Source organism: Podarcis pityusensis (genome assembly GCF_964106645.2).
Source record: "Podarcis pityusensis genome assembly, chromosome: 6".
Classification (NCBI taxonomy): domain Eukaryota; kingdom Metazoa; phylum Chordata; class Lepidosauria; order Squamata; family Lacertidae; genus Podarcis; species Podarcis pityusensis.
Window position 1 is genome coordinate 82,846,992 of NC_138030.1, and position 70,915 is coordinate 82,917,906.

A 70,915-nucleotide genomic window follows, 5' to 3' on the forward strand; every position below is an offset into this window, starting at 1 on the left:
CAAAAAAAGGTTTTCCGCAAGTTCAGTCGTTGATGACTAATTCTGTTTCTGATGATAAAAAACCTTCTGAAAAACCTTTCAGGGGAGCATTTGCAACAGCTGGGCACCATTATTGAGTGAATTGCAGAACCTCACATTTTTGCTGAAATTGTGACCGCGCGGCTTAGGGATTTTTTCAAAAAAAGGTTTTCCGCAAGTTCAGTCCTTGATTACTAATTCTGTTTCTGATGATAAAACACCTTCTGAAAAACCTTTCAGGGGAGCATTTGCAACAGCTGGGCACCATTTCTGAGTGAATTGCAGAACGTCAGATTTTTGCTGAAATTGTGACCGAGCGGCTTAGGGATTTTTTTTGAAAAAAAAGTTTTTCCGCAGGTTAAATTGTGGAGGGCAGATTTCTGGTCCTGTGATAAAAAGCCTTCAGTTTCCACAGAAAAACCTTTTAGGGGAGCATTTGCAACAGCTGGGCACCATTTTTGAGTGAATTGCAGAACGTCAGATTTTTGCTGAAATTGTGACCGCGCGGCTTAGGGATTTTTTCAAAAAAAAGTTTTTCCGCAAGTTCAGTCGTCGAGGGCTAATTGTATTTCTGATGATAAAAAGCCTTCTGTTTCCACCAAAAAACCTTTCAGGGGAGCATTTGCAAGAGCTTGGCACCATTTCTGAGTGAATTGCAGTACGTCAGATTTTTGCTGAAATTGTGACCGCGCGGATTAGGGATTATTTCAAAAAAAAGTTTTCTGCAGGTTAAATTGTGGAGGGCAGATTTCTGGTCCTGTTATAAATAGCCTTCTGTTTCCACCGAAAAACCTTTCAGGGGAGCATTTGCAACAGCTGGGCACCATTTTTGAGTGAACTGCAGAACGTCATATTTTTGCTGAAATTGTGACCGCGCGGCTTAGGGATTTTTTAAAAAAAAAGTTTTTCCGCAGGTTGAATTGTGGAGAGCAGATTCCTTGTCCTGTGATAAAAAGCCTTCTGTTTCCAAGCAAAAACCTTTCAGAGGAGCATTTGCAACAGCTGGGAACCATTTTTGAGTGAATTGCAGAATGTCAAATTTTTGCTGAAATTGTGACCCCGTGGCTTGGGATTTTTTCAAAAAAAAGTTTTTCCGCAGGTTAAATTGTGGAGAGCAGATTCCTGGTCCTGTGATAAAAAGCCTTCTGTTTCCACCGAAAAACCTTTCAGGGGAGCATTTGCAACAGCTGGGCACCATTTCTGAGTGAATTGCAGAACGACAGATTTTTGCTGAAATTGTGACCGCGCGGCTTAGGGATTTTTTCAAAAAAAGGATTTCCGCAAGTTCAGTCGTTGACGACTAATTCTGTTTCTGATGACAAAAAACCTTCTGAAAAACCTTTCAGGGGAGCATTTGCAACAGCTGGGCACCATTATTGAGTGAATTGCAGAACGTCACATTTTTGCTGAAATTGTGACCCCGTGGCTTGGGATTTTTTCAAAAAAAAGTTTTTCCGCAGGTTAAATTGTGGAGAGCAGATTCCTGGTCCTGTGATAAAAAGCCTTCTGTTTCCACCGAAAAACCTTTCAGGGGAGCATTTGCAACAGCTGGGCACCATTTCTGAGTGAATTGCAGAACGTCAGATTTTTGCTGAAATTGTGACCGCGCGGCTTAGGGATTTTTTCAAAAAAAGGTTTTCCGCAAGTTCAGTCGTTGACGACTAATTCTGTTTCTGATGATAAAAAACCTTCTGAAAAACCTTTCAGGGGAGCATTTGCAACAGCTGGGCACCATTATTGAGTGAATTGCAGAACGTCACATTTTTGCTGAAATTGTGACCGCGCGGCTTAGGGATTTTTTCAAAAAAAGGTTTTCCGCAAGTTCAGTCGTTGATTACTAATTCTGTTTCTGATGATAAAACACCTTCTGAAAAACCTTTCAGGGGAGCATTTGCAACAGCTGGGCACCATTTTTGAGTGAATTGCAGAACGTCAGTTTTTTCCTGAAATTGAGACCGCGCGGCTTAGGGATTTTTTGGAAAAAAAGTTTTTCCGCAGGTTAAATTGTGGAAGGCAGATTCCTGGTCCTGTGATAAAAAGCCTTCTGTTTCCAAGCAAAAACCTTTCAGAGGAGCATTTGCAACAACTGGGCACCATTTTTGAGTGAATTGCAGAATGTCAAATTTTTGCTGAAATTGTGACCCCGTGGCTTGGGATTTTTTCAAAAAAAAGTTTTTCCGCAGGTTAAATTGTGGAAGGCAGATTCCTGGTCCTGTGATAAAAAGCCTTCTGTTTACACCGAAAATCCTTTCAGGGGAGCATTTGCAACAGCTGGGCACCATTTTTGAGTGAATTGCAGAACGCCAGATTTTTGCTGAAATTGTAACCGCGCGGCTGAGGGATTTTTTCAAAAAAAAGTTTTTCCTCAAGTTCAGTCGTTGAGGACCAATTCTGTTTCCGAGGATAAAAAACCTTCTGAAAAACCTTTCAGGGGAGAATTTGCAACAGCTGGGCACCATTTTTCAGTGAACTGCAGAACGTCATATTTTTGCTGAAATTGTGACCGCGCGGCTTAGGGATTTTTTCAAAAAAAAGTTTTTCTGCAAGTTCAGTCGTCGAGGGCTAATTTTGTTTCTGATGATAAAAAACCTTTTGAAAAACCTTTCAGGGGAGCATTTGCAACAGCTGGGCACCATTTTTGAGTGAATTGCAGAACGTCAGATTTTTGCTGAAATTGTGACCGCGCGGCTTAGGGATTTTTTCAAAAAAAAGTTTTTCCGCAAGTTCAGTCGTCGAGGGCTAATTGTGTTTCTGATGATAAAAAGCCTTCTGTTTCCACCAAAAAACCTTTCAGGGGAGCATTTGCAACAGCTGGGCACCATTTCTGAGTGAATTGCAGAACGTCAGATTTTTGCTGAAATTGTGACCGCGCGGCTTAGGGATTTTTTCAAAAAAAAGTTTTTCCGCAGGTTAAATTGTGGAGAGCAGATTCCTGGTCCTGTGATAAAAAGCCTTCTGTTTCCACCGAAAAACATTTCAGGGGAGCATTTGCAACAGCTGGGCACCATTTTTGAGTGAATTGCAGAACGCCAGATTTTTGCTGAAATTGTGACCACGCGGCTAAGGGATTTTTTCAAAAAACAGTTTTTCTGCAAGTTCAGTCGTCGAGGGCTAATTTTGTTTCTGATGATAAAAAACCTTCTGAAAAACCTTTCAGGGGAGCATTTGCAACAGCTGGGCACCATTTTTGAGTGAATTGCAGAACGTCAGATTTTTGCTGAAATTGTGACCGCGCGGCTTAGGGATTTTTTCAAAAAAAAGTTTTTTCGCATGTTAAATTGTGGAGGGCAGATTCCTGGTCCTGTGATAAAAAGCCTTCTGTTTCCACCGAAAAACCTTTCACGGGAGCATTTGCAACAGCTGGGCACCATTTCTGAGTGAATTGCAGAACGTCAGATTTTTGCTGAAACTGTGACCGCGCGGCTTACGGATTTTTTCAAAAAAAAGTTTTTCCGCAAGTTCAGTCGTCGAGGGCTGATTCTGTTTCTGATGTTAAAAAGCCTTCTGTTTCCACCAAAAAACATTTCAGGCGAGCATTTGAAACAGCTGGGCACCATTTCTGAGTGTATTGCAGAACGTCAGATTTTTGCTGAAATTGTGACCGCGCGGCTTAGGGATTTTTTCAAAAAAAAGGTTTTCCGCAAATTCAGTCGTCGAGGGCTAGTTCTGCTTCTGATGATAAAAAGCCTTCCGTTTCCACCAAAAAACCTTTCAGGGGAGCATTTACAAGAGCTGGGCACCATTTCTGAATGAATTGCAGAACGTCAGATTTTTGCTGAAATTGTGACCGCGCGGCTTAGGGATTTTTTCAAAAAAAAGTTTTTCCGCAGGTTAAATTGTGGAGGGCAGATTCCTGGTCCTGTGATAAAAAGCCTTCTGTTTCCACCGAAAAACCTTTCACGGGAGCATTTCCAACAGCTGGGCACCATTTCTGAGCGAATTGCAGAACGTCAGATTTTTGCTGAAATTGTGACCGCGCGGCTTAGGGATTTTTTCAAAAAAAGGTTTTCCGCAAGTTCAGTCGTTGATTACTAATTCTGTTTCTGATGATAAAACACCTTCTGAAAAACCTTTCAGGGGATCATTTGCAACAGCTGGGCACCATTTTTGAGTGAATTGCAGAACGTCAGTTTTTTGCTGAAATTGTGACCGCGCGGCTTAGGGATTTTTTCAAAAAAAAGTTTTTCCGCAGGTTAAATTGTGGAGAGCAGATTCCTGGTCCTGTAATAAAAAGGCTTCTGTTTCCACCGAAAAACCTTTCAGGGGAGCATTTGAAACAGCTGGGCACCATTTTTGAGTGAATTGCAGCACGTCAGATTTTTGCTGAAATTGTGACCGCGCGGCTTACGGATTTTTTCAAAAAAAGTTTTTCCGCAAGTTCAGTCGTCGAGGGCTAATTCTGTTTCTGATGATAAAAAGCCTTCTGTTTCCACCAAAAAACCTTTCAGGGGAGCATTTGCAACAGCTGGGCACTATTTCGGAGTGAATTGCAGAACGTCAGATTTTTGCTGAAATTGTGACCGCGCGGCTTAGGGATTTTTTCAAAAAAAAGTTTTTCCGCAGTTTAAATTGTGGAGAGCAGATTCCTGGTCCTGTGATAAAAAGCCTTCTGTTTCCACCCAAAAACTTTTCAGGGGAGCATTTGCAACAGCTGGGCACCATTTTTGCGTGAATTGCAGAACGTCAGATTTTTGCTGAAATTGTGACCCCGTGGCTTGGGATTTTTTCAAAAAAAAGTTTTTCCGCAGGTTAAATTGTGGAGGGCAGATTCCTGGTCCTGTGATAAAAAGCCTTCTGTTTCCACCGAAAAACCTTTCAGGGGAGCATTTGCAACAGCTGGGCACCATTTTTGAGTGAATTGCAGAACGTCAGATTTTTGCTGAAATTGTGACCGCGCGGCTTAGGGATTTTTTCAAAAAAAAGTTTTTCCGCAGGTTAAATTGTGGAGGGCAGATTTCTGGTCCTGTGATAAAAAGCCTTCAGTTTCCCCAGAAAAACCTTTTAGGGGAGCATTTGCAACAGCTGGGCACCATTTTTGAGTGAATTGCAGAACGTCAGATTTTTGCTGAAATTGTGACCTCGCGGCTTAGGGATTTTTTCAAAAAAAAATTTTCCGCAAGTTCAGTCGTCGAGGGCTAATTGTGTTTTGATGATAAAAAGCCTTCTGTTTCCACCAAAAAACCTTTCAGGGGAGCATTTGCAACAGCTGGGCACCATTTCTGAGTGAATTGCAGAACGTCAGATTTTTGCTGAAATTGTGACCGCGCGGCTTAGGGATTTTTTCAAAAAAAAGTTTTTCCGCAAGTTCAGTCGTCGAGGGCTAATTGTGTTTCTGATGACAAAAAGCCTTCTGTTTCCACCAAAAAACCTTTCAGGGGAGCATTTGCAACAGCTGGGCACCATTTCTGAGTGAATTGCAGAACGTCAGATTTTTGCTGAAATTGTGACCGCGCGGCTTAGGGATTTTTTCAAAAAAAAGTTTTTCCGCAGGTTAAATTGTGGAGGGCAGATTCCTGGTCCTGTGATAAAAAGGCTTCTGTTTCCACCAAAAAACCTTTCAGGGGAGCATTTGCAACAGCTGGGCACTATTTCGGAGTGAATTGCAGAACGTCAGATTTTTGCTGAAATTGTGACCGCGCGGCTTAGGGATTTTTTCAAAAAAAAGTTTTTTCGCAGGTTAAATTGTGGAGGGCAGATTCCTGGTCCTGTGATAAAAAGCCTTCTGTTTCCACCGAAAAACCTTTCAGGGGAGCATTTGCAACAGCTGGGCACCATTTTTGAGTGAATTGCAGAACGTCAGTTTTTTGCTGAAATTGTGACCGCGCGGCTTAGGGATTTTTTCAAAAAAAAGTTTTTCCGCAGGTTAAATTGTGGAGAGCAGATTCCTGGTCCTGTAATAAAAAGGCTTCTGTTTCCACCGAAAAACCTTTCAGGGGAGCATTTGAAACAGCTGGGCACCATTTTTGAGTGAATTGCAGCACGTCAGATTTTTGCTGAAATTGTGACCGCGCGGCTTACGGATTTTTTCAAAAAAAGTTTTTCCGCAAGTTCAGTCGTCGAGGGCTAATTGTGTTTCTGATGATAAAAAGCCTTCTGTTTCCACCAAAAAACCTTTCAGGGGAGCATTTGCAACAGCTGGGCACCATTTCTGAGTGAATTGCAGAACGTCAGATTTTTGCTGAAATTGTGACCGCGCGGCTTAGGGATTTTTTCAAAAAAAAGTTTTTCCGCAAGTTCAGCCGTCGAGGGCTAATTGTGTTTCTGATGACAAAAAGCCTTCTGTTTCCACCAAAAAACCTTTCAGGGGAGCATTTGCAACAGCTGGGCACCATTTCTGAGTGAATTGCAGAACGTCAGATTTTTGCTGAAATTGTGACCGCGCGGCTTAGGGATTTTTTCAAAAAAAAGTTTTTCCGCAAGTTCAGTCGTCGAGGGCTAATTCTGCTTCTGATGATAAAAAGCCTTCCGTTTCCACAAAAAAACCTTTCAGGGGAGCATTTACAACAGCTGGGCACCATTTCTGAATGAATTGCAGAACGTCAGATTTTTGCTGAAATTGTGACCGCGCGGCTTAGGGATTTTTTCAAAAAAAAGTTTTTTCGCATGTTAAATTGTGGAGAGCCGATTCCTGGTCCTGTGATAAGAAGCCTTCTGTTTCCACCAAAAAACCTTTCAGGGGAGCATTTGCAACAGCTGGGCACCATTTTTGAGTGAATTGCAGAACGTCAGATTTTTGGTGAAATTGTAACCGCGCGGCTGAGGGATTTTTTCAAAAAAAAGTTTTTCCTCAAGTTCAGTCGTTGAGGACCAATTCTGTTTCCGAGGATAAAAAACCTTCTGAAAAACATTTCAGGGGAGAATTTGCAACAGCTGGGCACCATTTTTGAGTGAACTGCAGAACGTCATATTTTTGCTGAAATTGTGACCGCGCGGCTTAGGGATTTTTTAAAAAAAAAGTTTTTCCGCAAGTTCAGTCGTCGAGGGCTAATTCTGCTTCTGATGATAAAAAGCCTTCCGTTTCCACAAAAAAACCTTTCAGGGGAGCATTTACAACAGCTGGGCACCATTTCTGAATGAATTGCAGAACGTCAGATTTTTGCTGAAATTGTGACCGCGCGGCTTAGGGATTTTTTCAAAAAAAAGTTTTTCCGCAGGTTAAATTGTGGAGAGCAGATTCCTGGTCCTGTGATAAAAAGCCTTCTGTTTCCACTGAAAAACCTTTCAGGGGAGCATTTGAAACAGCTGGGCACCATTTTTGAGTGAATTGCAGAACGTCAGATTTTTGCTGAAATTGTGACTGCGCGGCTTAGGGATTTTTTCAAAAAAAGGTTTTCCGCAAGTTCAGTCGTTGATTACTAATTCTGTTTGTGATGATAAAACACCTTCTGAAAAACCTTTCAGGGGAGCATTTGCAACAGCTGGGCACCATTTTTGAGTGAATTGCAGAACGTCAGTTTTTTGCTGAAATTGTGACCGCGCGGCTTAGGGATTTTTTCAAAAAAAAGTTTTTCCGCAGGTTAAATTGTGGAGAGCAGATTCCTGGTCCTGTAATAAAAAGGCTTCTGTTTCCACCGAAAAACCTTTCAGGGGAGCATTTGCAACAGCTGGGCACCATTTTTGAGTGAATTGCAGCACGTCAGATTTTTGCTGAAATTGTGACCGCGCGGCTTACGGATTTTTTCAAAAAAAGTTTTTCCGCAAGTTCAGTCGTCGAGGGCTAATTGTGTTTCTGATGATAAAAAGCCTTCTGTTTCCACCAAAAAACCTTTCAGGGGAGCATTTGCAACAGCTGGGCACTATTTCTGAGTGAATTGCAGAACGTCAGATTTTTGCTGAAATTGTGACCGCGCGGCTTAGGGATTTTTTCAAAAAAAAGTTTTTCCGCAGGTTAAATTGTGGAGGGCAGATTCCTGGTCCTGTGATAAAAAGCCTTATGTTTCCACCGAAAAACCTTTCAGGGGAGCATTTGCAACAGCTGGGCACCATTTTTGAGTGAATTGCAGAATGTCAGATTTTTGGTGAAATTGTAACCGCGCGGCTGAGGGATTTTTTCAAAAAAAAGTTTTTCTGGAAGTTCAGTCGTTGAGGACCAATTCTGTTTCCGAGGATAAAAAACCTTCTGAAAAACATTTCAGGGGAGAATTTGCAACAGCTGGGCACCATTTTTGAGTGAACTGCAGAACGTCATATTTTTGCTGAAATTGTGACCGCGCGGCTTAGGGATTTTTTCAAAAAAAAGTTTTTCTGCAAGTTCAGTCGTCGAGGGCTAATTTTGTTTCTGATTATAAAAAACCTTCTGAAAAACCTTTCAGGGGAGCATTTGCAACAGCTGGGCACCATTTTTGAGTGAATTGCAGAACGTCAGATTTTTGCTGAAATTGTGACCGAGCGGCTTAGGGATTTTTTCAAAAAAAAGTTTTTCCGCAGGTTAAATTGTGGAGAGCAGATTCCTGGTCCTGTGAGAAAAAGCCTTCTGTTTCCACCGAAAAACCTTTCAAGGGAGCATTTGCAACAGCTGGGCATCATTTTTGAGTGAATTGCAGAACGTCAGATTTTTGCTGAAATTGTGACCGCGCGGCTTAGGGATTTTTTCAAAAAAAAAATTTTCCGCAGGTTAAATTGTGGAGGGCAGATTTCTGGTCCTGTTATAAATCACCTTCTGTTTCCACCGAAAAACCTTTCAGGGGAGCATTTGCAACAGCTGGGCACCATTTCTGAGTGAATTGCAGAACGTCAGATTTTTACTGAAATTGTGACCGAGCGGCTTAGGGATTTTTTCAAAAAAAAGTTTTTCCGAAGGTTAAATTGTGGAGAGCAGATTCCTGGTCCTGTGAGAAAAAGCCTTCTGTTTCCACCGAAAAACCTTTCAGGGGAGCATTTGCAACAGCTGGGCATCATTTTTGAGAGAATTGCAGAACGTCAGATTTTTGCTGAAATTGTGACCGCGAGGCTTAGGGATTTTTTCAAAAAAAAAATTTTCCGCAGGTTAAATTGTGGAGGGCAGATTTCTGGTCCTGTTATAAATCACCTTCTGTTTCCACCGAAAAACCTTTCAGGGGAGCATTTGCAACAGCTGGGGAGCATTTCTGAGTGAATTGCAGAACGTCAGATTTTTACTGAAATTGTGACCGAGCGGCTTAGGGATTTTTTCAAAAAAAAGTTTTTCCGCAGGTTAAATTGTGGAGAGCAGATTCCTGGTCCTGTGAGAAAAAGCCTTCTGTTTCCACCGAAAAACCTTTCAGGGGAGCATTTGCAACAGCTGGGCATCATTTCTGAGTGAATTGCAGAACGTCAGATTTTTGCTGAAATTGTGACCGCGCGGCTTAGGGATTTTTTCAAAAAAAAGTTTTTCCGCAGGTTAAATTGTGGAGAGCAGATTCCTGGTCCTGTGATAAAAAGCCTTCTGTTTCCACCGAAAAACCTTTCAGGGGAGCATTTGCAACAGCTGGGCACCATTTTTGAGTGAATTGCAGAACGTCAGATTTTTGCTGAAATTGTGACCGCGCGGCTTAGGATTTTTTTCAAAAAAAGGTTTTCCGCAGGTTCAGTCGTTGAGGACTAATTCTGTTTCTGATGATAAAAAACCTTCTGAAAAAGCTTTCAGGGGAGCATTTGCAACAGCTGGGCACCATTTTTGAGTGAATTGCAGAACGTCAGATTTTTGCTGAAATTGTGACCGCGCGGCTTAGGGATTTTTTCAAAAAAAAGTTTTTCCGCAAGTTCAGTCGTCGAGGGCTAATTGTGTTTCTGATGATAAAAAGCCTTCTGTTTCCACCAAAAAACCTTTCAGGGGAGCATTTGCAACAGCTGGGCACCATTTCTGAGTGAATTGCAGAACGTCAGATTTTTGCTGAAATTGTGACCGCGCGGCTTAGGGATTTTTTCAAAAAAAAGTTTTTCCGCAGGTTAAATTGTGGAGAGCAGATTCCTGGTCCTGTGATAAAAAGCCTTCTGTTTCCACCGAAAAACCTTTCAGGGGAGCATTTGCAAAAGCTGGGCACCATTTTTGAGTGAATTGCAGAACGTCAGATTTTTGCTGAAATTGTGACCGCGCGGCTTAGGATTTTTTTCAAAAAAAGGTTTTCCGCAAGTTCAGTCGTTGAGGACTAATTCTGTTTCTGATGATAAAAAACCTTCTGAAAAAACTTTCAGGGGAGCATTTGCAACAGCTGGGCACCATTTTTGAGTAAATTGCAGAACGTCAGATTTTTGCTGAAATTTTGACCGCGTGGCTTCGGGATTTTTCAAAAAAAAGTTTTTCCGCACGTTAAATTGTGGAGTGCAGAATTCTGGTCCTGTGATAAATAGCCTTCTGTTTCCACCGAAAAACCTTTCAGGGGAGCATTTGAAACAGCTGGGCACCATTTCTGAGTGAATTGCAGAACGTCAGATTTTTACTGAAATTGTGACCGAGCGGCTTAGGGATTTTTTCAAAAAAAAGTTTTTCCGCAAGTTCAGTCGTCGAGGGCTAATTGAGTTTCTGATGATAAAAAGCCTTCTGTTTCCACCAAAAAACCTTTCAGGGGAGCATTTGCAACAGCTGGGCACTATTTCTGAGTGAATTGCAGAACGTCAGATTTTTGCTGAAATTGTGACCGCGCGGCTTAGGGATTTTTTCAAAAAAAAGTTATTCCGCAGGATAAATTGTGGAAATTGCTGAGGGATTTTTTCAAAAAAAAGTTTTTCTGCAAGTTCAGTCGTTGAGGACCAATTCTGTTTCCGAGGATAAAAAACCTTCTGAAAAACCTTTCAGGGGAGCATTTGCAACAGCTGGGCACCATTTTTGAGTGAATTGCAGAACGTCAGATTTTTGCTGAAATTGTGACCGAGCGGCTTAGGGATTTTTTCAAAAAAAAGTTTTTCCGCAGGTTAAATTGTGGAGAGCAGATTCCTGGTCCTGTGAGAAAAAGCCTTCTGTTTCCACCGAAAAACCTTTCAAGGGAGCATTTGCAACAGCTGGGCATCATTTTTGAGTGAATTGCAGAACGTCAGATTTTTGCTGAAATTGTGACCGCGCGGCTTAGGGATTTTTTCAAAAAAAAAATTTTCCGCAGGTTAAATTGTGGAGGGCAGATTTCTGGTCCTGTTATAAATCACTAATTCTGTTTCTGATGATAAAAAGCATTCTGTTGCCACCAAAAAACCTTTCAGGGGAGCATTTGCAACAGCTGGGCACCATTTTTGAGTGAATTCCAGAACGTCAGATTTTTGCTGAAATTGTGACCGCGCGGCTTAGGGATTTTTTCAACAAAAACTGTTTTCTGCCAGTTCAGTCGTCGAGGGCTAATTTTGTTTCCGATGATAAAAAACCTTCTGAAAAACCTTTCAGGAGAGCAATTGCAACAGCTGGGCACCATGTCTGAGTGAATTGCAGAACGTCAGATTTTTGCTGAAATTGTGACCGCGCGGCTTAGAGATTTTTTCAAAAAAAAAAAATTTCTGCAAGTTCAGTCGTCGAGGGCTAATTTTGTTTCTGATGATAAAAAACCTTCTGAAAAACCTTTCAGGGGAGCATTTTCAACAGCTGGGCACCATTTTTGAGTGAATTGCAGAACGTCAGATTTTTGCTGAAATTGTGACCGCGCGGCTTAGGGAATTTTTCAAAAAAAAAGGTTTTCCGCAGGTTAAACTGTGGAGGGCATATTTCTGGTCCTGTGATAAAAAGGCTTCTGTTTCCACCGAAAAAGAGTTCAGGGGAGCATTTGCAACAGCTGGGAACCATTTTTGAGTGAATTGCAGAACGTCATATTTTTGCTGAAATTGTGACCGCGCGGCTTAGGGATTTTTTCAAAAAAAAGTTTTTCTGCAAGTTCAGTCGTCGAGGGCTAATTTTGTTTCTGATGATAAAAAACCTTCTGAAAAACCTTTCAGAGGAGCATTTGCAACAGCTGGACACCATTTTTGAGTGAATTGCAGAACGTCAGATTTTTGCTGAAATTGTGTCCGCGCGGCTTAGGTATTTTTTCAAAAAAAGTTTTTCCTCAAGTTCAGTCGTTGAGGACTAATTCTGTTTCCGATGATAAAAAACCTTCTGAAAAACCTTTCAGGGGAGCATTTGCAACAGCTGGGCACCATTTTTGAGTGAATTGCAGAACGTCAGATTTTTGCTTAAATTGTGATCGCGCGGCTTAGGGATTTTTTCAAAAAAAAGTTTTTTCGCAGGTTAAATTGTGGAGGGCAGATTCTTGGTCCTGTGATAAAAAGGCTTCTGTTTCCACCGAAAAACCTTTCAGGGGAGCATTTGAAACAGTTGGGCACCATTTTTGAGTGAATTGCAGAATGTCAGATTTTTGCTGAAATTGTGACCGCGCGGCTTAGGGATTTTTTTTTAAAAAAGTTTCTCCTCAAGTTCAGTCGTTGAGGACTAATTCTCTTTCTGTTGATAAAAAACCTTCTGAAAAACCTTTCAGGGGAGCATTTGCAACAGCTGGGCACCATTTCTGAGTGATTTGCAGAACGTCAGATTTTTGCTGAAATTGTGACCGCACGGCTTAGGGATTTTTTCAAAAAAAAGTTTTTCGTCAAGTTCAGTCGTTGAGGACTAATTCTCTTTCTGATGATAAAAAACCTTCTGAAAAACCTTTCAGGGGAGCATTTGCAACAACTGGGCACCATTTTTGAGTGAATTGCAGAACGTCAGATTTTTGCTGAAATTGTGACCGCGCGGCTTAGGGATTTTTTCAAAAAAAAGTTTTTCGTCAAGTTCAGTCGTTGAGGACTAATTCTCTTTCTGATGATAAAAAACCTTCTGAAAAACCTTTCAGGGGAGCATTTGCAACAGCTGGGCACCATTTTTGAGTGAATTGCAGAACGTCAGATTTTTGCTGAAATTGTCACCGCGCGGCTTAGGGATTTTTTCAAAAAAAAAAAATTTCCGCAAGTTAAATTGTGGAGGGCAGATTCCTGGTCCTGTGATAAAAAGCCTTCTGTTTCCACCGAAAAAACTTTCAGGGGAGCATTTGCAACAGCTGGGCACCATTTTTGAGTGAATTGCAGAATGTCCGATTTTTGCTGAAATTGTGACCGTGCGGCTTAGGGATTTTTTTCAAAAAAAAGTTTTTCTGCAAGTTCAGACGTTGAGGGCTAATTCTTTTTCCCATGATAAAAAGCCTTCTGTTTCCACCAAAAAACATTTCAGGGGAGCATTTGCAACAGCTGCGCACCATTTTTGAGTGAATTGCAGAACGTCAGATTTTTGCTGAAATTGTGCCCGCGCGGCTTAGGGATTTTTTCAAAAAAAAGTTTTTCTGCAAGTTCTGTCGTCGAGGGCTAATTTTGTTTCTGATGATAAAAAACCTTCTGAAAAACCTTTCAGTGGAGCATTTGCAACAGCTGGGCACCATTTTTGAGTGATTTGCAGAACGTCAGATTTTTGCTGAAATTGTGACCGCGCGGCTTAGGGATTTTTTCAAAAAAAAGTTTTTCCTCAAGTTCAGTCGTTGAGAACTAATTCTGTTTCTGATGACAAAAAACCTTCTGAAAAACCTTTCAGGGGAGCATTTGCAACAGCTGCGCACCATTTTTGAGTGAATTGCAGAACGTCAGATTTTTGCTGAAATTGTGACCGCGCGGCTTAGGGATTTTTTCAAAAAAAGTTTTTCCTCAAGTTCAGTTGTTGAGGACTAATTCTGTTTCTGATGATAAAAAGCATTCTGTTGCCACCAAAAAACCTTTCAGGGGAGCATTTGCAACAGCTGGGCACCATTTTTGAGTGAATTGCAGAACGTCAGATTTTTGCCGAAATTGTGACCGCGCGGCTTAGGGATTTTTTCAAAAGAAGTTTTTCCGCAAGTTCAGTCGTTGAGTACTAATTCTGTTTCCGATGATAAAAAGCCTTCTGTTTCCACCAAAAAACCGTTCAGGGGAGCATTTGCAACAGCTGGGCACCATTTTTGAGTGAATTGCAGAACGTCAGATTTTTGCTGAAATTGTAACCGCGCGGCTTAGGGATTTTTTCAAAAATGTTTTTCCTCAAGTTCAGTCGTTGAGGACTAATTCTGTTTTTGATGACAAAAAACCTTCTGAAAAACCTTTCAGGGGAGCATTTGCAACAGCTGGGCACCATTTTTGAGTGATTTGCAGAACGTCAGATTTTTGCTGAAATTGTGACCCCGTGGCTTAGGGATTTTTTCAAAAAAAGTTTTTCCTCAAGTTCAGTCGTTGAGGACTAATTCTGTTTCTGATGATAAAAAGCCTTCTGTTGCCACAAAAAAACCTTTCAGGGGAGCATTTGCAACAGATGGGCACCATTTTTGAGTGAATTGCAGAACGTCAGATTTTTGCTGAAATTGTGACCGCGCGGCTTAGGGATTTTTTCAAAAAAAGTTTTTCCTCAAGTTCAGTCGTTGAGGACTAATTCTGTTTCCGATGATAAAAAACCTTATGAAAAACCTTTCAGGGGAGCATTTGCAACAGCTGGGCACCATTTTTGAGTGAATTGCAGAACGTCAGATTTTTGCTGAAATTGTGACCGCGCGGCTTAGGGATTTTTTCAAAAAAAAGTTTTTCTGCAAGTTCTGTCGTCGAGGGCTAATTTTGTTTCTGATGATAAAAAACCTTCTGAAAAACCTTTCAGGGGAGCATTTGCAACAGCTGGGCACCATTTTTGAGTGAATTGCAGAACGTCAGATTTTTGCTGAAATTGTGACCGCGCGGCTTAGGGATTTTTTCAAAAAAAAGGTTTTCCTCAAGTTCAGTCGTTGAGGACTAATTCTCTCTCTGATGATAAAAAACCTTCTGAAAAACCTTTCAGTGGAGCATTTGCAACAGCTGGGCACCATTTTTGAGTGATTTGCAGAACGTCAGATTTTTGCTGAAATTGTGACCGCGCGACTTAGGGATTTTTTCAAAAAAAAGTTTTTCCTCAAGTTCAGTCGTTGAGAACTAATTCTCTTTCTGATGATAAATACCTTCTGAAAAACCTTTCAGGGGAGCATTTGCAACAGCTGGGCACCATTTTTGAGTGATTTGCAGAACGTCAGATTTTTGCTGAAATTGTGACCGCGCGGCTTAGGGATTTTTTCGAAAAAAAGTTTTTCCTCAAGTTCAGTCGTTGAGAACTAATTCTCTTTCTGATGATAAAAAACCTTCTGAAAAACCTTTCAGGGGAGCATTTGCAACAGCTGGGCACCATTTTTGAGTGAATTGCAGAACGTCAGATTTTTGCTGAAATTGTCACCACGCGGCTTAGGGATTTTTTCAAAAAAAAAAAATTTCCGCAAGTTAAATTGTGGAGGGCAGATTCCTGGTCCTGTGATAAAAAGCCTTCTGTTTCCACCAAAAAACCTTTCAGGGGAGCATTTGCAACAGCTGGGCACCATTTTTGAGTGAATTGCAGAACGTCAGATTTTTGCTGAAATTGTGACCGCGCGGCTTAGGGATTTTTTCAAAAGAAGTTTTTCGGCAAGTTCAGTCGTTGAGGACTAATTCTATTCCCGATGATAAAAAACCTTCTGAAAAACCTTTCAGGGGAGCATTTGCCACAGCTGGGCACCATTTTTGAGTGAATTGCAGAACGTCAGATTTTTGCTGAAATTGTGACCGCGCGACTTAGGGATTTTTTCAAAAAAAAGTTTTTCCGCAAGTTCAGTCGTCGAGGGCTAATTCTGTTTCTGATGACAAAAAACCTTCTAAAAAACCTTTCAGGGGAGCATTTGCAACAGCTGGGCACCATTTTTGAGTGAATTGCAGAACGTCAGATTTTTGCTGAAATTGTGACCGCGCGGCTTAGGGATTTTTTGAAAAAAAAATTTTTCCTCAAGTTCAGTCGTTGAGGACTAATTCTGTTTCCGATGATAAAAACCCTTCTGAAAAACCTTTCAGGGGAGCATTTGCAACAGCTGGGCACCATTTTTGAGTGATTTGCAGAACGTCAGATTTTTGCTGAAATTTTGACCGCGCGGCTTAGGGATTTTTTCAAAAAAAGTTTTTCCTCAAGTTCAGTCGTTGAGGACTAATTCTGTTTCTGATGATAAAAAACCTTCTGAAAAACCTTTCAGGGGAGCATTTGCAACAGCTGGGCACCATTTTTGAGTGAATTGCAGAACGTCAGATTTTTGCTGAAATTGTGACCGCGCGGCTTAGGGATTTTTTCAAAAAAAGTTTTTCCTCAAGTTCAGTCGTTGAGGACTAATTCTGTTTCCGATGATAAAAAACCTTCTGAAAAACCTTTCAGGGGTGCATTTGCAACAGCTGGACACCATTTTTGAGTGAATTGCAGAACGTCAGATTTTTGCTGAAATTGTGAACGCGCAGCTTAGGGATTTTTTCAAAAAAAAGTTTTTCTGCAAGTTCAGTCGTCGAGGGCTAATTTTGTTTCTGATGATAAAAAAACTTCTGAAAAAACTTTCAGGGGAGCATTTGCAACAGCTGGACACCATTTTTGATTGAATTGCAGAACGTCAGATTTTTGCTGAAATTGTGACCGCGCGGCTTAGGGTTTTTTTCAAAAAAAAGTTTTTCTGCAAGTTCAGTCGTCGAGGGCTAATTGTGTTTCTAATGATAAAAAACCTTCTGAAAAACCTTTCAGGGGAGCATTTGCAACAGCAGGACACCATTTTTGAGTGAATTGCAGAACGTCATATTTTTCCTGAAATTGTGACCGCGCGGCTTAGGGATTTTTTCAAAAAAAATTTTTTTCCTCAAGTTCAGTCGTTGAGGACTAATTCTGTTTCCGATGATAAAAACCCTTCTGAAAAACCTTTCAGGGGAGCATTTGCAACAGCTGGGCACCATTTTTGAGTGATTTGCAGAACGTCAGATTTTTGCTGAAATTTTGACCGCGCGGCTTAGGGATTTTTTCAAAAAAAGTTTTTCCTCAAGTTCAGTCGTTGAGGACTAATTCTGTTTCTGATGATAAAAAACCTTCTGAAAAACCTTTCAGGGGAGCATTTTCAACAGCTGGGCACCATTTTTGAGTGAATTACAGAACGTCAGATTTTTGCTGAAATTGTGACCGCGCGGCTTAGGGATTTTTTCAAAAAAAGTTTTTCCTCAAGTTCAGTCGTTGAGGACTAATTCTGTTTCCGATGATAAAAAACCTTCTGAAAAACCTTTCAGGGGAGCATTTGCAACAGCTGGACACCATTTTTGAGTGAATTGCAGAACGTCAGATTTTTGCTGAAATTGTGAACGCGCAGCTTAGGGATTTTTTCAAAAAAAAAAATTTTCCTCAAGTTCAGTCGTTGAGGACTAATTCTGTTTCCGATGATAAAAAACCTTCTGAAAAACCTCTCAGGGGAGCATTTGCAACAGCTGGGCACCATTTTTGAGTGAATTGCACAACGTCAGATTTTTGCTGAAATTGTGACCGCGCGGCTTAGGGATTTTTTCAACAAAATTTTTTTCCTGCAAGTTCAGTCGTCGAGGGCTAATTTTGTTTCTGATGATAAAAAACCTTCTGAAAAACCTTTCAGGGGAGCATTTGCAACAGCTGGGCACCATTTTTGAGTGAATTGCAGAACGTCAGATTTTTGCTGAAATTGTGACCGCGCGGCTTAGGGATTTTTTCAAAAAAAAGTTTTTCTGCAAGTTAAGTCGTCGAGGGCTAATTTTGTTTCTAATGATAAAAAACCTTCTGAAAAACCTTTCAGGGGAGCATTTTCAACAGCTGGACACCATTTTTGAGTGAATTGCAGAACGTCATATTTTTCCTGAAATTGTGACCGCGCGGCTTAGGGATTTTTTTAAAAAAAAAAAATTTCCTCAAGTTCAGTCGTTGAGGACTAATTCTGTTTCCGATGATAAAAAACCTTCTGAAAAACCTTTCAGGGGAGCATTTGCAACAGCTGGGCACCATTTTTGAGTGAATTGCAGAACGTCATATTTTTGCTGAAATTGTGACCGCGCGGCTTAGGGATTTTTTCAACAAAATTTTTTTCCTGCAAGTTCAGTCGTCGAGGGCTAATTTTGTTTCTGATGATAAAAAACCTTCTGAAAAACCTTTCAGGGGAGCATTTGCAACAGCTGGGCACCATTTTTGAGTGAATTGCAGAACGTCAGATTTTTGCTGAAATTGTGACCGCGCGGCTTAGGGATTTTTTCAAAGAAAGTTTTTCCTCAAGTTCAGTCGTTGAGGACTAATTCTGTTTCCGATGATAAAAAACCTTCTGAAAAACCTTTCAGGGGAGCATTTGCAACAGCTGGACACCATTTTTGAGTGAATTGCAGAACGTCAGATTTTTGCTGAAATTGTGAACGCGCAGCTTAGGGATTTTTTCAAAAAAAAGTTTTTCTGCAAGTTCAGTCGTCGAGGGCTAATTTTGTTTCTGATGATAAAAAAACTTCTGAAAAACCTTTCAGGGGAGCATGTGCAACAGCTGGTCACCATTTTTGAGTGAATTGCAGAACGTCAGATTTTTGCTGAAATTGTGACCGCGCGGCTTAGGGATTTTTTCAAAAAAAAGTTTTTCTGCAAGTTCAGTCGTCGAGGGCTAATTGTGTTTCTAATGATAAAAAACCTACTGAAAAACCTTTCAGGGGAGCATTTGCAACAGCTGGACAACATTTTTGAGTGAATTTCAGAACGTTAGATTTTTGCTGAAATTGTGACCGCGCGGCTTAGGGATTTTTTCAAAAAAAGTTTTTCCTCAAGTTCAGTCGTCGAGGGCTAATGTTGTTTCTGATGATAAAAAACCTTTTGAAAAACCTTTCAGGGGAGCATTTGCAACAGCTGGACACCATTTTTGAGTGAATTGCAGAACATCAGATTTTTGCTGAAATTGTGACCGCGCGGCTTAGGGATTTTTTCAAAAAAAAGTTTTTCTGCAAGTTAAGTCGTCGAGGGCTAATTTTGTTTCTAATGATAAAAAACCTTCTGAAAAACCTTTCAGGGGAGCATTTTCAACAGCTGGACACCATTTTTGAGTGAATTGCAGAACGTCATATTTTTCCTGAAATTGTGACCGCGCGGCTTAGGGATTTTTTTAAAAAAAAATATTTCCTCAAGTTCAGTCGTTGAGGACTAATTCTGTTTCCGATGATAAAAAATCTTCTGAAAAACCTTTCAGGGGAGCATTTGCAACAGCTGGGCACCATTTTTGAATGAATTGCAGAACGTCATATTTTTGCTGAAATTGTGACCGCGCGGCTTAGGGATTTTTTCAACAAAATTTTTTTCCTCAAGTTCAGTCGTCGAGGGCTAATTTTGTTTCTGATGATAAAAAACTTTCTGAAAAACCTTTCAGGGGACCATTTGCAACAGCTGGGCACCATTTTTGAGTGAATTGCAGAACGTCAGATTTTTGATGAAATTGTGATGGCGCGGCTTAGGGATTTTTTCAAAAGAAGTTTTTCCGCAAGTTCAGTCGTTGAGGACTAATTCTGTTTCCGATGATAAAAAGCCTTCTGTTTCCACCAAAAAACCATTCAGGGGAGCATTTGCAACAGCTGGGCACCATTTTTGAGTGAATTGCAGAACGTCAGATTTTTGCTGAAATTGTGACCGTGCGGCTTAGGGATTTTTTCAAAAAAAGTTTTTCTGCAAGTTCAGTCATTGAGGGCTAATTCTGTTTCCCATGATAAAAAGCCTTCTGTTTCCACCAGAAAACCTTTCAGGGGAGCATTTGCAACAGCTGAGCACCATTTTTGAGTGAATTGCAGAACGTCAGATTTTTGCTGAAATTGTGCCCGCGCGGCTTAGGGATTTTTTCAAAAATGTTTTTCCTCAAGTTCAGTCGTTGAGGACTAATTCTGTTTCTGACGACAAAAAACCTTCTAAAAAACCTTTCAGGGGAGCATTTGCAACAGCTGGACACCATTTTTGAGTGATTTGCAGAACGTCAGATTTTTGCTGTAATTGTGACCGCGCGGCTTAGGGATTTTTTCAAAAAAAAATTTTTCCTCAAGTTCAGTCGTTGAGGACTAATTCTGTTTCCGATGATAAAAAACCTTCTGAAAAACCTCTCAGGGGAGCATTTGCAACAGCTGGGCACCATTTTTGAGTGAATTGCACAACGTCAGATTTTTGCTGAAATTGTGACCGCGCGGCTTAGGGATTTTTTCAAAAAAAGTTTTTCCGCAAGTTCAGTCGTTGAGGACTAATTCTGTTTCTGATGACAAAAATCCTTCTGAAAAACCTTTCAGGGGAGCATGTGCAACAGCTGGGCATCATTTTTGAGTGAATTGCAGAACGTCATATTTTTGCTGAAATTTTGACCGCGCGGCTTAGGGATTTTTTTAAAAAAAAGTTTTTCCTCAAGTTCAGTCGTCGAGGGCTAATTTTGTTTCTGATGATAAAAAAACTTCTGAAAAAACTTTCAGGGGAGCATTTGCAACAGCTGGACACCATTTTTGAGTGAATTGCAGAACGTCAGATTTTTGCTGAAATTGTGACCGCGCGGCTTAGGGATTTTTTTAAAAAAAAGTTTTTCTGCAAGTTCAGTCGTCGAGGGCTAATTGTGTTTCTAATGATAAAAAACCTTCTGAAAAACCTTTCAGGGGAGCATTTGCAACAGCTGGACAACATTTTTGAGTGAATTTTAGAACGTCAGATTTTTGCTGAAATTGTGACCGCGCGGCTTAGGGATTTTTTCAAAAAAGTTTTTCCTCAAGTTCAGTCGTTGAGGACTAATTCTGTTTCCGATGATAAAAAACCTTCTGAAAAACCTCTCAGGGGAGCATTTGCAACAGCTGGGCACCATTTTTGAGTGAATTGCACAACGTCAGATTTTTGCTGAAATTGTGACCGCGCGGCTTAGGGATTTTTTCAACAAAATTTTTTTCCTGCAAGTTCAGTCGTTGAGGGCTAATTTTGTTTCTGATGATAAAAAACCTTCTGAAAAACCTTTCAGGGGAGCATTTGCAACAGCTGGGCACCATTTTTGAGTGAATTGCAGAACGTCAGATTTTTGCTGAAATTGTGACCGCGCGGCTTAGGGATTTTTTCAAAAAAAAGTTTTTCTGCAAGTTAAGTCGTCGAGGGCTAATTTTGTTTCTAATGATAAAAAACCTTCTGAAAAACCTTTCAGGGGAGCATTTTCAACAGCTGGACACCATTTTTGAGTGAATTGCAGAACGTCATATTTTTCCTGAAATTGTGACCGCGCGGCTTAGGGATTTTTTCAAAAAAAAAATTTTTCCTCAAGTTCAGTCGTTGAGGACTAATTCTGTTTCCGATGATAAAAAACCTTCTGAAAAACCTTTCAGGGGAGCATTTGCAACAGCTGGGCACCATTTTTGAGTGAATTGCAGAACGTCATATTTTTGCTGAAATTGTGACCGCGCGGCTTAGGGATTTTTTCAACAAAATTTTTTTCCTGCAAGTTCAGTCGTCGAGGGCTAATTTTGTTTCTGATGATAAAAAACCTTCTGAAAAACCTTTCAGGGGAGCATTTGCAACAGCTGGGCACCATTTTTGAGTGAATTGCAGAACGTCAGATTTTTGCTGAAATTGTGACGGCGCGGCTTAGGGATTTTTTCAAAGAAAGTTTTTCCTGAAGTTCAGTCGTTGAGGACTAATTCTGTTTCCGATGATAAAAAACCTTCTGAAAAACCTTTCAGGGGAGCATTTGCAACAGCTGGACACCATTTTTGAGTGAATTGCAGAACGTCAGATTTTTGCTGAAATTGTGAACGCGCAGCTTAGGGATTTTTTCAAAAAAAAGTTTTTCTGCAAGTTCAGTCGTCGAGGGCTAATTTTGTTTCTGATGATAAAAAAACTTCTGAAAAACCTTTCAGGGGAGCATGTGCAACAGCTGGTCACCATTTTTGAGTGAATTGCAGAACGTCAGATTTTTGCTGAAATTGTGACCGCGCGGCTTAGGGATTTTTTCAAAAAAAAGTTTTTCTGCAAGTTCAGTCGTCGAGGGCTAATTGTGTTTCTAATGATAAAAAACCTACTGAAAAACCTTTCAGGGGAGCATTTGCAACAGCTGGACAACATTTTTGAGTGAATTTCAGAACGTTAGATTTTTGCTGAAATTGTGACCGCGCGGCTTAGGGATTTTTTCAAAAAAAAATATTTCCTCAAGTTCAGTCGTTGAGGACTAATTCTGTTTCCGATGATAAAAAATCTTCTGAAAAACCTTTCAGGGGAGCATTTGCAACAGCTGGGCACCATTTTTGAATGAATTGCAGAACGTCATATTTTTGCTGAAATTGTGACCGCGCGGCTTAGGGATTTTTTCAACAAAATTTTTTTCCTCAAGTTCAGTCGTCGAGGGCTAATTTTGTTTCTGATGATAAAAAACTTTCTGAAAAACCTTTCAGGGGACCATTTGCAACAGCTGGGCACCATTTTTGAGTGAATTGCAGAACGTCAGATTTTTGATGAAATTGTGATGGCGCGGCTTAGGGATTTTTTCAAAAGAAGTTTTTCCGCAAGTTCAGTCGTTGAGGACTAATTCTGTTTCCGATGATAAAAAGCCTTCTGTTTCCACCAAAAAACCATTCAGGGGAGCATTTGCAACAGCTGGGCACCATTTTTGAGTGAATTGCAGAACGTCAGATTTTTGCTGAAATTGTGACCGTGCGGCTTAGGGATTTTTTCAAAAAAAAGTTTTTCTGCAAGTTCAGTCATTGAGGGCTAATTCTGTTTCCCATGATAAAAAGCCTTCTGTTTCCACCAGAAAACCTTTCAGGGGAGCATTTGCAACAGCTGAGCACCATTTTTGAGTGAATTGCAGAACGTCAGATTTTTGCTGAAATTGTGCCCGCGCGGCTTAGGGATTTTTTCAAAAATGTTTTTCCTCAAGTTCAGTCGTTGAGGACTAATTCTGTTTCTGATGACAAAAAACCTTCTAAAAAACCTTTCAGGGGAGCATTTGCAACAGCTGGACACCATTTTTGAGTGATTTGCAGAACGTCAGATTTTTGCTGTAATTGTGACCGCGCGGCTTAGGGATTTTTTCAAAAAAAAAAATTTTCCTCAAGTTCAGTCGTTGAGGACTAATTCTGTTTCCGATGATAAAAAACCTTCTGAAAAACCTCTCAGGGGAGCATTTGCAACAGCTGGGCACCATTTTTGAGTGAATTGCACAACGTCAGGTTTTTGCTGAAATTGTGACCGCGCGGCTTAGGGATTTTTTCAAAAAAAGTTTTTCCGCAAGTTCAGTCGTTGAGGACTAATTCTGTTTCTGATGACAAAAATCCTTCTGAAAAACCTTTCAGGGGAGCATTTGCAACAGCTGGACACCATTTTTGAGTGAATTGCAGAACGTCAGATTTTTGCTGAAATTGTGAACGCGCAGCTAAGGGATTTTTTCAAAAAAAAGTTTTTCCGCAAGTTCAGTCGTTGAGGACTAATTCTGTTTCTGATGACAAAAATCCTTCTGAAAAACCTTTCAGGGGAGCATGTGCAACAGCTGGGCATCATTTTTGAGTGAATTGCAGAACGTCATATTTTTGCTGAAATTTTGACCGCGCGGCTTAGGGATTTTTTTAAAAAAAAGTTTTTCCTCAAGTTCAGTCGTCGAGGGCTAATTTTGTTTCTGATGATAAAAAAACTTCTGAAAAAACTTTCAGGGGAGCATTTGCAACAGCTGGACACCATTTTTGAGTGAATTGCAGAACGTCAGATTTTTGCTGAAATTGTGACCGCGCGGCTTAGGGATTTTTTTAAAAAAAAGTTTTTCTGCAAGTTCAGTCGTCGAGGGCTAATTGTGTTTCTAATGATAAAAAACCTTCTGAAAAACCTTTCAGGGGAGCATTTGCAACAGCTGGACAACATTTTTGAGTGAATTTTAGAACGTCAGATTTTTGCTGAAATTGTGACCGCGCGGCTTAGGGATTTTTTTCAAAAAAAGTTTTTCCTCAAGTTCAGTCGTCGAGGGCTAATGTTGTTTCTGATGATAAAAAACCTTTTGAAAAACCTTTCAGGGGAGCATTTGCAACAGCTGGACACCATTTTTGAGTGAATTGCAGAACATCAGATTTTTGCTGAAATTGTGACCGCGCGGCTTAGGGATTTTTTCAAAAAAAAGTTTTTCTGCAAGTTAAGTCGTCGAGGGCTAATTTTGTTTCTAATGATAAAAAACCTTCTGAAAAACCTTTCAGGGGAGCATTTTCAACAGCTGGACACCATTTTTGAGTGAATTGCAGAACGTCATATTTTTCCTGAAATTGTGACCGCGCGGCTTAGGGATTTTTTCAAAAAAAAAATTTTCCTCAAGTTCAGTCGTTGAGGACTAATTCTGTTTCCGATGATAAAAAATCTTCTGAAAAACCTTTCAGGGGAGCATTTGCAACAGCTGGGCACCATTTTTGAATGAATTGCAGAACGTCATATTTTTGCTGAAATTGTGACCGCGCGGCTTAGGGATTTTTTCAACAAAATTTTTTTTCCTCAAGTTCAGTCGTCGAGGGCTAATTTTGTTTCTGATGATAAAAAACTTTCTGAAAAACCTTTCAGGGGACCATTTGCAACAGCTGGGCACCATTTTTGAGTGAATTGCAGAACGTCAGATTTTTGATGAAATTGTGATGGCGCGGCTTAGGGATTTTTTCAAAAGAAGTTTTTCCGCAAGTTCAGTCGTTGAGGACTAATTCTGTTTCCGATGATAAAAAGCCTTCTGTTTCCACCAAAAAACCATTCAGGGGAGCATTTGCAACAGCTGGGCACCATTTTTGAGTGAATTGCAGAACGTCAGATTTTTGCTGAAATTGTGACCGTGCGGCTTAGGGATTTTTTCAAAAAAAAGTTTTTCTGCAAGTTCAGTCATTGAGGGCTAATTCTGTTTCCCATGATAAAAAGCCTTCTGTTTCCACCAGAAAACCTTTCAGGGGAGCATTTGCAACAGCTGAGCACCATTTTTGAGTGAATTGCAGAACGTCAGATTTTTGCTGAAATTGTGCCCGCGCGACTTAGGGATTTTTTCAAAAATGTTTTTCCTCAAGTTCAGTCGTTGAGGACTAATTCTGTTTCTGATGACAAAAAACCTTCTAAAAAACCTTTCAGGGGAGCATTTGCAACAGCTGGACACCATTTTTGAGTGATTTGCAGAACGTCAGATTTTTGCTGTAATTGTGACCGCGCGGCTTAGGGATTTTTTCAAAAAAAAATTTTTCCTCAAGTTCAGTCGTTGAGGACTAATTCTGTTTCCGATGATAAAAAACCTTCTGAAAAACCTCTCAGGGGAGCATTTGCAACAGCTGGGCACCATTTTTGAGTGAATTGCACAACGTCAGATTTTTGCTGAAATTGTGACCGCGCGGCTTAGGGTTTTTTTCAAAAAAAGTTTTTCCGCAAGTTCAGTCGTTGAGGACTAATTCTGTTTCTGATGACAAAAATCTTTCTGAAAAACCTTTCAGGGGAGCATGTGCAACAGCTGGGCATCATTTTTGAGTGAATTGCAGAACGTCAGATTTTTGCTGAAATTGTGACCGCACGGCTTAGGGATTTTTTGAAAAAAAAGTTTTTCTGCAAGTTAAGTCGTCAAGGGCTAATTTTGTTTCTAATGATAAAAAACCTTCTGAAAAACCTTTCAGGGGAGCATTTGCAACAGCTGGGCACCATTTTTGAGTGAATTGCAGAATGTCAGATTTTTGCTGAAATTGTGAACGTGCGGCTTATGGATTTTTTCAAAAAAGAGTTTTTCCTCCAGTTCAGTCGTTAAGGTCTAATTCTGTTTCCGATGTTAAAATACCTTCTGAAAAAGCTTTCAGGGGAGCATTTGCAACAGTTGGGCACCATTTCTGAGTGAATTGCAGAACGTCAGATTTTTGCTGAAATTGTGACCGCACGGCTTATGGATTTTTTCAAAAAAGAGTTTTTCCTCCAGTTCAGTCGTAGAGGACCAATTCTGTTTCCGATGATAAAAAGCCTTCTGTTTCCACCAAAAAACCTTTCAGGGGAGCATTTGCAACAGTTGGGCACCATTTTTGAGTGAATTGCAGAACGTCAGATTTTTACTGAAATTGTGACAGCACGGCTTAGGGATTTTTTCAAAAAATGTTTTTCCTCAAGTTCAGTCGTTGAGGACTAATTCTGTTTCCGATGATAAAAAACCTACTGAAAAACCTTTCAGGGGGGCATTTGCAACAGCTGGGCACCATTTTTGAGTGAATTGCAAAACGTCAGATTTTTGCTGAAATTGTGACCGCGCGGCTTAGAAATTTTTTCAAAAAAAGTTTTTCCTCAAGTTCAGTCGTCAAGGGCTAATGTTGTTTCTGATGATAAAAAACCTTTTGAAAAACCTTTCAGGGGAGCATTTGCAAAGGTTGGACACCATTTTTGAGTGAATTGCAGAACGTCAGATTTTTGCTGAAATTATGACCGCGCGGCTTAGGGATTTTTTCAAAAAATGTTTTTCCTCAAGTTCAGTCGTTGAGGACTAATTCTGTTTCCGATGATAAAAAACCTACTGAAAAACCTTTCAGGGGGGCATTTGCAACAGCTGGGCACCATTTTTGAGTGAATTGCAAAACGTCAGATTTTTGCTGAAATTGTGACCGCGCGGCTTAGAGTTTTTTTGAAAAAAAGTTTTTCCTCAAGTTCAGTCGTCGAGGGCTAATGTTGTTTCTGATGATAAAAAACCTTCTGAAAAACCTTTCAGGGGAGCATTTGCAACAGGTGGACACCATTTTTGAGTGAATTGCAGAACGTCAGATTTTTGCTGAAACTGTGACCGCGCGGCTTAGGGATTTTTTTTAAAAAAAGTTTTTCTGCAAGTTCAGTCGTCGAGGGCTAATTTTGTTTCCAATGATAAAAAACCTTCTGAAAAACCTTTCAGGGGAGCATTTGCAACAGCTGGACACCATTTTTGAGTGAATTCCAGAACGTCAGATTTTTGCTGAAATTGTGACCGCGCGGCTTAGGGATTTTTTCAACAAAATTTTTTTTCTGCAAGTTCAGTCGTCGAGGGCTAATTTTGTTTCTGATGATAAAAAACCTTATGAAAAACCTTTCAGGGGAGCATTTGCAACAGCTGGGCACCATTTTTGAGTGAATTGCAAAACGTCAGATTTTTGCTGAAATTCTGACCGCGCGGCTTAGAGATTTTTTTAAAAAAAGAGTTTTTCCTCCAGTTCAGTCGTTGAGGACCAATTCTGTTTCCGATGATAAAAAGCCTTCTGTTCCCACCCAAAAACCTTTCAGGGGAGCATTTGCAACAGTTGGGCACCATTTTTGAGTGAATTGCAGAACGTCAGATTTTTGCTGAAATTGTGACCGCACGGCTTAGGGATTTTTTGAAAAAAAAGTTTTTCTGCAAGTTAAGTCGTCAAGGGCTAATTTTGTTTCTAATGATAAAAAACCTTCTGAAAAACCTTTCAGGGGAGCATTTGCAACAGCTGGGCACCATTTTTGAGTGAATTGCAGAACGTCAGATTTTTGCTGAAATTGTGACCGCGCGGCTTATGGATTTTTTCAAAAAAAGTTTTTCTGCAAGTTTAGTCGTTGAGGGCTCATTTTGTTTCTGATGTTAAGAAAACCTTCTGAAAAACCTTTCAGGGGAGCATTTGCAACAGCTGGGCACCATTTTTGAGTGAATTGCAGAACGTCAGAGTTTTGCTGAAATTGTGACCGCGCGGCTTAGGGATTTTTTCAAAAAAAGTTTTTCCTCATGTTCAGTCGTTGAGCACTAATTCTGTTTCCGATGATAAAAAACCTTCTGAAAAACCTTTCAGGGGAGCATTTGCAACAGGTGGACACCATTTTTGAGTGAATTGCAGAACGTCAGATTTTAGCTGAAACTGTGACCGCGCGGCTTAGGGATTTTTTTTTAAAAAAGTTTTTCTGCAAGTTCAGTCGTCGAGGGCTAATTTTGTTTCCAATGATAAAAAACCTTCTGGAAAACCTTTCAGGGGAGCATTTGCAACAGCTGGACAGCATTTTTGAGTGAATTGCAGAATGTCATATTTTTGCAGAAATTGTGACCGCGCGGCTTAGGGATTTTTTCAAAAAAAAGTTTTTCCTCAAGTTCAGTCGTTGAGGACTAATTCTGTTTCCGATGTTAAGAAAACCTTCTGAAAAACCTTTCAGGGGAGCATCTGCAACAGCTGGGCACCATTTTTGAGTGAATTGCAGAACGTCAGATTTTTGCTGAAATTGTGACCGCACGGCTTAGGGATTTTTTGAAAAAAAAGTTTTTCTGCAAGTTAAGTCGTCAAGGGCTAATTTTGTTTCTAATGATAAAAAACCTTCTGAAAAACCTTTCAGGGGAGCATTTGCAACAGCTGGGCACCATTTTTGAGTGAATTGCAGAACGTCAGATTTTTGCTGAAATTGTGACCGCGCGGCTTATGGATTTTTTCAAAAAAGAGTTTTTCCTCCAGTTCAGTCGTTAAGGTCTAATTCTGTTTCCGATGATAAAAAAACCTTCTGAAAAAGCTTTCAGGGGAGCATTTGCAACAGCTGGGCACCATTTCTGAGTGAATTGCAGAACGTCAGATTTTTGCTGAAATTGTGACCGCACGGCTTATGGATATTTTCAAAAAAGAGTTTTTCCTCCAGTTCAGTCGTTGAGGACCAATTCTGTTTCCGATGATAAAAAGCCTTCTGTTTCCACCAAAAAACCTTTCAGGGGAGCATTTGCAACAGTTGGGCACCATTTTTGAGTGAATTGCAGAACGTCAGATTTTTGCTGAAATTGTGACCGCACGGCTTAGGGATTTTTTTTAAAAAAAGTTTTTCTGCAAGTTCTGTCGTCGAGGGCTAATTTTGTTTCCGATGATAAAAAACCTTCTGGAAAACCTTTCAGGGGAGCATTTGCAACAGCTGGACAGCATTTTTGAGTGAATTGCAGAATGTCATATTTTTGCTGAAATTGTGACCGCGCGGCTTAGGGATTTTTTCAAAAAAAAGTTTTTCTGCAAGTTCAGTCGTCGAGGGCTAATTTTGTTTCCAATGATAAAAAACCTTCTGAAAAACCTTTCAGGGGAGCATTTGCAACAGCTGGACACCATTTTTGAGTGAATTCCAGAACGTCAGATTTTTGCTCAAATTGTGAACGCGCGGCTTAGGGATTTTTTTAAAAAAAGTTTTTCCTCAAGTTCAGTCGTTGAGGACTAATTCTGTTTCCGATGTTAAGAAAACCTTTTGAAAAACCTTTCAGGGGAGCATTTGCAACAGCTGGGCACCATTTCTGAGTGAATTCCAGAACGTCATATTTTTGCTGAAATTGTGACCGCGCGGCTTAGGGATTTTTTCAACAAAATTTTTTTTCTGCAAGTTCAGTCGTCGAGGGCTAATTTTGTTTCTGATGATAAAAAACCTTATGAAAAACCTTTCAGGGGAGCATTTGCAACAGGTGGACACCATTTTTGAGTGAATTGCAGAACGTCAGATTTTTGCTGAAACTGTGACCGCGCGGCTTAGGGATTTTTTCAAAAAAAAGTTTTTCCTCAAGTTCAGTCCTCGAGGGCTAATTTTGTTTCCCATGATAAAAAACCTTCTGGAAAACCTTTCAGGGGAGCATTTGCAACAGCTGGATAGCATTTTTGAGTGAATTGCAGAACGTCAGATTTTTGCTGAAATTGTGACCGCGCGGCTTAGGGATTTTTTCAAAAAAAGTTTTTCTGCAAGTTTAGTCGTCGAGGGCTCATTTTGTTTCTGATGTTAAGAAAACCTTCTGAAAAACCTTTCAGGGGAGCATTTGCAACAGCTGGGCACCATTTTTGAGTGAATTGCAGAACGTCAGAGTTTTGCTGAAATTGTGACCGCGCGGCTTAGGGATTTTTTCAAAAAAAGTTTTTCCTCATGTTCAGTCGTTGAGCACTAATTCTGTTTCCGATGATAAAAAACCTTCTGAAAAACCTTTCAGGGGAGCATTTGCAACAGGTGGACACCATTTTTGAGTGCTTTGCAGAACGTCAGATTTTTGCTGAAACTGTGACCGCGCGGCTTAGGGATTTTTTTAAAAAAAAGGTTTTCTGCAAGTTCAGTCGTCGAGGGCTAATTTTGTTTCCAATGATAAAAAACCTTCTGAAAAACCTTTCAGGGGAGCATTTGCAACAGCTGGACACCATTTTTGAGTGAATTCCAGAACGTCATATTTTTGCTGAAATTGTGACCGCGCGGCTTAGGGATTTTTTCAACAAAAATTTTTTTCTGCAAGTTCAGTCGTCGAGGGCTAATTTTGTTTCTGATGATAAAAAACCTTATGAAAAACCTTTCAGGGGAGCATTTGCAACAGCTGGACACCATTTTTGAGTGAATTGCAAAACGTCAGATTTTTGCTGAAATTGTGACCGCGCGGCTTAGAGATTTTTTCAAAAAAGAGTTTTTCCTCCAGTTCAGTCGTTGAGGACTAATTCTGTTTCCGATGATAAAAAGCCTTCTGTTTCCACCAAAAAACCTTTCAGGGGAGCATTTGCAACAGTTGGGCACCATTTTTGAGTGAATTGCAGAACGTCAGATTTTTGCTGAAATTGTGACCGCACGGCTTAGGGATTTTTTGAAAAAAAAGGTTTTCTGCAAGTTCAGTCGTCGAGGGCTAATTTTGTTTCTGATGATAAAAAACCTTTTGAAAAACCTTTCAGGGTAGCATTTGCAACAGCTGGGCACCATTTTTGAGTGAATTGCAGAACGTCAGATTTTTGCTGAAATTGTGACCGCGCGGCTTATGGATTTTTTCAAAAAAGAGTTTTTCCTCCAGTTCAGTCGTTAAGGTCTAATTCTGTTTCCGATGATAAAAAAACCTTCTGAAAAAGCTTTCAGGGGAGCATTTGCAACAGCTGGGCACCATTTCTGAGTGAATTGCAGAACATCAGATTTTTGCTGAAATTGTGACCGCACGGCTTATGGATTTTTTCAAAAAAGAGTTTTTCCTCCAGTTCAGTCGTTGAGGACCAATTCTGTTTCCGATGATAAAAAGCCTTCTGTTTCCACCAAAAAACCTTTCAGGGGAGCATTTGCAACAGCTGGACACCATTTTTAATGTGAATAGCAGAACGTCATGTTTTTGCTGAAATTTTGACCGCGCGGCTTAGGGATTTTTTCAAAAAAAGTTTTTCTGCAAGTTTAGTCGTCGAGGGCTCATTTTGTTTCTGATGTTAAGAAAACCTTCTGAAAAACCTTTCAGGGGGGCATTTGCAACAGCTGGGCACCATTTTTGAGTGAATTGCAGAACGTCAGAGTTTTGCTGAAATTGTGACCGCGCGGCTTAGGGATTTTTTCAAAAAAAGTTTTTCCTCATGTTCAGTCGTTGAGCACTAATTCTGTTTCCGATGATAAAAAACCTTCTGAAAAACCTTTCAGGGGAGCATTTGCAACAGGTGGACACCATTTTTGAGTGAATTGCAGAACGTCAGATTTTTGCTGAAACTGTGACCGCGCGGCTTAGGGATTTTTTTTAAAAAAAGTTTTTCTGCAAGTTCAGTCGTCGAGGGCTAATTTTGTTTCCAATGATAAAAAACCTTCTGGAAAACCTTTCAGGGGAGCATTTGCAACAGCTGGACAGCATTTTTGAGTGAATTGCAGAATGTCATATTTTTGCTGAAATTGTGACCGCGCGGCTTAGGGATTTTTTCAAAAAAAAGTTTTTCTGCAAGTTCAGTCGTCGAGGGCTAATTTTGTTTCCAATGATAAAAAACCTTCTGAAAAACCTTTCAGGGGAGCATTTGCGACAGCTGGACACCATTTTTGAGTGAATTCCAGAACGTCATATTTTTGCTGAAATTGTGACCGCGCGGCTTAGGGATTTTTTCAACAAAATTTTTTTTCTGCAAGTTCAGTCGTCGAGGGCTAATTTTGTTTCTGATGATAAAAAACCTTATGAAAAACCTTTCAGGGGAGCATTTGCAACAGCTGGGCAGCATTTTTGAGTGAATTCCAGAACGTCAGATTTTTGCTGAAATTCTGAACGCGCGGTTTAGGGATTTTTTTAAAAAAAGTTTTTCCTCAAGTTCAGTCGTTGAGGACTAATTCTGTTTCTGATGTTAAGAAAACCTTCTGAAAAACCTTTCAGGGGAGCATTTGCAACAGCTGGGCACCATTTTTGAGTGAATTCCAGAACGTCATATTTTTGCTGAAATTGTGACCGCGCGGCTTAGGGATTTTTTCAACAAAATTTTTTTTCTGCAAGTTCAGTCGTCGAGGGCTAATTTTGTTTCTGATGATAAAAAACCTTATGAAAAACCTTTCAGGGGAGCATTTGCAACAGGTGGACACCATTTTTGAGTGAATTGCAGAACGTCAGATTTTTGCTGAAACTGTGACCGCGCGGCTTAGGGATTTTTTTAAAAAAAAGTTTTTCTGCAAGTTCAGTCGTCGAGGGCTAATTTTGTTTCCAATGATAAAAAACCTTCTGAAAAACCTTTCAGGGGAGCATTTGCAACAGCTGGGCACCATTTTTGAGTGAATTGCAGAACGTCAGATTTTTGCTGAAATTGTGACCGCGCGGCTTAGGGATTTTTTCAAAAAAAAGTTTTTCCTCAAGTTCAGTCCTCGAGGGCTAATTTTGTTTCCAATGATAAAAAACCTTCTGGAAAACCTTTCAGGGGAGCATTTGCAACAGCTGGACAGCATTTTTGAGTGAATTGCAGAACGTCATATTTTTGCTGAAATTGTGACCGCGCGGTTTAGGGATTTTTTCAAAAAAAGTTTTTCCTCAAGTTCAGTCGTCGAGGGCTAATTTTGTTTCTGATGATAAAAAACCTTTTGAAAAACCTTTCAGGGTAGCATTTGCAACAGCTGGACACCATTTTTCAGTGAATTGCAGAACGTCAGATTTTTGCTGAAATTGTGACCGCGCGGCTTAGGGATTTTTTCAAAAAAAGTTTTTCTGCAAGTTTAGTCGTCGAGTGCTCATTTTGTTTCTGATGTTAAGAAAACCTTCTGAAAAACCTTTCAGGGGAGCATTTGCAACAGCTGGGCACCATTTTTGAGTGAATTGCAGAACGTCAGAGTTTTGCTGAAATTGTGACCGCGTGGCTTAGGGATTTTTTCAAAAAAAGCTTTTCCTCATGTTCAGTCGTTGAGCACTAATTCTGTTTCCGATGATAAAAAACCTTCTGAAAAACCTTTCAGGGGAGCATTTGCAACAGGTGGACACCATTTTTGAGTGCATTGCAGAACGTCAGATTTTTGCTGAAACTGTGACCGCGCGGCTTAGGGATTTTTTTTAAAAAAAGTTTTTCTGCAAGTTCAGTCGTCGAGGGCTAATTTTGTTTCCAATGATAAAACACCTTCTGGAAAACCTTTCAGGGGAGCATTTGCAACAGCTGGACAGCATTTTTGAGTGAATTGCAGAATGTCATATTTTTGCTGAAATTGTGACCGCGCGGCTTAGGGATTTTTTCAAAAAAAAGTTTTTCTGCAAGTTCAGTCGTAGAGGGCTAATTTTGTTTCCAATGATAAAAAACCTTCTGAAAAACCTTTCAGGGGAGCATTTGCAACAGCTGGACACCATTTTTGAGTGAATTCCAGAACGTCATATTTTTGCTGAAATTGTGACCGCGCGGCTTAGGGATTTTTTCAACAAAAATTTTTTTCTGCAAGTTCAGTCGTCGAGGGCTAATTTTGTTTCTGATGATAAAAAACCTTATGAAAATCCTTTCAGGGGAGCATTTGCAACAGCTGGGCATCATTTTTGAGTGAATTCCAGAACGTCAGATTTTTGCTGAAATTGTGACCGCACGGCTTAGGGATTTTTTCAAAAAAAGTTTTTCCTCATGTTCAGTCGTTGAGCACTAATTCTGTTTCCGATGATAAAAAACCTTCTGAAAAACCTTTCAGGGGAGCATTTGCAACAGCTGGGCACCATTTTTGAGTGAATTGCAGAACGTCAGATTTTTGCTGAAATTGTGACCGCGCGGCTTAGGGATTTTTTTTTAAAAAAGTTTTTCCTCAAGTTCAGTCCTCGGGGGCTAATTTTGTTTCCAATGATAAAAAACCTTCTGGAAAACCTTTCAGGGGAGCATTTGCAACAGCTGGACAGCATTTTTGAGTGAATTGCAGAACGTCATATTTTTGCTGAAATTGTGACCGCGCGGTTTAGGGATTTTTTCAAAAAAAGTTTTTCCTCAAGTTCAGTCGTCGAGGGCTAATTTTGTTTCTGATGATAAAAAACCTTTTGAAAAACCTTTCAGGGTAGCATTTGCAACAGCTGGACATCATTTTTCAGTGAATTGCAGAACGTCAGATTTTTGCTGAAATTGTGACCGCGCGGCTTAGGGATTTTTTCAAAAAAAGTTTTTCTGCAAGTTTAGTCGTCGAGGGCTCATTTTGTTTCTGATGTTAAGAAAACCTTCTGAAAAACCTTTCAGGGGAGCATTTGCAACAGCTGGGCACCATTTTTGAGTGAATTGCAGAACGTCAGAGTTTTGCTGAAATTGTGACCGCGCGGCTTAGGGATTTTTTCAAAAAAAGTTTTTCCTCATGTTCAGTCGTTGAGCACTAATTCTGTTTCCGATGATAAAAAACCTTCTGAAAAACCTTTCAGGGGAGCATTTGCAACAGGTGGACACCATTTTTGAGTGAATTGCAGAACGTCAGATTTTTGCTGAAATTGTGACCGCGCGGATTAGGGATTTTTTCAAAAAAAAGTGTTTCTGCAAGTTCAGTCGTCGAGGGCTAATTTTGTTTCTGATGATAAAAAACCTTCTGAAAAACCTTTCAGGGGAGCATTTGCAACAGCTGGGCACCATTTCTGAGTGAATTGCAGAACGTCAGATTTTTGCTGAAATTGTGACCGCGCGGCTTAGGGATTTTTTCAACAAAAAGTTTTTCCACAGGTTTAATTGTGGAGGGCAGATTTCTGGTCCTGTTATAAAAAGCCTTCAGTTTCCACCAAAAAACCTTTCAGGGGAGCATTTGCAACAGCTGGGCACCATTTTTGAGTGAATTGCAGAACGTCAGATTTTTTCTGAAATTGTGACCGCGCCTTCGGGATTTTTTCAAAAAAAAGTTTTTCCGCAGGTTAAATTGTGGAGATCAGATTCCTGGTCCTGTGATAAAAAGCCTTCTGTTTCCACCGAAAAACCTTTCAGGGGAGCATTTGCAACAGCTGGGCACCATTTTGGAGAGAATTGCAGAACGTCAGATTTTTGCTGAAATTGTGACCGCGCGGCTTAGGGATTTTTTCAAAAAAAAGTTTTTCCGCAGGTTAAATTGTGGAGAGCAGATTCCTGGTCCTGTGATAAAAAGCCTTCTGTTTCCACCGAAAAACCTTTCAGGGGAGCATTTGCAACAGCTGGGCACCATTTTTGAGTGAATTACAGAACGTCAGATTTTTGCTGGAATTGTGACCGCGCGGCTTAGGGATTTTTTCAAAAAAAAGTTTTTCCGCAGGTTAAATGGTGGAGGGCAGATTTCTGGTCCTGTTATAAAAAGCCTTCAGTTTCCACCGAAAAACCTTTCAGGGGAGCATTTGCAACACCTGGGCACCATTTTTGAGTGAATTGCAGAACGTCAGATTTTTGCTGAAATTGTGACCGCGCGGCTTAGGGATTTTTTCAAAAAAAAGTTTTTCTGCAAGTTCAGTCGTCGAGGGCTAATTTTGTTTCTGATGATAAAAAACCTTCTGAAAAACCTTTCAGGGGAGCATGTGCAACAGCTGGGCACCATTTTTGAGTGAATTGCAGAACGTCAGATTTTTGCTGAAATTGTGACCGCGCGGCTTAGGGATTTTTTCAAAAAAAAGTTTTTCCGCAGGTTAAATTGTGGAGAGCATATTCCTGGTCCTGTGATAAAAAGCCTTCTGTTTCCACCGAAAAACCTTTCAGGGGAGCATTTGCAACAGCTGGGCACCATTTCGGAGAGAATTGCAGAACGTCAGAGTTTTGCTGAAATTGTGACCACGCGGATTAGGGATTTTTTCAAAAAAAGTTTTTCCTCATGTTCAGTCGTTGAGCACTAATTCTGTTTCCGATGATAAAAAACCTTCTGAAAAACCTTTCAGGGGAGCATTTGCAACAGGTGGACACCATTTTTGAGTGAATTGCAGAACGTCAGATTTTTGCTGAAACTGTGACCGCGCGGCTTAGGGATTTTTTTTAAAAAAAGTTTTTCTGCAAGTTCAGTCGTCGAGGGCTAATTTTGTTTCCAATGATAAAAAACCTTCTGAAAAACCTTTCAGGGGAGCATTTGCAACAGCTGGGCACCATTTTTGAGTGAATTGCAGAACGTCAGATTTTTGCTGAAATTGTGACCGCGCGGCTTAGGGATTTTTTTTAAAAAAAGTTTTTCCTCAAGTTCAGTCCTCGGGGGCTAATTTTGTTTCCAATGATAAAAAACCTTCTGGAAAACCTTTCAGGGGAGCATTTGCAACAGCTGGACAGCATTTTTGAGTGAATTGCAGAACGTCATATTTTTGCTGAAATTGTGACCGCGCGGTTTAGGGATTTTTTCAAAAAAAGTTTTTCCTCAAGTTCAGTCGTCGAGGGCTAATTTTGTTTCTGATGATAAAAAACCTTTTGAAAAACCTTTCAGGGTAGCATTTGCAACAGCTGGACACCATTTTTCAGTGAATTGCAGAACGTCAGATTTTTGCTGAAATTGTGACCGCGCGGCTTAGGGATTTTTTCAAAAAAAGTTTTTCTGCAAGTTTAGTCGTCGAGGGCTCATTTTGTTTCTGATGTTAAGAAAACCTTCTGAAAAACCTTTCAGGGGAGCATTTGCAACAGCTGGGCACCATTTTTGAGTGAATTGCAGAACGTCAGAGTTTTGCTGAAATTGTGACCGCGCGGCTTAGGGATTTTTTCAAAAAAAGTTTTTCCTCATGTTCAGTCGTTGAGGGCTAATTTTGTTTCTGATGATAAAAAACTTTCTGAAAAACCTTTCAGGGGAGCATTTGCAACAGCTGGGCACCATTTCTGAGTGAATTGCAGAACGTCAGATTTTTGCTGAAATTGTGACCGCGCGGCTTAGGGATTTTTTCAACAAAAAGTTTTTCCACAGGTTTAATTGTGGAGGGCAGATTTCTGGTCCTGTTATAAAAAGCCTTCAGTTTCCACCAAAAAACCTTTCAGGGGAGCATTTGCAACAGCTGGGCACCATTTTTGAGTGAATTGCAGAACGTCAGATTTTTTCTGAAATTGTGACCGCGCCTTAGGGATTTTTTCAAAAAAAAGTTTTTCCGCAGGTTAAATTGTGGAGATCAGATTCCTGGTCCTGTGATAAAAAGCCTTCTGTTTCCACCGAAAAACCTTTCAGGGGAGCATTTGCAACAGCTGGGCACCATTTTGGAGAGAATTGCAGAACGTCAGATTTTTGCTGAAATTGTGACCGCGCGGCTTAGGGATTTTTTCAAAAAAAAGTTTTTCCGCAGGTTAAATTGTGGAGAGCAGATTCCTGGTCCTGTGATAAAAAGCCTTCTGTTTCCACCAAAAAACCTTTCAAGGGAGCATTTGCAACAGCTGGGCACCATTTTTGAGTGAATTACAGAACGTCAGATTTTTGCTGAAATTGTGACCGCGCGGCTTAGGGATTTTTTCAAAAAAAAGTTTTTCCGCAGGTTAAATGGTGGAGGGCAGATTTCTGGTCCTGTGATAAAAAGCCTTCAGTTTCCACCGAAAAACCTTTCAGGGGAGCATTTGCAACACCTTGGCACCATTTTTGAGTGAATTGCAGAACGTCAGATTTTTGCTGAAATTGTGACCGCGCGGCTTAGGGATTTTTTCAAAAAAAGTTTTTCCTCAAGTTCAGTCGTTGAGGACTAATTCTGTTTCCGATGATAAAAAACCTACTGAAAAACCTTTCAGGGGGGCATTTGCAACAGCTGGGCACCATTTTTGAGTGAATTGCAGAACGTCAGAGTTTTGCTGAAATTGTGACCGCGCGGCTTAGAGATTTTTTCAAAAAAAGTTTTTCCTCAAGTTCAATCGTCGAGGGCTAATTCTGTTTCCGATGATAAAAAGCCTTCTGTTTCCAACAAAAAACCTTTCAGGGGAGCATTTGCAACAGCTGGGCACCATTTTTGAGTGAATTGCCGAACGTCAGATTTTTGCTGAAATTGTGACCGCGCGGCTTAGGGATTTTTTCAAAAAAAAATTTCCTCAAGTTCAATCGTTGAGGACTAATTCTGTTTCCGATGATAAAAAACCTTTTAAAAAACCTTTCAGGGGAGCATTTGCAACAGCTGGACACGATTTTTGAGTGAATTGCAGAACGTCATTGTCAGAGCTGGCTCCAGGTCCCAGCTCACAGAGGACCAACGCTAGCCGGCAGTAATGTACAAAAGTCTTTATTGAAGTACAGTTTCCATTTTCAAGCCGCAGCGCCCCAGCTCTACGTCTAGGGGTTAGATCGGCGAAGCTCCATCTGAGTCTCCGCCCCCTGTACACCAGTTTAAGATTCTAGCCTCACTCCACCTCTTACGTCTCTCCTTTCTCCTCTGGGTCCTGCTACCCCCCGGGGTCCCTTCCTTCCTGGATTCTTCTGACGCTGACGTTGACCCCCCTGACTCCTCCCCCTCTTTTCGGCGGGCTTTGGGACCTGGCTCCCTATCCGGGCTGCCAACTGCGCCGCCCTCCTGTACATTTGAACTTGGCACGCGCGCTCAGCCTTCAACCTTCCTCTCGACCGTTTCCTCGCTCCCCGATGGAGGCGTGGCCAATCCTGACTCATGTCCTCCCACTGGCAGTGCGCCGCCTGATCCCGATGCCTGGGACTCCTCCCCCCTACTGCACTCTGGTGTGGACGCTGGTCCTGATTTCCAACTGCTGCTCTCTGAGTCCCCTCTGGCCCCTTCTTCCTGGGGTGTCCCCCTCGGCACCCCCCTTGCTCTGACCATGGGAGCCCCTTTCTGTGAATCTTCCGATTCGCTGGAAAGACTCAGAGACCTCGGACCGCTGTCATCGCTAACATTTCCTTCGGACTCCTCCCCCTCGCTCTCTATTTCCTCCCTTTCCTGTGCCTCTGCTCCTGAACCCCTGACATCCATCCCCCCCTCGAAGCCCCCCCTTCCCCCCTCCCCTCCTTCAGGTGTGGGTACTGGGTGCTCCGTCGTTGTGGGGGTGAGTGCCGGATACAGTTCGTCCCCCGTGGCGTGCATCCAGCCGGATAAGTCCGGCTCGTCCTCCGTGCTCTCGCCGACCTCAATTTCCTCTGCTTCCATCTCTTTGCCGCCGTGCTCGAACCCAAGGTCCTCCCCCAACACGTCCATGTCCGTCTCTCCCCCGGTCTCCTCCGGGGACGTTGCCTGCCAAGGACCCCCCAGCCACTTCCTGCGCCACTGCTCCTCTGGTCGATTGTCCCACCAATAGGAACGGTCTGAGGCAGACCCCGAGGGTGATCCCTCCGGGGAACGTGTTTCTAGTGCCGGTTCCTCGTCCGAGGTGAACCCCTGGAATGTGCTAGCTGAAAATGTGGGTGTGAAAAGCCAGTCGTCGAAATACTCGGCTGGCATGGGCCTGTGTGGGAAAAGGGCATGAAACTCGTCCTTGAGAAGAGGTTCGTCCAAGGCATAGTCTGGCACCCAACTGTTGGCGCTGGCCGGGGTACCTTCTCTGGCGAGAAGATATTCTACTCCCTCTTCCCCCCATCTCGAGTCTAAAATCTCTGTGACTTCGTTGACGGGTTCCCGCCTTGGCGACCCCCCCCCCCTTGTGGGCGTTTCCCTGAACGGGTCTGGTGCCGTGCCTGGCTCCTGAAATCTATGAGGTGCTTTGTAGGGCGTGAGCACTGATCTATGGAAAACTGGGTGCATTCTGGATCCCTCCGGCAGTGTCAACCGGAAGGCCACTGGATTGACCTGTGCCTCGACTTGGTAGGGTCCTAGCTGCTTATGCCCTAGCTTCTTCTTCGCTAACGATCTGGCCGGCACTGCCTGGGCTGCTAACCAAACCCAGTCTCCCACCTGTATGTCTTCCCCAACCCTTCTGTGCTTGTCAGCCTGCAGTTTGTATGCGTGCTTTGCTAGTTCTAACTGCCTCCGAAGCTGTTCGTGAACCTCCTGCAACTCTGATGCTAAGGCTTCCGCTGCCTGTGGCTCCCCCTCCCCCGCTCTCGCTAATCCCGGGAAGGTTCTGGGATGCCTCCCGTTGTTGGCAAAGAACGGTGTCACCCCCGTGGACACGTGCTTCGTGTTGTTGTAGGCGAACTCAGCGAGCGGCAGGTAGTCCACCCATGTTGCCGGCTGCTGATTTGCGTAGCATCGCAGGTACTGCTGCATGATGGCGTTGACTCGCTCCGCTTGTCCGTTCGTCTGCGGGTGTCTCGCCGACGCTAGGTTGATCTTGACGTTCAGGAAACCCATCAGCTTCTGCCAGAAGTTAGAGATGAACTGTCGCCCTCGGTCGGACAGGATAGACCGTGGCAGACCGTGAACCCTGAACACGTGGTCTATGAACAGTTTGGCGGTCTGTTCCGCCGTGGCCACCTTCGCGCACGGAATGAAGTGGGCCATTTTGGTGAACATGTCCACCACCACTAGCACTGCCGTCTTGCCCCTCGAGCTGGGTAGATCCGTGACAAAGTCCAGGGCCACCCTCTCCCACGGTTCGAGCGGTGTCTGCAGCGGTTCGAGCAGTCCCGCCGGCGGTTTGTGCACTGACTTGGCCCTTTGGCAGGTGTCGCACCTCGAGACGTAATCCGCGACTTCCCCCCGCATCTTGGGCCACCAAAAATCTCTGGCTACTAATTCTACCGTCTTCTCTTTGCCAAAGTGCCCGGCGGTGGGTGCGTCGTGCAACTGCTGCAGTACTTTCGCGCGGAGGTCGTCTCCCGGTACGTAGAGGGCCCCTCTGCGGATGAGCAATCCGTCGCGTATCTGGAACTCGTCGTCCTCCGCCGTGCCCCTTTGCACCTCCTCCATCTTGGCTTGTGCGAAGGGGTCCTTCTGCAGTGCTCGACGTACAGCTTCCAGGTCCACGGTTGCTGAAGCGCACGCCCACGCTTTCGGTGCGAAAATGTGCTTGGCCGCTGCTGGTGCCGCCTCCTCGAGGTATTGCGGCTTTCTGGACAGTGCATCCGCCATGATGTTGTTGTCGCCTGGGATGTACTCTATCCTGAAGTCGAAATCCGCAAAGAACTCCGCCCATCGTATGTGCCTCTGGTTCAGGAACCATGCCGTGCGCCAGTACTCCAGGTTTTTATGGTCCGTGCGGACCTGCACTGTGTGTTTGGCTCCAATGAGGAAGTGCCGCCACGCCTTGAATGCTGCATGAATGGCCAGCAACTCCCTGTCCCAGATGGCGTAGTTCTGCTCTGACTTGCTGAGCTTCCTGGAGTAGAAGGCACACGGTCTCCAGTCCCCATGCGGGTCTTGCTGCAACAGTACTGCCCCCACGGCTCTGTCTGAGGCGTCCGTTTCAACCCTCATCGGTCTGCTGGGATTCACATGCAGTAGCTGCTCTTCGGACGAGAAGAGACGCTTGAGTTTCTGAAAGGACTGCTCCGCTTGCTCCATCCAGATGAACTTCTTCTTCTTGGAGCTGAGCGTGTCGGTAATGGCCGCCGTCTGCATCGCGAACCCCTTGATGAACTTGCGGTAAAAGTTGGCGAAACCGACAAACCGCTGGACCTCCTTCCGATTGCGCGGGCTCTTCCAGTCCAACACTGAGCGAACCTTGGCGCTGTCCATGGCGAGCCCCTTGTCCGACAACTTGTAGCCCAGGAAATCTACCTCCTTCATGTCGAACTGGCACTTCTCCAGCTTGGCGTACAGCCTGTGCTCCTGCAGTCTCTGCAGAACTTCCTTGACGTCTCCCTCGTGGGTCTCCTCTGATTCTGAAAATATCAGGATGTCGTCCAGGAAGCAGACGCATTTCTTGTAGAGGAGACCCGCCAATACGTGATGCATGAAGGCTTGAAAACAGTGGGAGCCATTTTGTAATCCAAAGGGCATAACTCTGTATTCATAGGTGCCCAGGGGCGTGAACATGGCAGTCTTCCATTCGTCGCCCTCCCGTATGCGAATCAGGTTGTACGCCCCTCGCAGATCCAACTTTGTGAAAACGCGTCCTTTCCTCACCGTTGCGAGCAGGTCATCTATCTTGGGCATGGGAAAGGCTGTGGGCTTGGTTTTCGAGTTCAAAATTCTATAGTCCACCACAAGCCTTTTTTGGGGCGTGTCCTTCTTCTTCACAAAGAATACAGGACTGCCCCCCACTGCCTTCGACTCCTGGATGAAACCGCGCTTCAAGTTGAGGTCTATGAACTCCCTGAGTTCCTGCAGCTCGTCTTCAGACATGGAATACAGTTTCCCGGTTGGCAGCGTCGCCCCTGGCAGGAGGTCAATCTTGCAGTCATAGGACCTGTGGGGAGGCAGCTTGTCCGCTTCCTTCTCGCAGAAAACCTCCAAAAACGCTGCGTACTTGAGTGGCACTGCTTGCAGCGTGCCTAATTGTAGCTGCGGGTCATCCTCTTCCCCTTCCGGGCTAGGCAGAATGCAATGTTCCGCACAGTATGAGGAGCCGAAGGTCAGTTGTCGCTGGTACCACGCCAATGCTGGGCTGTGCCTGTGCAGCCAACTCATGCCTAATACTATAGGCGTGTCCGACAGTTGGGTGACATTGAAGCTGATGACTTCTTGGTGATTCCCAATTTGCATCACCATCGGAGGCGTTTGCTGCACCACCTGCCCCCCCAGCAATTCCCTGCCATCCACCGTGACAACCTTCAGAGGCAGCGTGGCTGGCAGGAGTGCTATGTTGTGCTCTTGAATGAAATCCAGTCCTATGAAGTCTGCGTTACTACCAGAGTCAATGGTAATCGGCACTTCCATAGTGAGTCCATTGGGTAGTTGGAGCGATGCTGTGAGCTGCACCACTGGTTTGGGCGGGAGGGGGTCTGTGGGCTGCAAAATCTCTGGGGACGGCTTCATTGACTTGTCTGGCTGGGCCCCAGTGCCTCTTCCTCCAACCAGACTCTGTCGTTTCCCTGCTGTGGTTCTCTCTGCTGAGTTGCGTCTGTTACTGTTGCTGAGGCTGCAGTGTGCTTGTGGAGCCTCTGGGGACACTCTTTCACCATGTGCTGAGCACTGTCGCAGATGTAGCACTTCCTGTTCCCTCTAGGAGGCTTCGCTTTGACTGCTCCCGGTGTTAGGGCTCTGGTTGCTGACTGAGCCCTGGCGCTTCCAATCTCCATCGGTTCCTCTCCCCCTCCCTGCGGAGGTGTGGATTGCGCACGCGCTGCATCCTTGGGAAAGAGGGGAGGTGCTCTCACTGGCGTACGTCCCCAACGTCCTTCTTCTCTGTTCCATGGACGTTCTTCCAGACGCACCCCAATTTGCAGCGCCCGCCGGACAACCTCCTGAGTGCTCTTTGGTCTCTCCCCCCTTGCAATCTCATCTTTCACATTTGCATTCAAGCCTTCCCAAAAAAGGTCTCTGGCTGGGGCAGAATCCTTCTCCCATCCCAGCGCATGGACTAACGCAAAAAAGCGGGAATGGTACTGCCTTACACTGGCTCTGCCTTGTTTGAGCCCATGTATGTCTTTTCTGGCGATATCAATGTCTATATTTGATAAAAAACACGAATCCATCGCTTTAATGAATGCATCCGCATTTTGGAGCGCCGGATCCTTATGTCTCCACAGATTGCGCAGCCACGCTTTAGCTTCCCCATGCAAATGGGACAAGATAAACCCCACCTTCTCTTGCTCATCTCTAAAGTCTTTATCCAGCAGTTCCAGCGCAAACAGCACGTCTGCTCGGAAGTTAGGGTACTGCTGCAAATTCCCATCGAAATGAGATACCAGGCTGCCTCCTCTTTTCCCCAGCCCAATCCCCTCTGATTTGGGTCCCGGTTGCCCCTGCTTAGCAAGCACTTCCAACCTGGCTTGGAGATCCCTGCAGGCGGCAGCCGCTTCCTCTTCCCTTTTCCTGGATGCGAGTACCTCCGCGTTGAGTTGTGTCACTGCATCTTGCAGGGCTGCTAGTTGCTGTTCTGTAGTCATCTTGCCTGACTTTTGTGAGCTCGCGAAGCACCAATCTTCTTCCCTCGCTGCGTCCACTCACGTTACGAGGTTTTTGGTGCAAAACTTTTAGAGATGGAGCTTACTGTCAGAGCTGGCTCCAGGTCCCAGCTCACAGAGGACCAACGCTAGCCGGCAGTAATGTACAAAAGTCTTTATTGAAGTACAGTTTCCATTTTCAAGCCGCAGCGCCCCAGCTCTACGTCTAGGGGTTAGATCGGCGAAGCTCCATCTGAGTCTCCGCCCCCTGTACACCAGTTTAAGATTCTAGCCTTACTCCACCTCTTACGTCTCTCCTTTCTCCTCTGGGTCCTGCTACCCCCCCGGGGTCCCTTCCTTCCTGGATTCTTCTGACGCTGACGTTGACCCCCCTGACTCCTCCCCCTCTTTTCGGCGGGCTTTGGGACCTGGCTCCCTATCCGGGCTGCCAACTGCGCCGCCCTCCTGTACATTTGAACTTGGCGCGCGCGCCCAGCCTTCAACCTTCCTCTCGACCGTTTCCTCGCTCCCCGATGGAGGCGTGGCCAATCCTGACTCATGTCCTCCCACTGGCAGTGCGCCGCCTGATCCCGATGCCTGGGACTCCTCCCCCCTACTGCACTCTGGTGTGGACGCTGGTCCTGATTTCCAACTGCTGCTCTCTGAGTCCCCTCTGGCCCCTTCTTCCTGGGGTGTCCCCCTCGGCACCCCCCTTGCTCTGACCATGGGAGCCCCTTTCTGTGAATCTTCCGATTCGCTGGAAAGACTCAGAGACCTCGGACCGCTGTCATCGCTAACATTTCCTTCGGACTCCTCCCCCTCGCTCTCTATTTCCTCCCTTTCCTGTGCCTCTGCTCCTGAACCCCTGACAGTCATATTTTTGCTGAAATTGTGACCGCGCGGATTAGGGATTTTTTCAAAAAAAGTGTTTCTGCAAGATCAGTCGTCGAGGGCTAATTTTGTTTCTGATGATAAAAAACCTTCTGAAAAACCTTTCAGGGGAGCATTTGCAACAGCTGGGCACCATTTCTGAGTGAATTGCAGAACGTCAGATTTTTGCTGAAATTGTGACCGCGCGGCTTAGGGATTTTTTCAAAAAAAAGTTTTTCCACAGGTTTAATTGTGGAGGGCAGATTTCTGGCCCTGTTATAAAAAGCCTTCAGTTTCCGCCGAAAAACCTTTCAGGGGAGCATTTGCAACACCTGGGCACCATTTTTGAGTGAATTGCAGAACGTCAGATTTTTGCTGAAATTGTGACCGCGCGGCTTAGGGATTTTTTCAAAAAAAAGTTTTTCTGCAAGTTCAGTCGTCGAGGGCTAATTTTGTTTCTGATGATAAAAAACCTTCTGAAAAACCTTTCAGGGGAGCATGTGCAACAGCTGGGCACCATTTTTGAGTGAATGGCAGAACGTCAGATTTTTGCTGAAATTGTGACCGCGCGGCTTAGGGATTTTTTCAAAAAAAAGTTTTTCCGCAGGTTAAATTGTGGAGAGCAGATTCCTGGTCCTGGGATAAAAAGCCTTCTGTTTCCACCGAAAAACCTTTCAGGGGAGCATTTGCAACAGCTGGGCACCATTTCGGAGAGAATTGCAGAACGTCAGAGTTTTGCTGAAATTGTGACCACGCGGATTAGGGATTTTTTCAAAAAAAGTTTTTCCTCATGTTCAGTCGTTGAGCACTAATTCTGTTTCCGATGATAAAAAACCTTCTGAAAAACCTTTCAGGGGAGCATTTGCAACAGGTGGACACCATTTTTGAGTGAATTGCAGAACGTCAGATTTTTGCTGAAACTGTGACCGCGCGGCTTAGGGATTTTTTTTTAAAAAAGTTTTTCTGCAAGTTCAGTCGTCGAGGGCTAATTTTGTTTCCAATGATAAAAAACCTTCTGGAAAACCTTTCAGGGGAGCATTTGCAACAGCTGGACAGCATTTTTGAGTGAATTGCAGAATGTCATATTTTTGCTGAAATTGTGACCGCGCGGCTTAGGGATTTTTTTAAAAAAAAGTTTTTCTGCAAGTTCAGTCGTCGAGGGCTAATTTTGTTTCCAATGATAAAAAACCTTCTGAAAAACCTTTCAGGGGAGCATTTGCAACAGCTGGACACCATTTTTGAGTGAATTCCAGAACGTCAGATTTTTGCTGAAATTGTGACCACGCGGCTTAGGGATTTTTTCAACAAAAATTTTTTTCTGCAAGTTCAGTCGTCGAGGGCTAATTTTGTTTCTGATGATAAAAAACCTTATGAAAAACCTTTCAGGGGAGCATTTGCAACAGCTGGGCACCATTTTTGAGTGAATTGCAGAACGTCAGATTTTTGCTGAAATTGTGAACGCGCGGCTTAGGGATTTTTTTAAAAAAAGTTTTTCCTCAAGTTCAGTCGTTGAGGACTAATTCTGTTTCCGATGTTAAGAAAACCTTCTGAAAAACCTTTCAGGGGAGCATTTGCAACAGCTGGGCACCATTTTTGAGTGAATTGCAGAACGTCATATTTTTGCTGAAATTGTGACCGCGCGGCTTAGGGATTTTTTCAAAAAAAGGTTTTCCTCATGTTCAGTCGTTGAGCACTAATTCTGTTTCCGATGATAAAAAACCTTCTGAAAAACCTTTCAGGGGAGCATTTGCAACAGGTGGACACCATTTTTGAGTGAATTGCAGAACGTCAGATTTTTGCTGAAACTGTGACCGCGCGGCTTAGGGATTTTTTTCAAAAAAAAGTTTTTCCTCAAGTTCAGTCCTCGAGGGCTAATTTTGTTTCCAATGATAAAAAACCTTCTGGAAAACCTTTCAGGGGAGCATTTGCAACAGCTGGACAGCATTTTTGAGTGAATTGCAGAACGTCATATTTTTGCTGAAATTGTGACCGCGCGGTTTAGGGATTTTTTCAAAAAAAGTTTTTCCTCAAGTTCAGTCGTCGAGGGCTAATTTTGTTTCTGATGATAAAAAACCTTTTGAAAAACCTTTCAGGGGAGCATTTGCAACAGCTGGACACCATTTTTCAGTGAATTGCAGAACGTCAGATTTTTGCTGAAATTGTGACCGCGCGGCTTATGGATTTTTTCAAAAAAAAAATTCCTCAAGTTCAGTCGTTGAGGACTAATTCTGTTTCCGATGATAAAAAACCTTTTGAAAAACCTTTCAGGGGAGCATTTGCAACAGCTGGACACCATTTTTGAGTGAATTGCAGAACGTCATATTTTTGCTGAAATTGTGACCGCGCGGATTAGGGATTTTTTCAAAAAATGTTTTTCCTCAAGTTCAGTCGTTGAGGACTAATTCTGTTTCCGATGATAAAAGACCTACTGAAAAACCTTTCAGGGGGGCATTTGCAACAGCTGGGCACCATTTTTGAGTGAATTGCAAAACGTCAGATTTTTGCTGAAATTGTGACCGCGCGGCTTAAAGATTTTTTCAAAAAAAGTTTTTCCTCAAGTTCAGTCGTCGAGGGCTAATGTTGTTTCTGATGATAAAAAACCTTCTGGAAAACCTTTCAGGGGAGCATTTGCAACAGCTGGACACCATTTTTGAGTGAATTGCAGAACGTCATATTTTTGCTGAAATTGTGACCGCGCGGCTTAGGGATTTTTTCAAAAAAAGTTTTTCTGCAAGTTTAGTCGTCGAGGGCTAATTTTGTTTCTGATGATAAAAAACCTTCTGAAAAACCTTTCAGGGGAGCATGTGCAACAGCTGGGCACCATTTTTGAGTGAATTGCAGAACGTCAGATTTTTGCTGAAATTGTGACCGCGCGGCTTAGGGATTTTTTCAAAAAAAAGTTTTTCCGCAGGTTAAATTGTGGAGAGCAGATTCCTGGTCCTGTGATAAAAAGCCTTCTGTTTCCACCGAAAAACCTTTCAGGGGAGCATTTGCAACAGCTGGGCACCATTTCGGAGAGAATTGCAGAACGTCAGATTTTTGCTGAAATTGTGACCGCGCGGCTTAGGGATTTTTTCAAAAAAAAGTTTTTCCGCAGGTTAAATTGTGGAGAGCAGATTCCTGGTCCTGTGATAAAAAGCCTTCTGTTTCCACCGAAAAACCTTTCAGGGGAGCATTTGCAAGAGCTGGGCACCATTTTTGAGTGAATTACAGAACGTCAGATTTTTGCTGAAATTGTGACCGCGCGGCTTAGGGATTTTTTCAAAAAAAAGTTTTTCCGCAGGTTAAATTGTGGAGGGCAGATTTCTGGTCCTGTGATAAAAAGCCTTCAGTTTCCACCGAAAAACCTTTCAGGGGAGCATTTGCAACACCTTGGCACCATTTTTGAGTGAATTTCAGAACATCAGATTTTTGCTGAAATCGTGACCGCGCGGCTTAGGGATTTTTTCAAAAAAATGTTTTTCCGCAAGTTCAGTCGTCAACGGCTAATTGTGTTTCTGATGATAAAAAGCCTTCTGCTTCCACCAAAAAACCTTTCAGGGGAGCATTTGCAACAGCTGGGCACCATTTCTGAGTGAATTGCAGAACGTCAGATTTTTGCTGAAATTGTGACCGCGCGGCTTAGGGATTTTTTCAAAAAAAAGTTTTTCCACAGGTTAAATTGTGGAGGGCAGATTTCTGGTCCTGTGATAAAAAGCCTTCAGTTTCCACCGAAAAACCTTTCAGGGCAGCATTTGCAACAGCTGGGCACCATTTCTGAGTGAATTGCAGAACGTCAGATTTTTGCTGAAATTGTGACCGCGCGGCTTAGGGATTTTTTCCAAAAAAAGTTTTTCCTCAAGTTCAGTCGTTGAGGACTAATTCTGTTTCCGATGATAAAAAACCTATTGAAAAACCTTTCAGGGGGGCATTTGCAACAGCTGGGCACCATTTTTGAGTGAATTGCAGAACGTCAGAGTTTTGCTGAAATTGTGACCGCGCGGCTTAGAGATTTTTTCAAAAAAAGTTTTTCCTCAAGTTCAGTCGTCGAGGGCTAATTTTGTTTCTGATGATAAAAAACCTTTTGAAAAACCTTTCAGGGGAGCATTTGCAACAGCTGGACACCATTTTTCAGTGAATTGCAGAACGTCAGATTTTTGCTGAAATTGTGACCGCGCGGCTTAGGGATTTTCTCAAAAAAAAGTTTTTATGCAAGTTCAGTCGTCGAGGGCTAATTTTGTTTCCAATGATAAAAAACCTTCTGAAAAACCTTTCAGGGGAGCATTTGCAACAGCTGGGCACCATTTTTGAGTGAATTGCAGAACGTCAGATTTTTGCTGAAATTGTGACCGCGCGGCTTAGGGATTTTTTCAAAAAAAAGTTTTTCTGCAAGTTCAGTCGTCGAGGGCTAATTTTGTTTCTGATGATAAAAAACCTTCTGAAAAACCTTTCAGGGGAGCATGTGCAACAGCTGGGCACCATTTTTGAGTGAATGGCAGAACGTCAGATTTTTGCTGAAATTGTGACCGCGCGGCTTAGGGATTTTTTCAAAAAAAAGTTTTTCCGCAAGTTTAGTTGTAGAGGGCTAATTGTGTTTCTGATGATAAAAACCCTTCTGTTTCCACCAAAAAACTTTTCAGAGGAGCATTTGCAACAGCTGGGCACCATTTCTGAGTGAATTGCAGAACGTCAGATTTTTGCTGAAATTGTCACCGCGCGGCTTAGGGATTTTTTCAAAAAAAAAGTTTTTCCGCAGGTTAAATTGTGGAGAGCAGATTCCTGGTCCTGTGATAAAAAGCCTTCTGTTTCCACCGAAAAACCTTTCAGGGGAGCATTTGCAACAGCGGGGCACCATTTTTGAGTGAATTACAGAACGTCAGATTTTTGCTGAAATTGTGACCGCGCGGCTTAGGGATTTTTTCAAAAAAAAGTTTTTCCGCAAGTTCAGTCGTCGACGGCTAATTGTATTTCTGATGATAAAAAGCCTTCTGTTTCCACCGAAAAACCTTTCAGGGGAGCATTTGCAACAGCTGGGCACCATTTCTCAGTGAATTGCAGAACGTCAGATTTTTGCTGAAATTGTGACCGCGCGGCTTAGGGATTTTTTCAAAAAAAAGTTTTTCCGCAAGTTCAGTGTCGACGGCTAATTGTGTTTCTGATGATCAAAAGCCTTCTGTTTCCACCAAAAAACCTTTCAGGGGAGCATTTGCAACAGCTGGGCACCATTTCTGAGTGAATTGCAGAACGTCAGATTTTTTCTGAAATTGTGACCGCGCGGCTCAGGTATTTTTTCCAAAAATGTTTTTCTGCAAGTTCAGTCGTCGAGGGCTAATTGTGTTTCTGATGATAAAAAGCCTTCTGTTTCCACCAAAAAACCATTCAGGGGAGCATTTGCAACAGCTGGGCACCATTTCTGAGTGAATTGCAGAAGGTCAGATTTTTGCTGAAATTGTGACCGCGCGGCTTAGGGATTTTTTCAAAAAAAAGTTTTTCTGCAAGTTCAGTCGTCGAGGGCTAATTTTGTTTCTGATGATAAAAAACCTTCTGAAAAACCTTTCAGGGGAGCATTTGCAACAGCTGGACACCATTATTGAGTGAATTGCATAACGTCAGATTTTTGCTGAAATTGTGACCGCGCGGCTTTGGGATTTTTTCAAAAAACAGTTTTTCTGCAAATTCAGTGGTCGAGGGCTAATTTTGTCTCTAATGATAAAAAACCTTCTGAAAAACCTTTCAGGGGAGCATTTGCAACAGCTGGGCACCATTTTTGAGTGAATGGCAGAACGTCAGATTTTTGCTGAAATTGTGACCGGGCGGCTTAGGGATTTTTTCAAATAAAAGTTTTTCCGCAAGTTTAGTTGTAGAGGGCTAATTGTGTTTCTGATGATAAAAACCCTTCTGTTTCCACCAAAAAACTTTTCAGGGGAGCATTTGCAACAGCTGGGCACCATTTCTCAGTGAATTGCAGAACGTCAGATTTTTGCTGAAATTGTGACCGCGCGGCTTAGGGATTTTTTCAAAAAAAAGTTTTTCCGCAAGTTCAGTCGTCGAGGGCTAATTGTGTTTCTGATGATAAAAAGCCTTCTGTTTCCACCAAAAAATCTTTCAGGGGAGCATTTGCAACAGCTGGGCACCATTTCTGAGTTAATTGCAGAACGTCAGATTTTTGCTGAAATTGTGACCGCGCGGCTTAGGGATTTTTTCCCAAAAAAAGTTTTTCCGCAGGTTAAATTGTGGAGAGCAGATTCCTGGTCCTGTGATAAAAAGCCTTCTGTTTCCACCGAAAAATCTTTCAGGGGAGCATTTGCAACAGCTGGGCACCATTTCTGAATGAATTGCAGAACGTCAGATTTTTGCTGAAATTGTGACCGCGTGGCTTAGGGATTTTTTCAAAAAAAAGTTTTTCCGCAAGTTAAATTGTGGAGAGCAGATTTCTGGTCCTGTGATAAAAAGCCTTCAGTTTCCACCGAAAAACCTTTCAGGGGAGCATTTGCAGCAGCTGGGCACCATTTTTGAGTGAATTGCAGAACGTCAGATTTTTGCTGAAATTGTGACCGCGCGGCTTAGGGATTTTTTCAAAAAAAAGTTTTTCCGCAAGTTCAGTCGTCGAGGGCTAATTGTGTTTCTGATGATAAAAAGCCTTCTGTTTCCACCAAAAAATCTTTCAGGGGAGCATTTGCAACAGCTGGGCACCATTTCTGAGTGAATTGCAGAACGTCAGATTTTTGCTGAAATTGTGACCGCGCGGCTTAGGGATTTTTTCAAAAAAAACTTTTTCCGCAAGTTAAATTGTGGAGAGCAGATTTCTGGTCCTGTGATAAAAAGCCTTCAGTTTCCACCGAAAAACCTTTCAGGGGAGCATTTGCAACACCTTGGCACCATTTTTGAGTGAATTTCAGAACATCAGATTTTTGCTGAAATCGTGACCGCGCGGCTTAGGGATTTTTTCAAAAAAATGTTTTTCCGCAAGTTCAGTCGTCAACGGCTAATTGTGTTTCTGATGATAAAAAGCCTTCTGCTTCCACCAAAAAACCTTTCAGGGGAGCATTTGCAACAGCTGGGCACCATTTCTGAGTGAATTGCAGAACGTCAGATTTTTGCTGAAATTGTGACCGCGCGGCTTAGGGATTTTTTCAAAAAAAAGTTTTTCCACAGGTTAAATTGTGGAGGGCAGATTTCTGGTCCTGTGATAAAAAGCCTTCAGTTTCCACCGAAAAACCTTTCAGGGCAGCATTTGCAACAGCTGGGCACCATTTCTGAGTGAATTGCAGAACGTCAGATTTTTGCTGAAATTGTGACCGCGCGGCTTAGGTATTTTTTCAAAAAAAAGTTTTTCCGCAAGTTCAGTGTCGACGGCTAATTGTGTTTCTGATGACCAAAAGCCTTCTGTTTCCACCAAAAAACCTTTCAGGGGAGCATTTGCAACAGCTGGGCACCATTTCTGAGTGAATTGCAGAACGTCAGATTTTTTCTGAAATTGTGACCGCGCGGCTTAGGGATTTTTTCAAAAAAAGTTTTTCCTCAAGTTCAGTCGTCGAGGGCTAATTTTGTTTCTGATGATAAAAAACCTTTTGAAAAACCTTTCAGGGGAGCATTTGCAACAGCTGGACACCATTTTTCAGTGAATTGCAGAACGTCAGATTTTTGCTGAAATTGTGACCGCGCGGCTTAGGGATTTTCTCAAAAAAAAGTTTTTATGCAAGTTCAGTCATCGAGGGCTAATTTTGTTTCCAATGATAAAAAACCTTCTGAAAAACCTTTCAGGGGAGCATTTGCAACAGCTGGGCACCATTTTTGAGTGAATTGCAGAACGTCAGATTTTTGCTGAAATTGTGACCGCGCGGCTTAGGGATTTTTTCAAAAAAAAGTTTTTCTGCAAGTTCAGTCGTCGAGGGCTAATTTTGTTTCTGATGATAAAAAACCTTCTGAAAAACCTTTCAGGGGAGCATGTGCAACAGCTGGGCACCATTTTTGAGTGAATGGCAGAACGTCAGATTTTTGCTGAAATTGTGACCGCGCGGCTTAGGGATTTTTTCAAAAAAAAGTTTTTCCGCAAGTTTAGTTGTAGAGGGCTAATTGTGTTTCTGATGATAAAAACCCTTCTGTTTCCACCAAAAAACTTTTCAGAGGAGCATTTGCAACAGCTGGGCACCATTTCTGAGTGAATTGCAGAACGTCAGATTTTTGCTGAAATTGTCACCGCGCGGCTTAGGGATTTTTTCAAAAAAAAGTTTTTCCGCAGGTTAAATTGTGGAGAGCAGATTCCTGGTCCTGTGATAAAAAGCCTTCTGTTTCCACCGAAAAACCTTTCAGGGGAGCATTTGCAACAGCGGGGCACCATTTTTGAGTGAATTACAGAACGTCAGATTTTTGCTGAAATTGTGACCGCGCGGCTTAGGGATTTTTTCAAAAAAAAGTTTTTCCGCAAGTTCAGTCGTCGACGGCTAATTGTATTTCTGATGATAAAAAGCCTTCTGTTTCCACCGAAAAACCTTTCAGGGGAGCATTTGCAACAGCTGGGCACCATTTCTCAGTGAATTGCAGAACGTCAGATTTTTGCTGAAATTGTGACCGCGCGGCTTAGGGATTTTTTCAAAAAAAAGTTTTTCCGCAAGTTCAGTGTCGACGGCTAATTGTGTTTCTGATGATCAAAAGCCTTCTGTTTCCACCAAAAAACCTTTCAGGGGAGCATTTGCAACAGCTGGGCACCATTTCTGAGTGAATTGCAGAACGTCAGATTTTTTCTGAAATTGTGACCGCGCGGCTCAGGTATTTTTTCCAAAAATGTTTTTCTGCAAGTTCAGTCGTCGAGGGCTAATTGTGTTTCTGATGATAAAAAGCCTTCTGTTTCCACCAAAAAATCTTTCAGGGGAGCATTTGCAACAGCTGGGCACCATTTCTGAGTTAATTGCAGAACGTCAGATTTTTGCTGAAATTGTGACCGCGCGGCTTAGGGATTTTTTCCCAAAAAAAGTTTTTCCGCAGGTTAAATTGTGGAGAGCAGATTCCTGGTCCTGTGATAAAAAGCCTTCTGTTTCCACCGAAAAATCTTTCAGGGGAGCATTTGCAACAGCTGGGCACCATTTCTGAATGAATTGCAGAACGTCAGATTTTTGCTGAAATTGTGACCGCGTGGCTTAGGGATTTTTTCAAAAAAAAGTTTTTCCGCAAGTTAAATTGTGGAGAGCAGATTTCTGGTCCTGTGATAAAAAGCCTTCAGTTTCCACCGAAAAACCTTTCAGGGGAGCATTTGCAGCAGCTGGGCACCATTTTTGAGTGAATTGCAGAACGTCAGATTTTTGCTGAAATTGTGACCGCGCGGCTTAGGGATTTTTTCAAAAAAAAGTTTTTCCGCAAGTTCAGTCGTCGAGGGCTAATTGTGTTTCTGATGATAAAAAGCCTTCTGTTTCCACCAAAAAATCTTTCAGGGGAGCATTTGCAACAGCTGGGCACCATTTCTGAGTGAATTGCAGAACGTCAGATTTTTGCTGAAATTGTGACCGCGCGGCTTAGGGATTTTTTCAAAAAAAACTTTTTCCGCAAGTTAAATTGTGGAGAGCAGATTTCTGGTCCTGTGATAAAAAGCCTTCAGTTTCCACCGAAAAACCTTTCAGGGGAGCATTTGCAACACCTTGGCACCATTTTTGAGTGAATTTCAGAACATCAGATTTTTGCTGAAATCGTGACCGCGCGGCTTAGGGATTTTTTCAAAAAAATGTTTTTCCGCAAGTTCAGTCGTCAACGGCTAATTGTGTTTCTGATGATAAAAAGCCTTCTGCTTCCACCAAAAAACCTTTCAGGGGAGCATTTGCAACAGCTGGGCACCATTTCTGAGTGAATTGCAGAACGTCAGATTTTTGCTGAAATTGTGACCGCGCGGCTTAGGGATTTTTTCAAAAAAAAGTTTTTCCACAGGTTAAATTGTGGAGGGCAGATTTCTGGTCCTGTGATAAAAAGCCTTCAGTTTCCACCGAAAAACCTTTCAGGGCAGCATTTGCAACAGCTGGGCACCATTTCTGAGTGAATTGCAGAACGTCAGATTTTTGCTGAAATTGTGACCGCGCGGCTTAGGTATTTTTTCAAAAAAAAGTTTTTCCGCAAGTTCAGTGTCGACGGCTAATTGTGTTTCTGATGACCAAAAGCCTTCTGTTTCCACCAAAAAACCTTTCAGGGGAGCATTTGCAACAGCTGAGCACCATTTCTGAGTGAATTGCAGAACGTCAGATTTTTTCTGAAATTGTGACCGCGCGGCTTAGGGATTTTTTCAAAAAAAGTTTTTCCTCAAGTTCAGTCGTCGAGGGCTAATTTTGTTTCTGATGATAAAAAACCTTTTGAAAAACCTTTCAGGGGAGCATTTGCAACAGCTGGACACCATTTTTCAGTGAATTGCAGAACGTCAGATTTTTGCTGAAATTGTGACCGCGCGGCTTAGGGATTTTCTCAAAAAAAAGTTTTTATGCAAGTTCAGTCATCGAGGGCTAATTTTGTTTCCAATGATAAAAAACCTTCTGAAAAACCTTTCAGGGGAGCATTTGCAACAGCTGGGCACCATTTTTGAGTGAATTGCAGAACGTCAGATTTTTGCTGAAATTGTGACCGCGCGGCTTAGGGATTTTTTCAAAAAAAAGTTTTTCTGCAAGTTCAGTCGTCGAGGGCTAATTTTGTTTCTGATGATAAAAAACCTTCTGAAAAACCTTTCAGGGGAGCATGTGCAACAGCTGGGCACCATTTTTGAGTGAATGGCAGAACGTCAGATTTTTGCTGAAATTGTGACCGCGCGGCTTAGGGATTTTTTCAAAAAAAAGTTTTTCCGCAAGTTTAGTTGTAGAGGGCTAATTGTGTTTCTGATGATAAAAACCCTTCTGTTTCCACCAAAAAACTTTTCAGAGGAGCATTTGCAACAGCTGGGCACCATTTCTGAGTGAATTGCAGAACGTCAGATTTTTGCTGAAATTGTCACCGCGCGGCTTAGGGATTTTTTCAAAAAAAAGTTTTTCCGCAGGTTAAATTGTGGAGAGCAGATTCCTGGTCCTGTGATAAAAAGCCTTCTGTTTCCACCGAAAAACCTTTCAGGGGAGCATTTGCAACAGCGGGGCACCATTTTTGAGTGAATTACAGAACGTCAGATTTTTGCTGAAATTGTGACCGCGCGGCTTAGGGATTTTTTCAAAAAAAAGTTTTTCCGCAAGTTCAGTCGTCGACGGCTAATTGTATTTCTGATGATAAAAAGCCTTCTGTTTCCACCGAAAAACCTTTCAGGGGAGCATTTGCAACAGCTGGGCACCATTTCTCAGTGAATTGCAGAACGTCAGATTTTTGCTGAAATTGTGACCGCGCGGCTTAGGGATTTTTTCAAAAAAAAGTTTTTCCGCAAGTTCAGTGTCGACGGCTAATTGTGTTTCTGATGATCAAAAGCCTTCTGTTTCCACCAAAAAACCTTTCAGGGGAGCATTTGCAACAGCTGGGCACCATTTCTGAGTGAATTGCAGAACGTCAGATTTTTTCTGAAATTGTGACCGCGCGGCTCAGGTATTTTTTCCAAAAATGTTTTTCTGCAAGTTCAGTCGTCGAGGGCTAATTGTGTTTCTGATGATAAAAAGCCTTCTGTTTCCACCAAAAAACCATTCAGGGGAGCATTTGCAACAGCTGGGCACCATTTCTGAGTGAATTGCAGAAGGTCAGATTTTTGCTGAAATTGTGACCGCGCGGCTTAGGGATTTTTTCAAAAAAAAGTTTTTCTGCAAGTTCAGTCGTCGAGGGCTAATTTTGTTTCTGATGATAAAAAACCTTCTGAAAAACCTTTCAGGGGAGCATTTGCAACAGCTGGACACCATTATTGAGTGAATTGCATAACGTCAGATTTTTGCTGAAATTGTGACCGCGCGGCTTTGGGATTTTTTCAAAAAACAGTTTTTCTGCAAATTCAGTGGTCGAGGGCTAATTTTGTCTCTAATGATAAAAAACCTTCTGAAAAACCTTTCAGGGGAGCATTTGCAACAGCTGGGCACCATTTTTGAGTGAATGGCAGAACGTCAGATTTTTGCTGAAATTGTGACCGGGCGGCTTAGGGATTTTTTCAAATAAAAGTTTTTCCGCAAGTTTAGTTGTAGAGGGCTAATTGTGTTTCTGATGATAAAAACCCTTCTGTTTCCACCAAAAAACTTTTCAGGGGAGCATTTGCAACAGCTGGGCACCATTTCTCAGTGAATTGCAGAACGTCAGATTTTTGCTGAAATTGTGACCGCGCGGCTTAGGGATTTTTTCAAAAAAAAGTTTTTCCGCAAGTTCAGTCGTCGAGGGCTAATTGTGTTTCTGATGATAAAAAGCCTTCTGTTTCCACCAAAAAATCTTTCAGGGGAGCATTTGCAACAGCTGGGCACCATTTCTGAGTTAATTGCAGAACGTCAGATTTTTGCTGAAATTGTGACCGCGTGGCTTAGGGATTTTTTCAAAAAAAAGTTTTTCCGCAAGTTAAATTGTGGAGAGCAGATTTCTGGTCCTGTGATAAAAAGCCTTCAGTTTCCACCGAAAAACCTTTCAGGGGAGCATTTGCAGCAGCTGGGCACCATTTTTGAGTGAATTGCAGAACGTCAGATTTTTGCTGAAATTGTGACCGCGCGGCTTAGGGATTTTTTCAAAAAAAAGTTTTTCCGCAAGTTCAGTCGTCGAGGGCTAATTGTGTTTCTGATGATAAAAAGCCTTCTGTTTCCACCAAAAAATCTTTCAGGGGAGCATTTGCAACAGCTGGGCACCATTTCTGAGTGAATTGCAGAACGTCAGATTTTTGCTGAAATTGTGACCGCGCGGCTTAGGGATTTTTTCAAAAAAAACTTTTTCCGCAAGTTAAATTGTGGAGAGCAGATTTCTGGTCCTGTGATAAAAAGCCTTCAGTTTCCACCGAAAAACCTTTCAAAGGAGCATTTGCAGCAGCTGGGCACCATTTTTGAGTGAATTGCAGAACATCAGATTTTTGCTGAAATTGTGACCGCGCGGCTTAGGGATTTCTTCAAAAAAAAGTTTTTCCGCAAGTTCAGTCGTCGAGGGCTAATTGTGTTTCTGATGATAAAAAGCCTTCTGTTTCCACCAAAAAATCTTTCAGGGGAGCATTTGCAACAGCTGGACACCATTTCTGAGTGAATTGCAGAACGTCAGATTTTTGCTGAAATTGTGACCGCGCGGCTTAGGGATTTTTTCCCAAAAAAAGTTTTTCCGCAGGTTAAATTGTGGAGAGCAGATTCCTGGTCCTGTGATAAAAAGCCTTCTGTTTCCACCGAAAAATCTTTCAGGGGAGCATTTGCAACAGCTGGGCACCATTTCTGAATGAATTGCAGAACGTCAGATTTTTGCTGAAATTGTGACCGCGTGGCTTAGGGATTTTTTCAAAAAAAAGTTTTTCCGCAAGTTAAATTGTGGAGAGCAGATTTCTGGTCCTGTGATAAAAAGCCTTCAGTTTCCACCGAAAATCCTTTCAGGGGAGCATTTGCAGCAGCTGGGCACCATTTTTGAGTGAATTGCAGAACGTCAGATTTTTGCTGAAATTGTGACCGCGCGGCTTAGGGATTTTTTCAAAAAAAAGTTTTTCCGCAAGTTCAGTCGTCGAGGGCTAATTGTGTTTCTGATGATAAAAAGCCTTCTGTTTCCACCAAAAAATCTTTCAGGGGAGCATTTGCAACAGCTGGACACCATTTCTGAGTGAATTGCAGAACGTCAGATTTTTGCTGAAATTGTGACCGCGCGGCTTAGGGATTTTTTCAAAAAAAAGTTTTTCCGCAAGTTAAATTGTGGAGAGCAGATTTCTGGTCCTGTGATAAAAAGCCTTCAGTTTCCACCGAAAAACCTTTCAGGGGAGCATTTGCAGCAGCTGGGCACCATTTTTGAGTGAATTGCAGAACGTCAGATTTTTGCTGAAATTGTGACCGCGCGGCTTAGGGATTTTTTCAAAAAAAAGTTTTTCCGCAAGTTCAGTCGTCGAGGGCTTATTCTGTTTCTGATGATAAAAAGCCTTCTGTTTCCACCAAAAAATCTTTAGGGGAGCATTTGCAACAGTTGGGCACCATTTCTGAGTGAATTGCAGAACGTCAGATTTTTGCTGAAATTGTGACCGCGCGGCTTAGGGATTTTTTCAAAAAAAAGTTTTTCCGCAGGTTAAATTGTGGAGGGCAGACTTCTGGTCCTCTGATAAAAAGCCTTCAGTTTCCACCGAAAAACCTTTCAGGGGAGCATTTGCAACAGCTGGGCACCATTTCTGAGTGAATTGCAGAACGTCAGATTTTTGCTGAAATTATGACCGTGCGGCTTAGGGATTTTTTCAAAAAAAAGTTTTTCCACAGGTTAAATTGTGGAGGGCAGATTTCTTGTCCTGTGATAAAAAGCCTTCAGTTTCCACCGAAAAACCTTTCAGGGGAGCATTTGCAACACCTTGGCACCATTTTTGAGTGAATTGCAGAACATCAGATTTTTGCTGAAATTGTGACCGCGCGGCTTAGGGATTTTTTCAAAAAAAAGTTTTTCCGCAAGTTCAGTCGTCGACGGCTAATTGTGTTTCTGATGATAAAAAGCCTTCTGTTTCCACCAAAAAACCTTTCAGGGGAGGATTTGCAACAGCTGGGCACCATTTCTGTTTGATTTGCAGAACGTCAGATTTTTGCTGAAATTGTGACCACGCGGCTTAGGGATTTTTTCAAAAAAAAGTTTTTCCACAGCTTAAATTGTGGAGAGCAGATTTCTGGTCCTGTAATAAAAAGCCTTCAGTTTCCACCGAAAAACCTTTCAGGGGAGCATTTGCAACAGCTGGACACCATTTTTGAGTGAATTGCAGAACGTCAGATTTTTGCTGAAATTGTGACCGCGGCTTTGGGATTTTTTCAAAACACAGTTTTTCTGCAAGTTCAGTGGTCGAGGGCTAGTTTTGTCTCTAATGATAAAAAACCTTCTGAAAAACCTTTCAGGGGAGCATTTGCAACAGCTGGACACCATTTTTGAGTGAATTGCAGAACGTCATATTTTTGCTGAAATTGTGACCACCCGTTTTAGGGATTTTTTCAAAAAAAGTTTTTCTGCAAGTTCAGTCGTCGAGGGCTAATTTTGTTTCTGATGTTAAAAAAACCTTCTGAAAACCCTTTCAGGGGAGCATTTGCAACAGCTGGGCACCATTTCTCAGTGAGTTGCAGAACGTTAGATTTTTGCTGAAATTGTGACCGCGCGGCTTAGGGATTTTTTCAAAAAAAAGTTTTTCCGCAAGTTCAATCGTCGAGGGCTAATTGTGTTTCTGATGAGAAAAAGCCTTCTGTTTCCACCAAAAAACCTTTCAGGGGAGCATTTACAACAGCTGGGCACCATTTCTGAATGAATTGCAGAACGTCAGATTTTTGCTGAAATTGTGACCGCGTGGCTTAGGGATTTTTTCAAAAAAAAGTTTTTCCGCAGGTTAAATTGTGGAGAGCAGATTTCTGGTCCTGTGATAAAAAGCCTTCAGTTTCCACCGAAAAACCTTTCAGGGGAGCATTTGCAGCAGCTGGGCACCATTTTAGAGTGAATTGCAGAACGTCAGATTTTTGCTGAAATTGTGACCGCGCGGCTTCGGGATTTTTTCCAAAAAAAAGTTTTTCCGCAAGTTCAGTCGTCGAGGGCTAATTGTGTTTCTGATGATAAAAAGCCTTCTGTTTCCAACAAAAAACCTTTCAGGTTAGCATTTGCAACAGCTGGGCACCATTTCTGAGTGAATTGCAGAACGTCAGATTTTTGCTGAAATTGTGACCGCGAGGCTTAGGGATTTTTTCAAAAAAAAGTTTTTCCGCAGGTTAAATTGTGGAGAGCAGATTTCTGGTCCTGTGATAAAAAGCCTTCAGTTTCCACCGAAAAACCTTTCAGGGGAGCATTTGCAGCAGCTGGGCACCATTTTTGAGTGAATTGCAGAACGTCAGATTTTTGCTGAAATTGTGACCGCGCGGCTTAGGGATTTTTTTTAAAAAAAAATTTTCCGCAAGTTCAGTCGTCGACGGCTAATTGTGTTTCTGATGATAAAAAGCCTTCTGTTTCCACCAAAAAATCTTTCAGGGGAGCATTTGCAACAGCTGGGCACCATTTCTGAGTGAATTGCAGAACGTCAGATTTTTGCTGAAATTGTGACCGCGCGGCTTAGGGATTTTTTCAAAAAAAAGTTTTTCCGCAAGTTAAATTGTGGAGAGCAGATTTCTGGTCCTGTGATAAAAAGCCTTCAGTTTCCACCGAAAAACCTTTCAGGGGAGCATTTGCAGCAGCTGGGCACCATTTTTGAGTGAATTGCAGAACGTCAGATTTTTGCTGAAATTGTGACCGCGCGGCTTAGGGATTTTTTCAAAAAAAAGTTTTTCCGCAAGTACAGTCGTCGAGGGCTAATTGTGTTTCTGATGATAAAAAGCCTTCTGTTTCCACCAAAAAATCTTTCAGGGGAGCATTTGCAACAGCTGGGCACCATTTCTGAGTGAATTGCAGAACGTCAGATTTTTGCTGAAATTGTGACCGCGCGGCTTAGGGATTTTTTCAAAAAAAAGTTTTTCCGCAGGTTAAATTGTGGAGGGCAGATTTCTGGTCCTGTGATAAAAAGCCTTCAGTTTCCACCGAAAAACCTTTCAGGGGAGCATTTGCAACACCTTGGCACCATTTTTGAGTGAATTGCAGAACATCAGATCTTTGCTGAAATTGTGACCGCGCGGCTTAGGGATTTTTTCAAAAAAAGTTTTTCCGCAAATTCAGTCGTCGACGGCTAATTGTGTTTCTGATGATAAAAAGCCTTCTGCTTCCACCAAAAAACCTTTCAGGGGAGCATTTGCAACAGCTGGGCACCATTTCTGAGTGAATTGCAGAACGTCAGATTTTTGCTGAAATTGTGACCGTGCGGCTTAGGGATTTTTTCAAAAAAAAGTTTTTCCGCAGGTTAAATTGTGGAGGGCAGATTTCTGGTCCTGTGATAAAAAGCCTTCAGTTTCCACCGAAAAACCTTTCAGGGGAGCATTTGCAACACCTTGGCACCATTTTTGAGTGAATTGCAGAACATCAGATTTTTGCTGAAATTGTGACCGCGGGGCTTAGGGATTTTTTCAAAAAAAAGTTTTTCCGCAAGTTCAGTCGTCGACGGCTAATTGTGTTTCTGATGATAAAAAGCCTTCTGTTTCCACCAAAAAACCTTTCAGGGGAGGATTTGCAACAGCTGGGCACCATTTCTGAGTGATTTGCAGAACGTCAGATTTTTGCTGAAATTGTGACCACGCGGCTTAGGGATTTTTTCAAAAAAAAGTTTTTCCACAGGTTAAATTGTGGAGAGCAGATTTCTGGTCCTGTAATAAAAAGCCTTCAGTTTCCACCGAAAAACCTTTCAGGGGAGCATTTGCAACAGCTGGACACCATTTTTGAGTGAATTGCAGAACGTCAGATTTTTGCTGAAATTGTGACCGCGGCTTTGGGATTTTTTCAAAACACAGTTTTTCTGCAAGTTCAGTGGTCGAGGGCTAATTTTGTCTCTAATGATAAAAAACCTTCTGAAAAACCTTTCAGGGGAGCATTTGCAACAGCTGGACACCATTTTTGAGTGAATTGCAGAACGTCAGATTTTTGCTGAAATTGTGACCGCGCGGCTTAGGGATTTTTTCAAAAAAAGTTTTTCTGCAAGTTCAGTCGTCGAGGGCTAATTTTGTTTCTGATGTTAAAAAAACCTTCTGAAAAATCTTTCAGGGGAGCATTTGCAACAGCTGGGCACCATTTTTGAGTGAATGGCAGAACGTCAGATTTTTGCTGAAATTGTGACCGCGCGGCTTAGGGATTTTTTCAAAAAAAAGTTTTTCTGCAAGTTCAGTCGTCGAGGGCTAATTTTGTTTCTAATGATAAAAAACTTTCTGAAAAACCTTTCAGGGGAGCATTTGCTACATCTGGGCACCATTTTCGAGTGAATTGCAGAACGTCAGATTTTTGCTGAAATTGTGACCGCGCGGCTTAGGGATTTTTTCAAAAAAAAGTTTTTCCGCAGGTTAAATTGTGGAGGGCAGATTTCTGGTCCTGTGATAAAAAGCCTTCAGTTTCCACCGAAAAACCTTTCAGGGGAGCATTTGCAACACCTTGGCACCATTTTTGAGTGAATTGCAGAACATCAGATTTTTGCTGAAATTGTGACCGCGCGGCTTAGGGATTTTTTCAAAAAAAAGGTTTTTCCGCAAGTTCAGTCGTCGACGGCTAATTGTGTTTCTGATGATAAAAAGCCTTCTGTTTCCACCAAAAAACCTTTCAGGGGAGCATTTGCAACAGCTGGGCACCATTTCTGAGTGAGTTGCAGAACGTCAGATTTTTGCTGAAATTGTGACCACGCGGCTTAGGGATTTTCTCAAAAAAAAGTTTTTCCACAGGTTAAATTGTGGAGAGCAGATTTCTGGTCCTGTAATAAAAAGCCTTCAGTTTCCACCGAAAAACCTTTCAGGGGAGCATTTGCAACAGCTGGACACCATTTTTGAGTGAATTGCAGAACGTCAGATTTTTGCTGAAATTGTGACCGCGTGGCTTAGGGATTTTTTCAAAAAAAAGTTTTTCCGCAGGTTAAATTGTGGAGAGCAGATTTCTGGTCCTGTGATAAAAAGCCTTCAGTTTCCACCGAAAAACCTTTCAGGGGAGCATTTGCAGCAGCTGGGCACCATTTTAGAGTGAATTGCAGAACGTCAGATTTTTGCTGAAATTGTGACCGCGCGGCTTCGGGATTTTTTCCAAAAAAAAGTTTTTCCGCAAGTTCAGTCGTCGAGGGCTAATTGTGTTTCTGATGATAAAAAGCCTTCTGTTTCCAACAAAAAACCTTTCAGGTTAGCATTTGCAACAGCTGGGCACCATTTCTGAGTGAATTGCAGAACGTCAGATTTTTGCTGAAATTGTGACCGCGAGGCTTAGGGATTTTTTCAAAAAAAAGTTTTTCCGCAGGTTAAATTGTGGAGAGCAGATTTCTGGTCCTGTGATAAAAAGCCTTCAGTTTCCACCGAAAAACCTTTCAGGGGAGCATTTGCAGCAGCTGGGCACCATTTTTGAGTGAATTGCAGAACGTCAGATTTTTGCTGAAATTGTGACCGCGCGGCTTAGGGATTTTTTTTTTAAAAAAAATTTTCCGCAAGTTCAGTCGTCGACGGCTAATTGTGTTTCTGATGATAAAAGGCCTTCTGTTTCCACCAAAAAATCTTTCAGGGGAGCATTTGCAACAGCTGGGCACCATTTCTGAGTGAATTGCAGAACGTCAGATTTTTGCTGAAATTGTGACCGCGCGGCTTAGGGATTTTTTCAAAAAAAAGTTTTTCCGCAAGTTAAATTGTGGAGAGCAGATTTCTGGTCCTGTGATAAAAAGCCTTCAGTTTCCACCGAAAAACCTTTCAGGGGAGCATTTGCAGCAGCTGGGCACCATTTTTGAGTGAATTGCAGAACGTCAGATTTTTGCTGAAATTGTGACCGCGCGGCTTAGGGATTTTTTCAAAAAAAAGTTTTTCCGCAAGTACAGTCGTCGAGGGCTAATTGTGTTTCTGATGATAAAAAGCCTTCTGTTTCCACCAAAAAATCTTTCAGGGGAGCATTTGCAACAGCTGGGCACCATTTCTGAGTGAATTGCAGAACGTCAGATTTTTGCTGAAATTGTGACCGCGCGGCTTAGGGATTTTTTCAAAAAAAAGTTTTTCCGCAGGTTAAATTGTGGAGGGCAGATTTCTGGTCCTGTGATAAAAAGCCTTCAGTTTCCACCGAAAAACCTTTCATGGGAGCATTTGCAACACCTTGGCACCATTTTTGAGTGAATTGCAGAACATCAGATCTTTGCTGAAATTGTGACCACGCGGCTTAGGGATTTTTTCAAAAAAAGTTTTTCCGCAAATTCAGTCGTCGACGGCTAATTGTGTTTCTGATGATAAAAAGCCTTCTGCTTCCACCAAAAAACCTTTCAGGGGAGCATTTGCAACAGCTGGGCACCATTTCTGAGTGAATTGCAGAACGTCAGATTTTTGCTGAAATTGTGACCGTGCGGTTTAGGGATTTTTTCAAAAAAAAGTTTTTCCGCAGGTTAAATTGTGGAGGGCAGATTTCTGGTCCTGTGATAAAAAGCCTTCAGTTTCCACCGAAAAACCTTTCAGGGGAGCATTTGCAACACCTTGGCACCATTTTTGAGTGAATTGCAGAACATCAGATTTTTGCTGAAATTGTGACCGCGGGGCTTAGGGATTTTTTCAAAAAAAAGTTTTTCCGCAAGTTCAGTCGTCGACGGCTAATTGTGTTTCTGATGATAAAAAGCCTTCTGTTTCCACCAAAAAACCTTTCAGGGGAGGATTTGCAACAGCTGGGCACCATTTCTGAGTGATTTGCAGAACGTCAGATTTTTGCTGAAATTGTGACCACGCGGCTTAGGGATTTTTTCAAAAAAAAGTTTTTCCACAGGTTAAATTGTGGAGAGCAGATTTCTGGTCCTGTAATAAAAAGCCTTCAGTTTCCACCGAAAAACCTTTCAGGGGAGCATTTGCAACAGCTGGACACCATTTTTGAGTGAATTGCAGAACGTCAGATTTTTGCTGAAATTGTGACCGCGGCTTTGGGATTTTTTCAAAACACAGTTTTTCTGCAAGTTCAGTGGTCGAGGGCTAATTTTGTCTCTAATGATAAAAAACCTTCTGAAAAACCTTTCAGGGGAGCATTTGCAACAGCTGGACACCATTTTTGAGTGAATTGCAGAACGTCAGATTTTTGCTGAAATTGTGACCGCGCGGCTTAGGGATTTTTTCAAAAAAAAGTTTTTCTGCAAGTTCAGTCGTCGAGGGCTAATTTTGTTTCTAATGATAAAAAACTTTCTGAAAAACCTTTCAGGGGAGCATTTGCTACATCTGGGAACCATTTTCGAGTGAATTGCAGAACGTCAGATTTTTGCTGAAATTGTGACCGCGCGGCTTAGGGATTTTTTCATAAAAAAGTTTTTCCGCAAGTTCAGTCGTTGAGGGCTAATTGTGTTTCTGATGATAAAAAGCCTTCTGTTTCCACCAAAAAAGCTTTCAGGGGAGCATTTACAACAGCTGGGCCCCATTTCTGAGTGAATTGCAGAACGTCAGATTTTTGCTGAAATTGTGACCGTGCGGCTTAGGGATTTTTTCAAAAAAAAGTTTTTCCGCAGGTTAAATTGTGGAGGGCAGATTTCTGGTCCTGTGATAAAAAGCCTTCAGTTTCCACCGAAAAACCTTTCAGGGGAGCATTTGCAACACCTTGGCACCATTTTTGAGTGAATTGCAGAACATCAGATTTTTGCTGAAATTGTGACCGCGCGGCTTAGGGATTTTTTCAAAAAAAAGTTTTTCCGCAAGTTCAGTCGTCGACGGCTAATTGTGTTTCTGATGATAAAAAGCCTTCTGTTTCCACCAAAAAACCTTTCAGGGGAGCATTTGCAAAAGCTGGGCACCATTTCTGAGTGAGTTGCAGAACGTCAGATTTTTGCTGAAATTGTGACCACGCGGCTTAGGGATTTTCTCAAAAAAAAGTTTTTCCACAGGTTAAATTGTGGAGAGCAGATTTCTGGTCCTGTAATAAAAAGCCTTCAGTTTCCACCGAAAAACCTTTCAGGGGAGCATTTGCAACAGCTGGACACCATTTTTGAGTGAATTGCAGAACGTCAGATTTTTGCTGAAATTGTGACCGCGCGGCTTTGGGATTTTTTTGAAAAAACAGTTTTTCTGCAAATTCAGTGGTCGAGGGCTAATTTTGTCTCTAATGATAAAAAACCTTCTGAAAAACCTTTCAGGGGAGCATTTGCAACAGCTGGACACCATTTTTGAGTGAATTGCAGAACGTCAGATTTTTGCTGAAATTGTGACCGCGCGGCTTAGGGATTTTTTCAAAAAAAGTTGTTCCGCAAGTTCAGTCGTCGACGGCTAATTGTGTTTCTGATGTTAAAAAAACCTTCTGAAAAATCTTTCAGGGGAGCATTTGCAACAGCTGGGCACCATTTTTGAGTGAATGGCAGAACGTCAGATTTTTGCTGAAATTGTGACCGCGCGGCTTAGGGATTTTTTAAAAAAAAAGTTTTTCTGCAAGTTCAGTCGTCGAAGGCTAATTTTGTTTCTAATGATAAAAAACTTTCTGAAAAACCTTTCAGGGGAGCATTTCCTACAGCTGGGCACCATTTTAGAGTGAATTGCAGAACGTCAGATTTTTGCTGAAATTGTGACCGCGCGGCTTCGGGATTTTTTCCAAAAAAAAGTTTTTCCGCAAGTTCAGTCGTCGAGGGCTAATTGTGTTTCTGATGATAAAAAGCCTTCTGTTTCCAACAAAAAACCTTTCAGGTTAGCATTTGCAACAGCTGGGCACCATTTCTGAGTGAATTGCAGAACGTCAGATTTTTGCTGAAATTGTGACCGCGAGGCTTAGGGATTTTTTCAAAAAAAAGTTTTTCCGCAGGTTAAATTGTGGAGAGCAGATTCCTGGTCCTGTGATAAAAAGCCTTCTGTTTCCACCGAAAAATCTTTCAGGGGAGCATTTGCAACAGCTGGGCAACATTTCTGAGTGAATTGCAGAACGTCAGATTTTTGCTGAAATTGTGACCGCGCGGCTTACGGATTTTTTCAAAAAAAAGTTTTTTAGTAGGTTAAATTGTGGAGGGCAGATTCCTGGTCCTGTGATAAAAAGCCTTCTGTTTCCACCGAAAAACCTTTCAGGGGAGCATTTGCAACAGCTGGGCACCATTTCTGAGTGAATTGAAGAACGTCAGATTTTTGCTGAAATTGTGACCGCGCGGCTTACGGATTTTTTCAAAAAAAAGTTTTTCCGCAAGTTCAGTCGTCGAGGGCTAATTGTGTTTCTGATGATAAAAAGCCTTCTGTTTCCACCAAAAAACCTTTCAAGGGAGCATTTGCAACAGCTGGGCACCATTTCTGAGTGAATTGCAAAACGTCAGATTTTTGCTGAAATTGTGACCGCGCGGCTTAGGGATTTTTTTTAAAAAAAGTTTTTCCGCAGGATAAATTGTGGAGAGCAGATTCCTGGTCCTGTGATAAGAAGCCTTCTGTTTCCACCGAAAAACCTTTCAGGGGAGCATTTGCAACAGCTGGGCACCATTTTTGAGTGAACTGCAGAACGTCATATTTTTGCTGAAATTGTGACCCCGTGGCTTGGGATTTTTTCAAAAAAAAGTTTTTCCGCAGGTTAAATTGTGGAGGGCAGATTCCTGGTCCTGTGATAAAAAGCCTTCTGTTTCAACCGAAAAACCTTTCAGGGGAGCATTTGCAACAGCTGGGCACCACTTCTGAGTGAATTGCAGAACGTCAGATTTTCGCTGAAATTGTGACCGCGCGACTTACAGATTTTTTAAAAAAAAAGTTTTTCCGCAAGTTCAGTCGTCGAGGGCTAATTGTGTTTCTGATGATAAAAAGCCTTCTGTTTCCACCAAAAAACCTTTCAAGGGAGCATTTGCAACAGCTGGGCACCATTTCTGAGTGAATTGCAAAACGTCAGATTTTTGCTGAAATCGTGACCGCGCGGCTTAGGGATTTTTTCAAAAAAAAGTTTTTCCGCAAGTTCAGTCGTCGAGGGCTAATTGTGTTTCTGATGATAAAAAGCCTTCTGTTTCCACCAAAAAACCTTTCAGGGGAGCATTTGGAACAGCTGGGCACCATTTTTGAGTGAATTGCAGAACGTCAGATTTTTGCTGAAATTGTGACCGCGCGGCTTAGGGATTTTTTCAAAAAAAAGTTTTTCCGCAGTTTAAATTGTGGAGAACAGATTCCTGGTCCTGTGATAAAAAGCCTTCTGTTTCCACCGAAAAACCTTTCAGGGGAGCATTTGCAGCAGCTGGGCACCATTTTTGAGTGAATTGCAGAACGTCAGATTTTTGCTGAAATTGTGACCCCGTGGCTTGGGATTTTTTCAAAAAAAAGTTTTTCCGCAGGTTAAATTGTGGAGGGCAGATTCCTGGTCCTGTGATAAAAAGCCTTCTGTTTCCACCGAAAAACCTTTCAGGGGAGCATTTGCAACAGCTGGGCACCATTTTTGAGTGAATTGCAGAACGTCAGATTTTTGCTGAAATTGTGACCGCGCGGCTGAGGGATTTTTTTTAAAAAAAGTTTTTCCTCAAGTTCAGTCGTTGAGGACCAATTCTGTTTCCGATGATAAAAAACCTTCTGAAAAACCTTTCAGGGGAGCATCTGCAACAGCTGGGCACCATTTTTGAGTGAATTGCAGAACGTCATATTTTTGCTGAAATTGTGACCGCGCGGCTTAGGGATTTTTTCAAAAAAAAGTTTTTCTGCAAGTTCAGTCGTCGAGGGCTAATTTTGTTTCTGATGATAAAAAACCTTCTGAAAAACCTTTCAGGGGAGCATTTGCAACAGCTGGGCACCATTTTTGAGTGAATTGCAGAACGTCAGATTTTTGCTGAAATTGTGACCGCGCGGCTGAGGGATTTTTTTTAAAAAAAGTTTTTCCTCAAGTTCAGTCGTTGAGGACCAATTCTATTTCCGATGATAAAAAACCTTCTGAAAAACCTTTCAGGGGAGCATCTGCAACAGCTGGGCACCATTTTTGAGTGAACTGCAGAACATCATATTTTTGCTGAAATTGTGACCGCGCGGCTTAGGGATTTTTTCAAAAAAAAGTTTTTCTGCAAGTTCAGTCGTCGAGGGCTAATTTTGTTTCTGATGATAAAAAACCTTCTGAAAAACCTTTCAGGGGAGCATTTGCAACAGCTGGGCACCATTTTTGAGTGAATTGCAGAACGTCAGATTTTTTCTGAAATTGTTACCGTGCGGCTTAGGGATTTTTTCAAAAAAAGTTTTTCTGCAAGTTCAATCGTCGAGGGCTAATTGTGTTTCTGATGATAAAAAGCCTTCTGTTTCCAACAAAAAACCATTCAGGGGAGCATTTGCAACAGCTGGGCACCATTTCTGAGTGAATTGCAGAACGTCAGATTTTTTCTGAAATTGTGACCGCGCGGCTTAGGGATTTTTTCAAAAAAAAGTTTTTCCGCAGGTTAAATTGTGGAGAGTAGATTCCTGGTCCTGTGATAAAAAGCCTTCTGTTTCCACCGAAAAACCTTTCAGGGGAGCATTTGCAACAGCTGGGCACCATTTCTGAGTGAATTGCAGAACGTTAGATTTTTGCTGAAATTGTGACCGCGCGGCTTAGGGATTTTTTCAAAAAAAGGTTTTCCGCAAGTTCAGTCGTTGAGGACTAACTCTGTTTCTGATGATAAAAAACCTTCTGAAAAACCTTTCAGGGGAGCATTTGCAACAGCTGGGCACCATTATTGAGTAAATTGCAGAACGTCACATTTTTGCTGAAATTGTGAACACGCGGCTTAGGGATTTTTTTAAAAAAAGGTTTTCCGCAAGTTCAGTCGTTGAGGACTAATTCTGTTTCTGATGATAAAACACCTTCTGAAAAACCTTTCAGGGGAGCATTTGCAACAGCTGGGCACCATTTCTGAGTGAATTGCAGAACGTCAGATTTTTTCTGAAATTGTGACCGCGCGGCTTAGGGATTTTTTCAAAAAAAAGTTTTTCCGCAGGTTAAATTGTGGAGAGTAGATTCCTGGTCCTGTGATAAAAAGCCTTCTGTTTCCACCGAAAAACCTTTCAGGGGAGCATTTGCAACAGCTGGGCACCATTTCTGAGTGAATTGCAGAACGTTAGATTTTTGCTGAAATTGTGACCGCGCGGCTTAGGGATTTTTTCAAAAAAAGGTTTTCCGCAAGTTCAGTCGTTGAGGACTAACTCTGTTTCTGATGATAAAAAACCTTCTGAAAAACCTTTCAGGGGAGCATTTGCAACAGCTGGGCACCATTATTGAGTAAATTGCAGAACGTCACATTTTTGCTGAAATTGTGAACACGCGGCTTAGGGATTTTTTTAAAAAAAGGTTTTCCGCAAGTTCAGTCGTTGAGGACTAATTCTGTTTCTGATGATAAAACACCTTCTGAAAAACCTTTCAGGGGAGCATTTGCAACAGCTGGGCACCATTTTTGAGTGAATTGCAGAACGTCAGTTTTTTGCTGAAATTGTGACCGCGCGGCTTAGGGATTTTTTCAAAAAAAAGTTTTTCCTCAGGTTAAATTGTGGAAGGCAGATTCCTGGTCCTGTGATAAAAAGGCTTCTGTTTCCACCGAAAAACCTTTCAGGGGAGCATTTGCAACAGCTGGGCACCATTTTTGAGTGAATTGCAGCACGTCAGATTTTTGCTGAAATTGTGACCGCGCGGCTTACGGATTTTTTCAAAAAAAGTTTTTCCGCAAGTTCAGTCGTCGAGGGCTAATTGTGTTTCTGATGATAAAAAGCCTTCTGTTTCCACCAAAAAACCTTTCAGGGGAGCATTTGTAACAGCTGG